The sequence below is a fragment of the Dasypus novemcinctus genome, chromosome 11 (assembly GCF_030445035.2).
Source record: "Dasypus novemcinctus isolate mDasNov1 chromosome 11, mDasNov1.1.hap2, whole genome shotgun sequence".
Lineage (NCBI taxonomy): Eukaryota > Metazoa > Chordata > Mammalia > Cingulata > Dasypodidae > Dasypus > Dasypus novemcinctus.
In genome coordinates this window covers 4,799,137-4,870,821 of record NC_080683.1, presented here as the reverse complement: position 1 = coordinate 4,870,821, position 71,685 = coordinate 4,799,137, and the positions used below count along the sequence as shown (strand labels likewise).

The 71,685-nt window shown below is 42.4% G+C and overlaps 2 protein-coding genes and 1 pseudogene across 5 annotated transcripts; 1 reads left to right on the top strand and 2 right to left on the bottom strand.

Annotated features, from left to right (window-relative positions):
* Positions 1-35,363: 35,363 nt before the first annotated feature.
* Positions 35,364-42,679, bottom strand: LOC101415145 (HLA class II histocompatibility antigen, DP beta 1 chain-like; annotated as a pseudogene).
* A 10,924-nt stretch (positions 42,680-53,603) lies between these two features.
* Positions 53,604-61,314, bottom strand: LOC101415573 (HLA class II histocompatibility antigen, DP beta 1 chain). Of its 2 annotated transcripts, none has more exons than XM_004479805.2 (6): positions 61,132-61,314; positions 57,522-57,785; positions 55,172-55,453; positions 54,545-54,655; positions 54,151-54,174; positions 53,604-53,767 (listed from the first exon to the last, which is right to left on the bottom strand). In XM_004479805.2, exons 1-5 carry the CDS (start codon positions 61,226-61,228, stop codon positions 54,155-54,157), a joined length of 774 nt encoding a protein of 257 aa, XP_004479862.1. In that variant the 5' UTR covers positions 61,229-61,314; the 3' UTR covers positions 53,604-53,767; positions 54,151-54,154. The 2 variants fall into 2 exon arrangements, with proteins under 2 accessions (XP_004479862.1, XP_012375611.1); XM_012520157.2 differs by having other exon boundaries at positions 55,172-55,375.
* Positions 61,315-63,966: 2,652 nt separating this feature from the next.
* Positions 63,967-71,293, top strand: LOC101417015 (HLA class II histocompatibility antigen, DP alpha 1 chain). 3 transcript variants are annotated; one of them, XM_004479807.5, is made up of 5 exons: positions 63,967-64,170; positions 66,566-66,811; positions 67,139-67,420; positions 67,688-67,838; positions 70,951-71,293. In XM_004479807.5, the coding sequence occupies exons 1-5, from the start codon at positions 64,089-64,091 to the stop codon at positions 70,952-70,954; spliced, it is 765 nt and encodes a 254-aa protein (XP_004479864.1). In that variant the 5' UTR covers positions 63,967-64,088; the 3' UTR covers positions 70,955-71,293. The 3 variants fall into 3 exon arrangements, with proteins under 3 accessions (XP_004479864.1, XP_071074516.1, XP_058162537.1); XM_071218415.1 differs by having other exon boundaries at positions 66,569-66,811; positions 70,951-71,090; XM_058306554.2 differs by lacking the exon at positions 70,951-71,293 and having other exon boundaries at positions 67,688-67,842.
* The last annotated feature ends 392 nt before the right edge of the window (positions 71,294-71,685 follow it).

Genomic DNA, 71,685 nt, shown 5'->3' with positions numbered 1-71,685 from the left:
AACTGTCCATGTGACGGACAAGCCCTGGGCCTCAGGGCTATCTTCTGGTTTCTTGGACTTACCCTGGCCAGCTGATAGGGAGGTGAAGAGGGTCAACCACCACACCAGGGAGCCAAGAGTGCCTACAGCTGCAAGCAGGAGAATTGCATCCATCATCCATGTGGAATCTAAACCTCTCTTGATGTAGAGGGGGACTGGACATAGACATCCCAGGACCACAAGATGGAGGAATAGGGAAGCAGACTTGGCCCAGTGGTTAGAGTGTCCATCTACCATATGAGAGGTCCACAGTTCAAACCCCAGGCCTCCTTGACCCATGTGCAGCTGGTCCATGCACAGTGCTGATGCATGCAAGGAGTGCCGAGCCATGCAGGGGTGTCCCCCACATAGGGGAGCCCCATGCACAAGGAGTGTGTCCTGTAAGGAGAGTCACCCAGTGCAAAAGAAAAGTGCAGCCTGCCTAAGAATGGCACCACCCACACGGAGAGCTGACACAACAAGATGACGCAACAAAAAGAAACACAGATTCCTGTGCTGCTGACAACAACAGAAGTGGACAAAGAATAAGACACAGCAAATAGACACAGAGAACAGACAACCAGGATGGGGGGAGGGGAGAGAAATAAATAAATAAATAAATAAATCTTTTTTAAAAAGATGGAGGAATAGAGTATGGATTAGAGTGGACTTACTGTTGTGCTGCTGGGGAACTATTGTGATTAGTAAGGGAAGACATTGTAGTAGTGATGTGGAGAGGGTGGCCACGGTGGCTCTGATGGTTGGGAAAGGGAAGAAGAGATATGGTGTGGCGACATTTTCAGAATTTGGCGTTGTCTTAGGTGGTGCTGCAGGGATGGATGCTGGACGTTTGTGTCCTGTTGTCACTGACTGAGTGGACTGGGGAGGGTGTGGACTACAATGTGGACCACTGTCCTTGTGCTGCAGTGGTTCTCCAGAATGTATTCGCTGGGTGCAGTGGGTGTGCCACAATGATGGAAGAGTTTGTTGATGGAAGAGTTTGTTGATGTGGGAGGGGTGGCGTGGTTGGAGTGGAGGGTATATGGGGACCTCATATTTTTTTAATGTTAATTTTAAAAGAAAATAAAGAAGAAATAAAAATATAAAAAAATTATGTTGGAGTAACTATTAACTTTAATAAAGTGTAAAAAAATACATTAGAGATATATATGTGGAGATTTGAATTACTCAGAGACAAAATTACTGATTTTGAGGACAAAATATCCAACTGGAAAAGATAGAAGAACAGAAAGAGAAAAGAATGGAAAAATGGAACAGGGTCTTAGGGAATTGAATGACAGTGCAAAATACACAAACATACCCATTATCAGTGTCCCAGAAAAAGAAGAGAATGGAAAAGGGCAAAAAGAATATTTGAGGAAATAATGACTGAAAACTTCCCAACCCTTATGAAAGACATAAATATCAGTATCCAAGAAGGACAACACACACCAAAGAGAATAAATCTGAATAGACCTACTCTGAGACACCTACTATTCAAAAGGACAAATATCAGAGATAAAAGATTCTGAAGTCAACAAGAGAAAAACAAAGCATCACATACAAGGGAACCTCAACCACTTATCAGAAACCAAGGGAGGTGAGAAGAAAGTGGTATGATGCATTTAAGGTATTAAAAGAGAAAAACTGCCAGCCAAAAATTATGTATCCAGGAAAACTGTCCTTCACAAATGAGGGTGAATTTAAAGTCTTTACAGACTAACAAAGCTGAGAGAGTATGTTACCCAAAAGACCAGACTTACAAGAGATACTAAAGGGAGTGCTGCAGCCTGAAAGGAAAAAACAAGGATGAAAGACTTGGAAAAGCATGTGGAAATGAAGATTAGGAAGTGTAAATTAAAGGGTAAAAAGACAGACAATAGAATGATGTGACAACAAAGAAGGACAAAATGGATGAAGTAAGTAATTCTTTCTTGAAGGATATTATGACAATGGAAAGAGAAAGGACAAAATGGACAAAGTAAATAATGCATAAATAATAACATTGAATGTTAATGGCTTGAACTCTCCACTCAAAAGACATAGACTGATAGAATGGATAACAAAAAATATGCCCCACACACAAGGAGTGCACCCTGCAAGGAGAGCCACCCTGCACACACACACACACACACAAAATGCAGCCTGCCCAGGAGTGGCACTGCACACACAGAGAGCTGAAGAAGCAAGATGATGCAACAAAAAGAGACAGAGATTCCTGGTGCCACTGATAAGAATGCAAGCAGACACAGAAGAACACACAGTGAATGGACACAGAGAGCAGACAACCGGGGGGTGGGGGGTGGGCAGGGGGTAGAGAAATAAATAAAAATTTTTAAAAATCTTAAAAAAAAATGAGTCATCTATATCCTGTGTACAAGAAAGTCACCTCAGATTGAAGGACAACCAGGTTAAGAGTGAAAGGTTGAGGGGAGCAGATGTGGCTCAGGCTCTTGGGCATTCACCTTCCATGTGGGAAGTTCTGGGTTCAGTTCCTGGTGCCTCTTGGAGAAAGGGAGATAGATAGGAGAACTATCTGGGGGAGGGGGAATAAATTTTAAAAAATTGCAATTCATATGTATATGTTGCAGAGAAATATGATAGTATAATGAATAAAAAACGTTCAACCCCAAAAAATATTTTTAGAAAAGTGGAAGGTTGGGAAGCAGATTTGGCTCAACTGATAGAGCGTCTGCCTACCACATGGGAGGTCCAGGGTTCAAACCCAGGGCCTCCTGACCTGTGTGGTGAGCTGGCCCATGCACAGTGCTGATGCATGCAAGGAGTGCTGTGCCATGCAGGGGTGCCCCCATGTAAGGGAGCCCCATGTGCAAGGAGTGCACCCTGCAAGGAGAGCCACCCCATGTGAAAAAAGTGCAGCCTGCCCAGGAATGGCACTGCACACACAGAGCTGATGCTGCAAGTTGATGCAGCAAAAAAGAGACACAGTTTTCCAGTGCTGCTGACAAGAATATAAGTGGACACAGAAGAACACACAGCAAGTGAACACAGAGAGCAGACAACTGGGGGGGTGGGGGAGAAGGGGAGAGAAATAAATAAAAAATAATTTTAAAAAAGAGTAAAAAAAAAGAAAGGTTGGGAAAGATATTCTATGTAAATAGCAAGCAAAAAGAACTGGAATAGCAATACTAATATTGGACAAAATAGATTTTAAAGGAAAACTGTTATGAGATGAATAAGGTCATTATATATTAAAAGGGAAAATTTACCAAGAAGAAATAACTATAATAAATAATTATGCACCTAATCTCTGTGCCCCAAGATACATGAGGCACATACTGGCAAAACTGAAGGGAAAAATAGGTATATCTACAATAATAATTGGAGACTTCAATATACCACTCTCAGTAGAGGATAGAATATCTGGACAGAGGATAACTGAAGAAGCAGAGATCTTAAATAATATGATAAACTAGACCTAACAGACATTTTTAGAGCATTGCACATCAACACACTACGATATACGTTCTTATCAAGCATTCATAGATCCTTCTCCAGTATAGACCACATGTTGGCTCAAAAGATTGGTCTCAGTAAATTTAAAAACATTGAAATAATACAAAACGCTTTCTCTGATCATAATGGAATGAAGTTGGAAATCAATAATGGATGGAAGAAGGGAAAATTCATAAATATCTGGAGATTATACAACACATGCTTAAATAACCAATGAGTTAAAGAAGACATTGCAAGAGAATTCAGTAAATATCATTGAAACAAAAGAAATGAGAGCACAACATATCAAAACCTATGGGACACCACAAAGGTAGTGCTGAGAGGGAAATTTATAGCCCTCGATGTTTACGTTAAAAAAGAAGAAAGAGCTAAAATTAAAAAAATTTTTTTTAAAGCTTTAAAATGCGTAAATGTTACATTGGTAATATAGGGGATTGCCGTATACCCACCCCTTACCCTAGAGCTAAAACTGAAGCTCTAACTGCATACCTGGAGGAACTAAAAAAGAACAGCAAACTAATCCCAAACAAAGACAAGGGAAGAAGTAGTAAAGATCAGAGCAGAAATAAAGGAAATTGACAACAACAAAACAAAACAATAGAGGGAGTCAATGAAACTAAAATTTTATTCTTTGAGAAGATCAAGAAAATCAACAACCCTTAACTAGACTGACAAAGAAAAAGGAGAAAGGATGCCAAAAAAAAAAAAAAAATCAGAAAGGGGGGTGGGCATTATCACTGACCCTGCAGAAATAAAAGAGATTATAAGAGGATACTATGAACAACTGTATGCCAAAAAACTAGACAATGTAGATGAGATGAACAAATTCCTGGAAACACATGAGCAGCCTATACTGACCCTAGAAGAAATAGAAGACCTCAACAAACCAATAACAAGTAAAGAGATTGAAAGAGTCATCAAAAACCTCCCAAAGATGAAAAGCCCAGGACCAGATGGCTTCACCCGTGAATTCTACCAATCATTCAAAGATGACCTAATACCAAACTTGCTCAATTGCTTCCAAAAAATTGAACAGGAAGGAATGCTACCAAACTCATTCTGGGACACCAATATCACCCTAATACCAAAATGAGATATACTATGAAAAAAGAAAATTACAGACCAATATATCTAATGAATATAAATGCAAAAATTCTCAATAAAATACTTGGAAACAGAATCCAAAAGCACAAGAAAAGAATTGTACACCATGACCAAGTGGGTTTTACCCAAGGTATGCAACACAAGAAAATCAATTGGTGTGATAAACCACATTAATAAATTGAAGAAGAAAGAATCATATGATACTCTCAATTGATACAGAAATGGCAGCATTGTTTCTTCATAAAAACAACCCAAAAGACAGGACTAGAAGGAAGCTTTCTTAATATGGTAAAGTGCATATATGAAAAACCTACGCTAGCATTGTACTTATGCCCACTGTTATTCAATATTGTGTGAGAAGTCTAGCTAGAGCAATTAGGCTAGATAAAGAAATAAAAAGGCACCCAAATAGAGAAGACGTAAAACTTTTACCATTTGCTGATAATCTGATCCTATATCTAGAAAATCCTGAAAAGCTACTAGAACTAACAGACCAGTTCAGCAAAGGGGCAGGGTACAAGATTAATACTCAAAAATCATTAATGTTTCTGTACACTACTAAGGAGCAATCTGAGGAGGAAATTTTAAGAATTCCATTTGTAATAGCAACTAAAAGAAGGAAGTATTTATAAATAAACTTAACCAAGGAAATAAAGGACCTGTCAGAAAACTACAAAACATTCCTAAAAAAATTCAAGAAAGACTTAAATAAATGGAAGAACATTCCATTTTCATGGACTGGAAGACTAAATATCATTACAATGTCAATTTTACCTAAACTGATTTACAGATTCAACAAAATCCCAATAAAAATCCCAACAGATTTTTTTTTTTTGCAGAAATGGAAAAGTCAATTATCAAATTTACTTGGAAGGGTAAGGGGTCTCAACAAACAAAAACATAGTTAAAATGAACGAAGTTGGAAGACTCGCACTTTCTGACTTTAAAGCATATTACTTAGCTACAGTGGTAAAAACAGCATGGTACTGGCTTAAAGACAGTGCAACTGACCAATGGAACAGAACTGAGAACTCAGAAATAGATCATAACATCTCATGTGATTTTTGTCGAGGCTGTCAAGCCCTCCCAGGTGGGCCAACAAATGGTGCTGGGAGAACTGGCTATCCATATCCAAAAGAAAGAAAGAAAGTTATAAAAAAAGTTAACTCAAAAAGGATCAAGGGCCTAAATATAGAAGTGACAATCATAAAAATCCTAGAAGAAAATGTAGGAAAACATCTTCAAGGTCTTGTGGTAGCTGGTAGTTTCTTAAACCTTATACCCAAAGCATGAGCAATAAAAGAAAAAATAGATAAATGGGATCTTCTCAAAATTCAACACTTTTGCACCTCAAAGGACTTTGTCAAAAGGTGAAAAAGCAGCCTAGCCTAAACAATGGGAGAAAATGTTTGGAAATCACATATCTGATAATGGCTAATATCCATCATATATAAAGGATGCCACAATTCAACAACAAAAAGACAAGTGACCTGATTCAAAAATGGGCAAAAAACTTGAACAGACATTTGTCCAAAGAAGAAATATAAATGGCAAAAAAGCATAAAAAAAAAAAAAGAGTTCAATAGCATTACCAACTAGGGAAATGCAAATCAAAACTATAATGAAATATAATTTCACACATATTAGAATCACCATTATTTTAAAAGTTGGGCACATTTTTAAAGCAGAGAAGAAGTAGTATCAAAAGCTCTAATTTTATCTTTCAATATATATGGATAAAATACACTAATGATTAGGATGAAGACAGAGGAGAGTTTACTATCTCTTTATAGGTACTCCACTTTTCTTACTGTTATAACTCTACACAGCTTACATGAACCTAATATCCACTCTCCTAGATCTCACATGGCCCTTCTGCTAACATTTACTATCAATACTACTATTATACCTTCTCTTTTCTTACCCCTTTTTCTTTCTCTGGCCCTAATATTTTCCTTCAAGGGAACTTAATCAACAACAAAGAAATAGAATAAGAAGAACAAAATGACATAGAGAAGACTTAACACACACACAAAAATAACAACTAATTAAACCCTGAGACTAGATGAAGAAGCTAATCAACTGAATAAACCCATCAAGATAAAATGATGACCAGACAGCAACAAAAACTACAAACCAAACCAATAATCAGGAAAACATGGCCCAACCCAGTGAACAAACTGAAAACCAGGAAGAGGAACAGAACATTGACCACCTAATCAAAGCTCTCAAAACATATATCATGGACCAATTTAATGAAGTGAAGGACAAGATTAAGGATATTAAGAAAACACTTGGAGAGCATACAGAAGGAATTGTAATCATGTACAAAAAGATAATAGATATGATGATGATGAACAGCACAATTCAAGAAGTCAAAAATACACTCTCAGCAGATTTGAAGAGGCAGAGGAAAGAATTAGTGGTGTGGAAGACAGTACATCTGCAATCAAACAGATAGCAGAATCAATCAATAAAAAGATAGAAAAAATCCAGGAGGGACTTAGGGATCTGAATGACAATGCAAAATGCACAAACATATGCATTATAGGCATCCCAGAAGGAGAAGAGAAGGGAAAGGAGACAGAAGAGGTGTTGGAGGAAATAATGGCTGAAAACTTCCCAAACTTATTGAGGGAGATAGATGTACAACACACCCCAAACAGCATAAATCCCAACAGGTCTACCTCAAGACATATACTTGTCAAATTATCCAATGCACAAGACAAAGAGAAAATACTAAAAGCAGCAAGAAAAAAGAGAACCATCACATACAAAGGAGGCTCCATAAGATTAAGTGCTAATTTCTCATCTGAAACCATGGTGGCAAAAGGGAAAGAAAAAAATTTCCAACCAAGAATACTCTATCCAGCAAAGCTGGCATTCAAAAATGATGGAGAGTTCAAAATATTCGCAGATAAACAGAAATTAAGAGACTATGCCAACAAGAACCCTGCCATTCAAGAAATACTAAAGGGAGTTCTGCAGGAGAAAAGAAAAAAAAAAAAACAGGAGAGACAGAGTTGGAAGAGAGTGTAAGAACAACTAAAAAGACAAAAACAGAAAAAGAAAATCAAACACAATATGACAAACACAAATCCAAAGAAAATATGGCTAATATAAATAGTTCCTTGAAAGTAATAACACCAAATGACAATGGATTAAACTCACCTGTTAAGAGACATAGATTGCAAGATTGGATAAGGAAATATGACCCATCTATATGCTGTCTACAAGAAACACATCTTAGACCCAGGGATTTAAGGAAATTGAAAGTGAATGGCTAGAAAACAATCTTACAGGCAAGCAATAACCAAAAAAGCACAGGAAGCAGACTTGGCCCAGTGGATAGGGTGTCAGTCTACCACATGGGAGGTCTGCGGTTCAAACCCCAGGCCTCCTTGACCTGTGTGGAGCTGGCCCATGCACAGTGCTGATGCATGGAAGGAGTGCCCTGCCACGCAGGGGTGCCCCTGCTTAGGGAAGCCCCACACGCAAAGAGTTCACCCCATAAGGAGAGCCACCCAGTGCAAAAAAAAGTGCAGCTTTCCCAGGAATGGCGCTGCACACACAGATAGTTGATGCTGCAAGATGATGCAACAAAAAGAAACAGATTCCCAGTGCTGCTGACAACCACAGAAACAGACAAAAATGAGAACACACAGCAAACAGACACAGAGAACAGACAACTGGAGTGGGGGTGGGGGGTGGGGTAGGGGAGAGAAATAAATAAATAAAAAAAAAACACAGGAGCAGCTATATTATTATCAGACAAAATAATCTTTAAATGCAAAACAAAGATGGGTACTACATATTAGTGAAAGGGATAATCTTTCAAGAAGAAAGGGCAATCATAAACATTTATGCTTCTAACAAGGGTGCCTCCAAGTATGTGAAGTAAACACTGGAAAAACTAAGTGAAGAAATAGATGCCTCTACAATTATAGTGGGGGACTTTAGTACACTACAATCACCATTGGACAGAGCATCTCAAAAAGAGAATCAGTAAAGAAACAAAGACATTGAACAATATATTAAAGGATCTGGACCTAATAGACATATACAGAACATTACTCACAAATACAGCAGGTAAACATTCTTCTCAATTGTACATGGATCATTCTCCAAGGTAGACCACATGCTAGGCCACAAAGGAAGTCTCAATGAATTCAGAAAGATCGAAATCATACAAAATAATTTCTCTGACCAAAGTGGAATGAAGCTGGAAATCTACAAGATTTGGCACAAAGATATGGAAGTTAAACAATGCACTCTTAGAAAAACAGTGGCTCAAGGAGGAAATCTCAAAAGAAATCAATAACTACCTTGAAACTAATGAAAATGATAACACAACATATCAAAACTTATGGGATCCAGCAAAAGCAGTACTGAGAGGGAAATTTATAGCCATAAATTCATACATCAAAAAAAAAGAAAGGGTTATATTGAAGAACTAACTGCACACTGGGGGCAATTAGTACAAAAACAACAAACTAACCCCAAAGGAAAAAGAAAGAAAGAAATAACAAAGATCAGAGCAGAAGTAAATGAAATAGAGAAAAAGAGAGCACTCAGAAAACAAAACAAAACAAAACCAAGAGTCGGTTCTTTGAGAAGATCAATAAAATTGACAAACCCTTAGCTGGACTAACTAAGGAAAAAAAGAGAGAAGATGCAAATACACAAAATAAGAAATGAGAAAGGGGATATCACCACTGACCCCACAGAAATAAAGACTATCATAAGAGGACACTTTGAAAAACTATATGCCAACAAAAAAGACAATTTAGAGGAAATGGACAAATTCCTAGAAACACATAAGCAGCCTACATTGATGAAAGAAGAAATTGATGATCTCAACAAACCTATCACAAGTAAAGAGATTGAATTAGTCATTAAAAACCTTCCAACTAAGAAGAGCCCTGGGCCAGATGGCCTCACAGGTGAATTCTACAAAATATTCTGTGAAGAACTAACACCAATCTTGCTTAAACTCTTCCAAAAAAATGGAAACAGAAGAAACTTTGCCTAACTCATTCTATGATGCCAACAGTACTCTTATACCAAAGTCAAAGAAAGACACCACAAGAAAGGAAAATTACAGACCAATCTTTCTAATGAAACTTGATGCAAAAATCCTCAAATCCTCAAATTCAACAACACATTAAACAAATTATACACCATGACCAAGTGGGATTCATTCCTGATATGCAAGGATGGTTCACCATAAGAAAATCAATTAATGTAATACACTACATAAACAGATTGAAAGAAAAAAATCACATGATCATACCTGTAGATGCAGAAAAAGTATTCGACAAAATACAGCACCCTTTCTTGACCAAAAAACTGCAAAAGATCAGAATAGAAAGAAACTTTCTGAACATGATAAAGGGTATATATGAAAAACCCACAGCTAACATCATGTACAATGTTGAAATCCTAAAATCTTTCACTCTAAGATCAGGAACAAGACAAGGATGCCCACTATCACTCCTTCTATTTAACATTGTGTTAGAAGTACTTGCTCAAGCACTGAGTCAAGAACCAGACATAAAAGGCATTCAAATTGGAAAGGAAGAAGTCAAAATTTCATTATTTGCAGATGACATGATCCTAACTTATAAATGAGTTCAGTAAAGTTGCAGGTTATAAGATCAATGTGCAAAAATCAGTAGCATTTCTGTATACTGATAATGAGCAAACTGAGGAGGAAATCAAGAAAAAAATACCATTTACAATAGTAAGTAAAAAATCAAATACCTCAGAATAAATTTAACTAAAGATGTGAAAGACTTATACACAGAAAACTACACAACACTGTTCAAGGAAATCAAAGAAGACCTCAATAAATGGAAGAATATTTCCTGTTCATGGATAGGAAGACTAAACACAATTAAGATGTCTATCCTACCAAAACTGATCCACACATTCAAAGCAATCCCAATAAAAATCAACACAGCAGTTTTTAAAGAACTAGAAAAACTATGAAATTTATTTGGAAAGGAAAGAGGCCCCAAATAGCCAAAGACATATTGAAAAAGAAAAATGAAATTGGAGGAATCAAACTACCTGACTTCAATACATACTACAAAGCTACGTGGCACAAGGATAGACACACTGACCAATGGAACCGAATTGAGAATTCTGATATAAATCCTCATATATACAGTCATCTGATATTTGACAAGGTCACCAAACCCACTCAACTGGGAGAGAATGGCCTCTTCAGCAAATGGTGCCTGGACAACTGGATATCCATATGCAAAAGAATGAAAGAGGATTACCATCTCACACCTTATCCAAAAATCAACTCAAGATGGATCAAAGACCTAAATATACAAGCCAAGACCATAAAGACCTTGGAAAACAATGTTGGGAAGCATCTACAAGACCCTGTAATAGGAAATGGCTTCATGAACTTCACACCCAAAGCATGAGTAGCAAAAGAACAAATAGATAAATGGGACCTCCTGAAAATTAAAGCCTTTTGCATCTTAAAGGAGTTTGTCAAGAAAATGAAAAGACAGCCTACCCAATGGGAGATAATATCTGGTAACCATATATCTGGTAGGAGTCTAATATCCTGCATATATAAAGAACTCCTATATTTTGAAAATAAAAAGACAACCAACCTATTTCAAAAATGGGCAAGAGATTTGAACAGATGCTTCTCTAAAGAAGAAATACAAATGGATAAAAATCACATGAAAAAAATGCTCAAAATCACAAGCTATTAGGGAAATGCAAATCAAAACTACAATGAGATACTATCTTACTCCCATGAGATTGGCGGCTATCAAAAAAACAGAGGACTACAAGTGTTGGAGAGGATGTGAAGGAATGGGAACACTCATCCACTGCTGATGGAAATGTAAAAGGATCCAGCCATTCAGGAGGACAGTTTGGGGATTCTCAAAAAAGTAGCTATAGATTTGCCATATGACCCAGCAATTCCACTGTTGGGTACAACCCAGAAGAACCAAAAACAAGGACACAACCCAATATATGCACACCAATGTTCATAGCAGCATTATTCACTATTGCCAAAAGTTGGAATCAATCCAAATGCCCATCAACAGATGAATGGATAAATAAAATGTGGTATATATATAGAATGGAATACTACTCAGCTATGAAAAGGAATACAGTACAAACACATGGGATAACTAGGATGAATCTTGAGGACCTTATGTTGAGTAAAGCAAGGCAGGCATGGAAGGACAAATACTACATGACCTCTCTGATATGAAATAAGTAAACCAAGCTGTTTCACAGAGCTAGAGATTGGATGATAGGTTTAAAGGGAGTTGGGGGGAGAAGGAATTTTGTGAGCTGACACCAACATGGGTGAACTCTATGATAAGCTGGAGGTTAAGTATTTGTATAGAGAGGGATAAGATGTGGGCATAGGAATACCTTTGGGTGGGGTTTTGCAGGCCAAAGGGGATTAGGGTTGGGAGGATGGGTCAGACGGCCCAAGGAACTGGGAGGAGGGCTGGGGGGAACATTTAAACATGGGAGATTATCAGGTAAGTGGTCGAAACTATAATTTGAAAAAATGCTTTAGAAAATATAGTAAGGGGAAGTGGGCTTGGCCCAGTGGATAGAGCGTCTGTCTACCACATGGGAAGTCTGCAGTTCAAACCCCGGGCCTCCTTGACCCATGTGGAGCTGGCCCATGAACAGTGCTGATGCACACAAGGAGTGCCCTGCCACGCAGGGGTGCTCCCCTCATAGGGGAGCCCCATGCGCAAGGAGTGTGCCCCATAAGGAGAGCTGCCCAGCATGAAAAGAAGTGCAACCTGCCCAGGAATGGCGCCACACACACAGAGACCTGATGCAGCAAGACGATGCAACAACAACAACAGCAAAAAGAAACACAGATTCCTGTGCTGCTGACAACAGAAGCAGATAAAAAAGAACACGCAGCAAATGGACACAAGAGAACACACAACTGGGGCGGGGGGGAGGGGAGTGAAATAAAAAAAAATCTTAAAAATTATAATAAGGAAGGATTACCTGATTAAGATGCTTAAGGGCGGGGGGCATATGGCACAGGGGCAGACTTCTAGGGAGTGTGTGAGTGCTCATTTTGTCATAGTGTGTTATATCATTGGGTGGAGACCCATACAAGGAGTGTGAAAGTGTACCCATTTCCTGGGGAGGAATTATCCTCTAGATAATTGGTGGCTCCCAATGGGTTAGGGCAGTCTAGTATGTCATGCCCTCAGCATTGTTGCAAGTATCTGTGAATCTGGTCCTTCAAGTAATGGAGATTGATTGTTACTGTGGGCCCTGTGGTGAGGGGGAGAGAGGTATAGAATAGATGGAATCAGGGTAACTTGGGGGCAATGGAAGTGTTCCACAAGATTATGCAATGATGGATATAGGACATGTTAAACTACACCAAAAATGTATAAAGTCTATAGGTTAAAATGTAAACCATAATATAAAACATACGGTAAATAAAAATTCAGAAAACTGTACAGTCTAAAATATAAACCATAATGTAAACCAAAATGGAACCATGTTTGATAGCTATGCTTCAAAATCTGTATATCAGCTGCAGTAAATATAACTTGAACATGTAAAAAGATCATTGCTGGGGAAGGGGGAACGGGATTTGATGTTGGATATATGGGAGTCCCCTATATAGTATATGTGAAATACTGTGATCTATAACTTTTGTGAAGACAAAATTAGAAAAAAAGAAAAGATGTAGACACTGAGGTAGAAATGAAAGAAATTGCCTTGCCACTGTACATGCAGGGCAACACCTATTGCAGTGATGAAAGGCAAAACATCAAAAAGAAAGCTTTATAATATTTTTCATTTTTTAATACTCCAATTTATTTTTACTTTATTTTAGTTTTTCTAAATTAGTATGTATTCTATTTCTAATCTTTAAACCCATCATTATATTTCATTTTCCTATTAATTGAATATGGCAATATATTAGGCTTCATTTTTGATGAAGTTTTGGAACATGGAGAGGTACAACTATGGCAGGGGAGAAACTCTGGTGTGGCGTGTTATTGATGGGGGCACATGGTTGGGAAGGAGTTCTCCAGGGCATGTATATAGGGTATATAAAAATGTTTGGATATCTGTTGGGTATTTTCATAGTAGTTACAGTTACAAATGACAACTGAGGAAGTGCTGAGTTCCTACTCAGGGGAGCTCTATCACATCCCTCAATGGAAAAGCAACAATCCCCCAAGTGCAATGGCAAAGGCCAACAATGAGCCTTTGATACTGATGACTATGATTATGAGGCCATGTGCCTGAAATATGAACTAGGCCTAGAGCTGCAGGGTGCCTGAGAGTTACCTCCTGAGAACCTCCATGTTGGTCAAATGTGGCCACTCTCTGAGCCAAACTCAGCATGTAAATGCATTACTTTCCCCCAGCATGGGACATGACTCCCAGGGATGAGCCTTCCTGGTGCCAAGGGATTGCTACCAAGCACCAGCTGGTGATGTAACTAGAAAAAGACTTTGAATAAAAGGGTCAACTCAGACCAGAAGAATATCTCAGCTTACATGTAGGATCATATGTTAAAAACTGCTTTTTTACCTTGAATAAAAGGGGGAAATGGCAAAGACAAATGTGTTTACATGGCTAAGAATCTTCAAAAGAGAGTTGGGAGGTCATCGGAGGGGTCATGCTTATGTACACCTCAGCAGGACCACAAAGACAGCCAAAGTAGATACAACCGCAGGTACTGGTTCTCCTGAGGGCTATAGAGACCCACAGGTTTGATGGTCATGGCACATGGCTCTGGAATTCAGTGCCATGTCTGTTGGCCCTACTTTGGAATTTGTGTGCCTGAGTGTGATGGAGTTGGACTCAGATGTGACCTTTCTACACATGCCTCTTCTGTCACTTTTAGTGAGCCTGTGACTGGTGCTAGGGTTGTATACTCCAGAGACTTGAATCTCTGGACTGTCCATGTGCCAGCTGTGCCCTGAACCTCAGCAGACTTGCAACTCCTACCCTCTGGCTCATTGGACTTACCCAGGCCAGCTAACACGGAGGTTCCCACACCAGGGAACCAAGAGTGTCTACCACTGCATATAGGAGAATTGCATCCATCAGCCATGTGGAATCTAAGCCCCCTCTTGATATAGAGGTGGAGTGGACATCACCACCCCAGGGTCCACAGGATGGAGGAATAAAATATGAATTAGAGTGGACTTACTGATATTCTACTATGGGGCTATTGTGACTAGTAATGGAAGAAATTACAGCATTGATGTGGAGAAAGTGGCCACAGTAGTTGCTGAGGGCAGGGAGATGGAAGAAGAGATGTGATGTGGGGGCATTTTCGGGGTTCGCGTTGTCCTAAATGATATTCCAGGGACAGATGCTGGGCATTATATATCCTGCCATAACCCACTGAATATATTGGGGGAGAGTGTAAACTACAATGTAAACTATTATCCATGTGGTGCAGGAGTGCTCCAAAATGTATTCACCAAATGCAATGAATGTGCCACAATGATGAAAGATGTTGATGTGGGAAGAGTGGGGTGAGGGGGGTGGGGGGATATGTGGGAACCTCTTATATTTTTTGAATGTAACATTTAAAAAAAAGAGATCATAAAAAATAAAATAATGATTTACAACCCTAAAAAAAAAAAAGTGGTCTATCCACATTAAAAAAAATAAAAAGGAATATGAGCGATATTAAGAAGCAAAGTTTTAAGAATAGTGGGAGAAGAAAAATTGTTTCTCCCCATCTTCCTGATACTGCTACCATGATGCAGTTGGTGAAATATTCAAGATTATGGACTCTCTCTCAAGAGGGACCTGGCTCCCATCCCCTTTCAATGGCCTATTACCCATGTGACCTTCATTAGATAGGGTGTCTTCAATTATGAAGCAGACTGATGATGTTAACCAGACAAATTTGTGTGGGTTAATTGAGATTAAGCAGGTGGAACACATATGTCAGTGTAACGATGATGCTTTAATGTGCAAACAGGGAATGAGAACATGAAGTGATAATACTCTTCTCTACTACATTTTTGTCTGTTAATCACCCATCTCTCAGCTCCGTTCACTTCAAGCTCCTTAGGAGTAGTCTACACCTTCCAGGTCTACTTCCTCCTCAGACTCACAGTTTGATGTGTGTGCTCCACAGCTGCACTCTCCCCAAACTGCCTTGACAAAGGCCAATGGTGACTAGAGCCAGCGATTTGCCTACATTCCCCTTAAATGTCACTGGTGTGTCCTGGTGGTGTTCTTTACACTTGATATTTTTGACTTGGATTATTTAACACACATCACACCTTAAATAGGAACCATATAGTTTATATGGCTATACGTCTTCTTTCCTGAATTCTACACCATATAGCCACATGCCCACTGGACATCTCCAACTGCATGTCTCAGGAACCTCAAAATCAATCTGACCAAAATGAAACTCATCAACTTCCTCCTTCATATCTACTCCTCCTCCCAACTTCTTGGTGAATGGTATTTTTATTCACCTCATCTTCTATATAAGAACTTGCAGTCACCCTGAACTCATTTTCTTCCTTATCACTTCTCATCGTATAACAAGACCTATGATTTTACCTGTTACATATCTCCCTATTTAGACCTCAACTTTCCATTCTATTGCAACTGTCTTAACTTAGGCTGCCGTTGTTCCTAATCTTAGTTAATGCAATAGCACCTTAACCTTCTCCGTGCCTCTTGTTTTCCTTCTCCAAGTCATCCTCTGCCTGAACTGGGAACCTTTCAAAAGTCGCATGTTGCCTCCAGATGATGTCTAGCCTTCCTGAAGAGATGTGCAAGGCTTTTTCCAACCTTACCCTACTTACCTATGCAGGTTCCTTTCCTGTACTCTCTTCCCTTCTGGTCAGCCATTCTGATGCCTTCATCTTTGTGATTTCTATTCCTTTGTGTGTTTGTTTATTATGCTTTCATTATTTATTGGTTTGGAATGCCCAAACTAAGAATGCTCAATTCCACCTTATCCTTTAAGACTAACCTTATCCTTTAAGACTAAGATTTCTCTTCTGAGAAATCTCCCCAAAATGGTCTGTTTAACTCTCCCCCAGGTTGCTCTTCCTATGTGTTGTAAAAGTTCTCTGAATATAACTTCAACATTGCTTTTATCAAGTTTATTTACAGATTGGCTTCATACTCTTCATCTTAGACCTCAAACTATTTCTTACCCATTGATCCCTAGCTGAATAAAAGCACTATATATATATATATAAGCACTATAGTCAGGTTTAGGGAGTGGAAATGTGGGAGTCAGCTTTTTTTTTTTTTAAAGATTTATTTATTTATTTAATTCTGCCCCCCTCCCTCGGTTGTCTGTTCTCTGTGTCTATTTGCTGTGTCTTGTTTCTTTGTCTGCTTCTGTTATCCTCAGCGGCTCGGGAAGTGTGGGTGGCGCCATTCCTGGGCAGGCTGCACTTTCTTTCGCACTGGGCGGCTCTCCTTATGGGGCGCACTCCTTGCGTGTGGGGCTCCCCTACGAGGGGGACACCCCTGCGTGGCGCGGCACTCCTTGCACGCATCAGCACTGCACATGGGCCAGCTCCACACGGGTCAAGGAGGCCCGGGGTTTGAACCGTGGACCTCCCACGTGGTAAACGGATGCCCTAACCACTGGGCCAAGTCCGTTTCCCTGTGGGAGTCAACTTTAACGCTTTCTCTTTTATCCACCATAAACAGGTCCCAGGGATTTTGTACACCACAGTGCACCCTTCTATGTGACCTATTATAAGCCTGTCACAACAAAATCAAAGGATTTTTGACACAAAATCTTATCAGTTGAACAATGGAACAGAATGGAGAGCTCAGAGGCTTATGAATATATGGGCCTCTTAAAATTTTTTTTTTTACCATTGTCTTTTTTTAAAAAAGATAACTGGATCACACAAAATGTTACATTAAAAAACATAAGAGGTTCTCATATATCCCCCCTCCCCCCTCCCCCTGCTCCTCCCACATCAACATTCCTTTTCATGAGTAAGGCACATTCATTGCATTTGGTGAATACACACTGGAGCACTGCCACACTCCATGGACCATAGTTCACATTGTAGTTCACACTCTCCCCCAATCCATCCAATAGGTTATGGCAAGATATAAAATGTCCTGCATCTGTCCCTGCAATATCATTCAGGACAACTCCAAGTCCCCAAAATGCCCCTTATCACATCTCTTCTTCCCTCTCCCTGTCCTCAGCAACTCCTGTGGCCACCATCTCCACATCAATGATACAATTACTTCCATTGCTAGAGTCACAACAGTTCTATAGTAGAATACCAGCAAGTTCACTCCAATCTGTATTATATTTCTCCACCCTGTGGACCCTGGGATGGCGATGTCCACTCCACCTCTAAATAGAGAGGGGGCTTAGATCCCACATGACTGATGGATGCGATTCTCCTACTTGCAGTTGTAGCCACTCTCGGTTTCCTGGTGTGGTAGTTGACCATTCTCACCTCTCTGTCAGCTGACCTGGGTAAGTCCAATGAACTGGAGAGTAGGTGTTGCAACTCTGCTAAGGCTCAGGGCCCACCTTTCACATGGGCAGTCCAGATATTCAAGTCTCCTGAGCATACACAAACCCCAGTGCCAACCACAGGTTCAGTAAAAGGTATGTGTAGAGAGGTCACATCTGAGTCAACCCCATCACATTCAGGAGCATAAATTCCGAAGTAGGGCCCACTGGCAAGGCACTGAACTCCAGAGCCATCTGTTATGACTGTTGAACCTGTGTCTCCATAGGCCTCAGGAGCACAAATACCTGGGATTGGATCTACTTTGGCTCTCTCTGGGATCCTGCAGAGATGTGCTTAAGTGCAACCCTTCTGATGATCTCCTGACTCATTTTGAAGTCTCTTAGCCACATAAACTCATTTGTCTTTACCATTTACCCCTTTTATTCAAGGTTTTTTTCTAGTTGCATCACCAGCTGGTAATGGTAGTAATCCCTGGTGCTAGAGAGGCTCATCCTGGGGAGTCATGTCCCACACTGAGGGGAAAGTAATGCATTTACATGCTGAGTTTGGCTTAGAGAGTGGCCACATTTGAGCAACATGGAGGCTCTCAGGAGGTAACTCTTAGGCACCCTGCAGCTTTAGGCCTATTTGAAATTTCAAGCACACAGCCTCATAAGCATAGTCATCAGTATCAAGGGCCCATCATTGGACCATCCTTCTTTGTTGGTCTTTGTCCTTGCACTTGGGGGATTGTTGCTGTTCCATTGGGGAATGTGACAGAGCTCCCCAGTATGGGAACTCAGCACTCCCTCAGTTGTCATGTGTAACTCTATTCACTATGACAATACCCAAAGAACATCCAAACATATCTATATGTTGTATATGAATGCCCTGGAGAACTCCCTCCCACCCACGCATCCCCCATCAATGACACTCCACACCAGTGCTCCTCTCCTGCCACATTTGAACACCCCTGTGATCCAAAACTTCTTCAAAAATAAACCCTAATATATTGTATATGGGGATTTAATTCACACAAAAGGTAGCACTGTGGATCAATAGGAAGAGAGAAAACTATTTAGAAGATGAGGTTGGGAAAACTGGCTTATTATATAGGTGGAAAAAATCCAGATTTGTATTTAACATAAAAGGTGGATCTCATATTGATTAAATACCTAAATATGAAGAGTAAAACTATAAAGTTAATGTAAAAATTTTAATGAGAATATGATTATAAATATGGGGTAAAGAATTTCTTAAGGGAACATAAGTCACAAGGCAAAAAGATTAAAATGTGCTATATTAAAACTCGAGACTTCTGTTAAACAAAGGGTGCCACTAATGAAGTTAGCCAAGGATAAAAGGAGATAATGTAATCTCAGTGTCTAAAATTGATTTGGGATTAATATCTAAAATATTCAAGCAACCCTTTAAAAAATAAGCAAAAGAAAGGAACTGAAATACAAAAGGACAAAGAGTGGGAACGGGATTTACCTAAGAGAAAATGTCTAAGACTAACAAGCATTTAAAGAGAGCCTTAGCTTCAATTTGGTAATGAAAAGAAAATCGCAAATTTAAGAAGCAATGACACCGAGGCCTATTGTTCTGAAAAAAAAAAGTTAAAAAGCTGGGTAATTCTAAGTGCTGATGGATGGAGCTATAGAGAAATCTTTATATGATGCTGGTGACAGTGTGACTACCTTAGCCATACTGGATTGGCCAAATTGAGTAGACGTATAATGTGTGACCCAATGTTTCCACTTTGATATAATATTTCTAAAAAATATTTACATGGGTCCAAAAGGGAAAAGATGGAGAATGACTGTAGCTGGAGCATTATTTGTGAAACTGAGGGTTGGCAGCAATTAATTGGTTTGATCTTTACTGGGAGAGCAAATACCTAAAATGTTGATGTGGACCATTGAACATTGCACATCCATTTGAAGAAACCAAATAATAGAATACTTCACTACTTGGTCAAATCCTGAAAACATTGCACTGAGTGAAAAAGCAAGAAACACAGTATACTTTGTAAAAGTTAAAAACACAGGCACTTCTTTTTTTGTAACACATACAAACAAAAAAACTGAGAATCCCATTACAATGGGGGATGCATTCTCTCTGTGGGTCTCTTGAATCCCATCACAATGTTCACATTGGATGAAATGAGGAAGTGTGATTTTTTTCATGTCTGTTTTGCTCCCTGTCCTTGAACTTTCAGACCAGTAAGTGTTTCATTCCTATTTGTATACATACCTAATCTAAGTCTCAGTAAGTTTGTGAATCATACAGAGTAAGCAGATACATTTTCAATCACTGGGTGCCTGGAATCTAATCAGTTTGCCTAAAGCTTTGTCTAAAGAGTCTGTCACATTTCAGCTGTCTCATTTGACAAGAGTAAAAACGTATCCCAGAAAGAAACTCCAGATGCACCTTATCGTCCAGTTCTCAGACCACAGCGGGTGTGCCCAGTGCTGCAGAGCTGTGGAGGTGCAGAAGTAAGGGCTGTGTGAAGAGCCTACCTGGGCTCACATGCCAGTGCAGGTTGAACACGAGGAGCCCAGAGTCCCAGACCAAGCTCCTCTGCCTGCTCCTCCCGATGCTCAGAGCCTCCCTCAGCGGATGTCAAAGGGGCTTGAAGGTCCAGCAACAAAGGGGGAGGGGAGAGCATGTGGCCAGTGCTCCCTCCCTGCAGAGATGGCCAGAGGTGATCTGGTCAATCCGATGGTGTCCCTGCCCTTCCTCATGACCCACCTAGAAACTTCACAGCTGGCGGCCAGAGGGGAAGGGCGGCAGGAGGGTTACACTTCAGGTAACCCCATCAAGGACTTTACCCTACAGGGTCTGCGTTGAGGCAGCATCTCATTTCTCCTAGATACCCTAGCCCTACCTTCTCACCTGGGGTCTTGCTCCTCAGCCCCTGAACCCATGGGTGCATCCAGCCCCGCGCCTCTGACAGGTGACCTGCCTCTCCCCATTCTACTCATCTCGAGCTCTGCTGCCTGTTCCACTAGTAACCAGCCTTCAGGACACCTTTCTGTTAGTGCTGGGCATGGTTTTGAGTTTTTTCTTTAAAGCAGCTGACTTTTTCTTTCTTAATGAAATCTTGTTTGCAAAACATGATAGTTGGAAAATGTGCTTATTAAAATTTCTTCACTTAAGCAGCTCTGAAGATTCTAAACGAATTGAGCTGGTTTTCTATTAATCTAATTTTAGAAGTTTATTCTTATTCTTTGCACTTAGTTCTCTGAAGGACATTAACCAGACCTTCTCAGTTTTGCTCACAGGAATAAGATAAAGTCTCAAACATAAACAGAGAATGTGTCAGGAGCACCTAATGACCCAGTAAATCTGTAACTTCTCTCAAGGCAAAAAAGCTTGATATCCTGAGAAAGGAGCTAAAAAGACCTTGCAACTGCACAGTGATATCTAAACCATTTTTAAAAATTAATTAATTAATTTTCTTCCCTTCCCCCTTCCTCCACCTTGCTGGGGTTTTCTTTTTTCTGTCTGTGTCCATTCACTGTATGATCTTCTGTATCTATTTCTCTTTTTGTTTTCTCATTTTTTTCCTCTAGGATTCACTGGGATTCGATCCTGGGGGCCTCTGATGTGGAGAGAGGTACCCTGGTGATTACACGACCTCAGTTTCTGGTCTCTGCTGCACTTCACCCCGACTCTCCCCCTTGTCTCTCTTTTGTTTTGTCATCATCTTGCTGTGTGACTCACTTGCACAGGCACTGGATCACTGCGTGGGCACTCACATGGGCGCTTGGCTCACCATGTGGGTACTGGCTCACCACACAGGCACACTTTCTCTTCTTTTTCACGAGGAGTTCCCAGGGATTGAACCTGGGTCCTCCCATATGGTATTCAGCAACCTTATACTTGAGCCACATCTGCTTCCCTAAACTGTGGTTTATTAGCCACTGAAACCAAGAGCAAGTTGAACGTGCTTGAGACAACACAGGACTCACAAATTGCATGAACCCTCCTCACAAGACCCCTGGAAGATCTAATGTCATCATTTTTAAAAACATTGTTTTTCTTCTCCACTACCCCTCTCCTTTTGCCCAGAAAAACCCTAGCTCCCATTTTCACTTTAAACTGGTGTTGGGAAGATCCCCACAGTTCCTTGCTTGTGCATTCACAATAAATCACCTTCTCACTAAGAGACATGTTTCTCCTTTGTGGTGCCAGATTGGGTGGGCCCTTCTATTAGAGATAGCTATGTTTACAGTAACAAAATTTGGCAAGCCAGACAGAAAGGAGCTGGGCTGCTCTGGGAGACAGCCCCTGCGGCAGCCCCAAATTATGTCTCATCACTGCTTAGCTTCCCTGGATCCCTTGGCTCCATGCCTAGAAGCTGCCTGGGGATTTCGCTGGAGGACTGAGCTGGAGGTTCCACATGAGTTTTCTACTGTAGATGGCCTCTGAGTGCTTTATGTGAAGGTGATTCTGAAGCAGTGTTTTTCCCTGTGCTAGTTAAGTGTGTGAAATTCTTTCTTTTGTTCTGATCTGTGCTTACTTTAAAATTATCAGTCTGTTCCTGCCAAGAAGACTGTTGGATTGGTTCTGTCAGTGTACTAGTGCCTAGGAGCTCATAAATCAGATTAGGAGTTCACCTGTTGATTTTGTATTTGCATTTTTGCTTTGAAGTTGGGGAACCTGTTGATTTTGAGAGCTCCTCTTCGTGGTGTTATGTCTTAGTGATTTCTGTTGGTGTTGTCTAGCAATGGGAAACTCTCAGAATGTGTGAACTATGTCTCCTCTGGGTTGTATATTAGAAAATTGGTCTAAGTTTGGAGGAGACCCCCTTAAGAAAAAGAAAATGATTTTCTATTGCAATGTTGCCTGGCCACAGTATAAATTGAATGATGGTGAAAAGTAACCTAAAAGTGAGTTTTTAAACTTCAATACCATCTTTCAATTACTTTTTTTCATAAAAGAAATCACAAATGGAATTAATTTAACTGCTGGAGAAGTGGAAAACCTAGCAATATTAATATTCTGTTCTGTTTCCATGTTAATTCTAATTGGATCCAAATAGACACATTAATAAAATTGGTGCTGTTAAAGCAGGGTTTCTTAAGCTTTTTTTGTTCCATGGCCCCATTTACCAGTCAGATGAAATGAATACTACTGTAATTTATTTATTGTACACATTCAAAAGTGAGGGAAATGCTGTATTTCGGTTAGAGGTCAGAGAAAATAAAGATAGTAAGTTGATTTTTTTTCAGTTCAAGCTCATGGACCTCCTAAAATTTTTCCATGGATCCCCAAGGGACCTCTGGTTAAGAACCCCTGTGTTAAAGTTTAGTAACTGTTGAACTGGACAGCTATATGAAAGTAAAAGAGGAAGAAAAAAATAGAAAAATGCTGGCTACATTTGTAAGCCTGCAATTAAATCATGGCTTAGTTCTGATAGCAACAAGCCTCCCCTGCCAACTTGCCTCCAGAAAACTGTTTCAGAAATGTGTCATTGTAAATATTTTATTTTACAGCTTTCTAAAATACTGAAAAAAATAGTAAACTAAAGAAAGCATGTTTCTGAAAACCATCCCTTATGAGCTATCGATGTTCTAGTATTGCATGCTACTAGGTGTTGAAATAAAGAGAAGCTATGTTTGCATATAACCAAATTGAATCATTATTCTGACAAGTTTATTTAATTTAGATAGTAATTGCATGTTGTACGAGGTTTGCTTGGAGACAGTATCCAAAATCATTTTGGCAACTTCAGTATTTAAGATATATAGATTACAATTTTTATTATTAAGGAAAAAGAAAGTAATTTTGTCCTAAGATAAAATGACTAGTTATTAAGAAAGGGAAAATATAGGACAAAACCTGAATGAATATAGAAAGTGAAGAATATTTGCAGGAAAAGAACTTTTTGTGGTCAAAGGTGGGTAAGATTCGATGGGTCTATCTATATAGTTCTTCTTTTTTTAAAGATTTTTTTATTTCTCTTCCCTTCCACCCTGTTGTCTGCTCTCTGTGTCCATTCATTGTGTGTTCTTCTGTGTCCACTTGCATTGTCAGGTGGCACCACGAAACTGTGTCTTTTTTTCATTGCGTCATCTTTCTGCATCAGCTGTCTGTGTGTGCAGTGCCACTCCTGGATGGGCTGCACTTTTTTCACATGGGGTGGTTCTCTTTGCAGGGTGCACTCCTTGTGTGTGGGACTCCCCTACAAGTGGGCACCCCTGCATGGCATGGCACTCCTTGTGCATGGCAGCACTGCACATGGGCCAGCTTACCACATGGGTCAGGAGGCCCTGGATATCGAACCCTGGACCCTCCATATGGTAGGTGGATGCTCTATCAGTTGCGCCATGTTCACTTCCCTCTATAAAGTTTTAAAAGCCTTAGTATCAAATAGTATGCTGATGCAAAGCTAAAATTTGGTTCTTTTTTCTGTTGATAAAGTTTCTTTAATCATTAGTCTGTCTTAGTAAAATGTTACAAAGAGTTTTCTCCTGAATAATCAGTATACAAAACAGAAAGTCTGTTTTATCCAAATACTTTTTTGTACTGTAACTTTATCATGTCCTTGGTTTAAGAAAAACAAGTCTTCTCACTGTTAAAAGAGCACTGCTAATGTCAATTAGAGCAGAGTTAGAATTAAAGGGTTGGTAGGATGCCTTAGTCCTCTTTTCAAGGGGATGGGAGACATTCTTAAGGAATTAGAAAGTCCCAAGGATGACTGGGTGTTATGATAAGAAACCTGGAATGAAAGTGCCTGGGGGAAGGGGAGACTTACTACTGATTAAAACCAAAATATTTAAAGCATAGACTCCTGAATATATATCCCTTGCTAAAGACTTGCTAACTAAATTATGCTGAGGTAACTTTTTTGAGGTGTGGAATGATGGAAAACCCAAAGACAGAGTGTGTCAAAAGAGTGAGAATTATGAGTCAAATTAGTGCATTTTATGTTTTCCTGTTTGTGTGCCTATTGGTGCCTGTTTGTTCAAATATATACATATTTGTAACTGAGTAATCTTGGAGCCCTAAATTAGAAAAGCCAAGCAGGATAGAATGGTCATATAGAAATCTATATATAGAAACTATTAGAAGAAGAAAAAGTTTTCCTAGACTCTTTGATCTAGCTTCTGCCCCCCACCCCCTCAGGGCCTTCTTTTTCAGAGAACTATATGGGAAGGGTTAGGTGGAATAAGACAAGGAAATATAAGTTTAGAGCTCTGTCTACTAGGCTAGGGAATTAAGAATGACAGGCATAGAAGAAATGTTATAGAATAAACCTTGGTTTGCATAGTTTGTCCTGTAATTCCCAAATTTAAACCTTTTAATAACCTTGGGATGAGAGTAATTAATAATCCAATTGCCAATTTCAGTAAGTAAAGAAAAAGTACTTGGAAGCTATAGAAAGATTTTTCTAAATTATGATATATTCCAAAGCCTGGCAGTCATTATGCTTTTGAGGTTGCTAAGAATTTTAGAATATTATTTTAAAGAGGTTTTAGCCTCTGTGGAGGAAGAAAAAAAACATTTCTTGCATAAACTATATTTGTTTAGATTTTATTTGAGTTGTTATCTCCTTAGATTTATAGGATAGTAATAAAATAAATTAGGGGAGCAGATGTAGCTCAAATGGTTGAGTGCCTGCTTCCCATGTACAAGGTCCTGAGCCACAGTACCTTTGAAAAACAAACAAAAAACCAACTCTCACTGGGGAGTGGATGTAGCTCTGTGGTTGAGCACCTGCTTCCCATGTATGAGGTCCTGGGTTCAATCTCTGTTACCTCTTAAAAAATTAAAATTAAAATAAATTAGCATTATATTTATCAGGTCTTTAAGAAAACGAAAATTCTAAGTTTGTGTTTAATGAAATTAAGTTAAAGAAGAAAATGTAGATCTGTCCTAAAGTGAAATGGCTAGTTTTCACAGAGCAGAATAAGAGATGTAAGATAAGTCTTAAATGGATAAAGTAAATTTTATTAGCTGCTTATTATAATTCAATAAGCTTATTTAAAGGTAAGGAACTAGTCTATGTGGTTATGGTTGGTTATGGGAAGTTTGTAAAAGCATTTTCTAAAATGAAGTATTGCAATATAAATGACTAATTCCAGGAAGCCATTATTAAGGAGAAATCTTAACTGAAATTGATAACAAAAAGCAACTTCATAACAGAGGTGGTCAGAGACCACCTCAATCAGCATATTAAGGTGGTAGTTGGGGCAAGACAATTTTGATTCCATTGGGAAATCTTAGGTTTTCATAAAAATAATTGAGAAAGTAGTTTCCTACCTGTACTGCTGAAATAAAATAACTGTGGATTAATATAATCATGGTAAAGGTGTAAAAGTAAAAAGTGAAGTACTGAAAATAGTTAAGTTCATCTGATATGTTATATATTGCATGGGAAGTGTTTAGAAAGTGTATAAAAATTAAAAGAGATGGACTCCAGTGTTGTCAGACTTTCTTGTATATTTAAACCAGGCCCCCAGTGCCATGCATGGTGCCTCTCCACTTGCGTTATTGGCTAGATTGGTCATTATGGCCCCCAAGACAATAAAAGTATCTGCCACATCTCCTAGTCATGCTCCTGAAGTAGATGGAAATAAATTACTGTTTGGACTCCTGCTGCTTTGCCACCCAGCACTGGCTCAATATTGCCTCCAGATGGGCTCTGTTTCATAGTGCCAGAGGGTGCTATGTACCAAGCTTTTGGAACACTGGAACCTACTTTCCTTTTCTCTCAAGGACCAAGGGTGCTTCAGTATGCTGGCTGTGTGAAGGATATGTTCATATGTATTTTCCTGATGTGAGGAATGCTTAAGAAACATATCTTTTTAAAAAATTTATTCCCCCCACCCATTGTCTGCTTTCTGTGTCCATTTGTTGAGTGCTCTTCTGTGCCTACTTGTATTCTTGTCAGTGGCACCAGGAATCTGTGTCTCTTCTTGTTGCATCACCTTGCTGCATCAGCTCTCTGTGTGTGCAGTGCCATGCCTGGGCAGGCTGCACTTTTTTCATGCAGGGCAGCTCTCCTTATGGGGCACAATCCTTGAATGTGGGGCTCCTCTATATGGGGGACACCCCTGCATGGCACAGCACTCCTTGCGTTCATCAGCACTGCACATGGGCCAGCTCACCACATGGGAGATCCTGGGTTTGAACCCTGGACCTCCCATGTGGTAGGCAGAAGCTTTATCCATTGAGCCAAATGCACTTCCTGGAAACATGTCTTTTTAAGAATAAGAGGAGTATAGACACAGGGGAGGATTTGGTAGCTGGAAAATGTGCTTATTAAAATTTCTTCACTTAAGAAGCTCTGAAAATTCTAAACTAATTGAGCTGGCTTTCTATTAATCTAATTTTAAAAGTTCATTCTTTGCACTTAGTTCCCTGAAGGACATTAGCCAGACCTTCTCAGTTTTGCTTACAGGAATAAGATAAAGTCTCAAAGCAAAAACAGACAGAATGGTGTCAGGAACACCTTATGACCCAGCATATCTAACTTTTCTCAAGGCAAAAAGCTTGATATCCTTGAGTTATTGTCTGAGAAAGGAGCCATGAAGACCTTGCACATGAACAATAATATTTAAACTGTGGTTTATTAGCTGCTGAAACCAAGGACAGGTTGAATGTGCTTGAGATAACACAGGGCTGATATATTGCATGTGCCCCCAGAAGATTTAATGTCATTACTTGTTTGTTTTTAATTGTCTTTCTTCTCCTCTACCTCTCTCCTTTTGCCCAGAAAACCCTACCTCCCATTCTCACTTTGAACTGTTTTGGTAAAATTCCCCCAGTTCCTTGTTTAGGTACTCACAATAAATCACCTTCTCACTGAGAGACATATTTCTTCCTGGTGGCACTGGATCAGGCAGGCCCTTCTACTGGAGATAGTCATGCTTACAGTAACAAATAGACATGTGACACAGGGGCCCCTCAAACAGTTTGTGTGTGTGTACATGCTCTTGCATGTGTGTGAGAAGAACACTACAGTGTTAGTAAAACTCCTGACATATTTTTGAAATTTGTGAATACTGAAATCCTCTAGTTTAAAATCTCATAATCCATTCAGAACAGTTTATAGTAGATAAATTACTATGGGCTATAAGGAAGGCAAAGTGGGGCAGCACAATAGCACAATGAGGATATATATGGGCCAGCTCTCAGACCTTGACAAGTAAAGCAACCTCTAAGTTTATTTTTTCATCTATAAATTAAATTACTTTATTTTCTTTTTGTTTAATTTTTACCTTGAAAAACTTGTGAAAATTAAATAATTCGATATAAATAAAACAGTACATTATCAGGTGCTGCTTTCCCTTTTCAAGGTATGAAGGGTGTGGCAGTTTGAGATTATTTCCTGAGTCCCAGAAAGAGAAAGGTTATTTTTGTAAACTAATCTATTCCTCTGGGTGTGACATCCTTCGTGTGCATCAAACTCAGTTGAGGGGCCTTTGATTAGATAACTGTTAAGACTCTTTAGGGCATGGGTTCTTAACAAGGGGTTCTTGAGCTTGAATTGAAATCCAAAAAAACATACCATGGGTGTGAAGTCCCTTTCTGCTGATTAATGTTTAAGACCATGTGCAAGTTATTTAACCTGCTGTGATTAATTTCCTCTCCTGTAGAATGGAGGTAATTATGAGTCTTCCTCATAGGTTTATTAGGAAAATTAACTGAGATAATACTTAGTATTTGATAATCTCTGATCTTAAACAATGTAAGAAATAGTAAGCTATGCACATAGTAAGTTATGAAGAAATGTCACTTATTATAATTCAAGGATAGTTCAAAGCAAGAAAGATCAAATATGACACATTACATATTCAGTACTGTAATTTCCATCCTTTGATTAATAAATATCAGAGAGACAATATATTTCTATACCTGTTTATAATAAAACAATATATAAAATTTAATATTACACTTAAGGAGAAAAAATTAGAGAAATCTCCCTTAAGAATAATTTAAAAATAAAGGTGACTTGTTTCACCACATTCTTGTATGAAGGAGACAGAAAAAGAATAAAATGAGAAATGAAATAATTAACTATTTTTGCATTCTGCTTATATATCTGGAAACACCAAAGCAATTCTCCCAAATCATCAAAGGTATAAAAGGATGATTACAAAATCATTTGCTAACAGCCAAGCGCTTCCTGTATGAAACTAAGGATCAAGGTGTTATTATGAAGGAAGATTATCCATTTACAAAAGCAATTATTATAAAATAACTTGAACATCATGTTTCCAACAACCCCTTTCTGAGGAAGATGACTAAGATGGCTCCATTTTAGTTCTACTTCTCTTCTCCTAAATCCCCACAACAGGCTGGGGCTTTCTGGGCTATGTTTGTCCCTGAAAACTCTCCATCTCCCCTCTCAGCTATTCTAGCCTAAGCCCAGGGGTTTCTGGTCGGCTGAGCCTCTTTCATCTCCACCTCTTCTCCCTCTACAGTGTAGGGAAATAAGACCTGGATTCGGAGCTCTTCCTTCCCTGCACTGCCTCATTTTCTTGTCACTGTCTGGCTCACAGTGGCCATTGCAGATGAACTTCAAAGAGATTATGAGCCAGACCTGAGCCATGATTCTGAGCACCCTCACCCTGGCTTCCCTGCTGAGCCTCGAAGGAGTTGGAGGCCCCAAGGGTGAGTGCCCAGAAGGATGGGGGAGGGGAAGATGAGATTCGGGAGCCCTTAATAGGGGCTGTTTCTTTGTTTATCCTCCTTTCGTTATTCCTTTCCTTGAGGTTCTCTTTTGCTTCCTCTCATTCTTACAACAGTAATAGCCATCACTTACTGAACTCCCACCAAGTGCCAAACCATATTTGGCCTCACAACAACCTTATCAGGAAAATACTTATTATCTTCATTTTACATATGAAGACGCTGGGACTCAGATTAAACATGTCCCAAACATCCTGATGCCACAGAACTGGTGAGTGGAGAGTCAGGACTCTGCCTCCTTTTCTGGAGATTTTCTCTCCCCCTCTCTTTTAAATTTCAGAGTTTAATGTCTTGAAATAGGAGTCTGCAATACTTACTTTTGAATTTCTCACTTTGCTCAGTCTTCAGCTCACCTTGCTTGCCACCTCTTTGGAGAAAGACTTCTTCCTCTTGGGAAAACTTGTGCTGCCAGTGGTCTCTTCAAGAGCACTGCTAATGAGCTCCTCCTTGGATTTTTCTTCTTGGGTTTGGAGGAAAAGACAGGTAGGTCTTCCATTCCATTCTCCTGAAGTACCTCCTGAAGCTTTTGCTTTGTTTTCTTTTTGGGTCTCTCATTTGTCTCCTCGCTCTTCTGGATCACTATTGCTGCTTTCTTGAGACATGAGAGCAATGGCAGCCAGTCATCTCTTTTCCTTCTTCAAGCATTCTTCTCCTGTTTCTCCAGCTTCTTAGTAATCTCCGCAGCCACTTCTTCTGCCTTACCCCCATCTGTAATCTCTTTAGTCCTCGCCTCCTTTGTGAGATCCAGAACCTTGCATGGACTCCTTCCTCTCTTCAGAAAGACACTCATTCCTCAACTAGCATCAAAGCTGCTCCCCAAGTACACTTCTGGGCACCTCAGAGAAGCAGTCATTCATGAGGCAATGCTGCATTTGTTTTCAGCCTTTGTTCTCGGCAGCTGCTCAGCCAATCAAAATAGAGTGAAAAATGAGTTCATATTTGGGGCTGTTTCCTTTTGTCTTTATGGTGCTGGAAGCTTGGTCTCTATGCTGGGTCCTGGGAGTCACTTAGACACCAGGATTCTCTCCAGTACTGTGTCTTCTTTTTAAAGCAGTTTTTTTTTTTAGCTATATTCACATACCATAAATTCCATCCAAAGTGTACAAAGGCTTTTGTTATAATCACAGTGTTGTGCATTCATCACTACAAAAAATTTTAGAGCCATTTCATTACTCCAAAAAGAAAAACTCCACATCCCTTAACAGTCACCTCTCAATCCCTTTACTAGCTCTACATAACCACTAATCTAATTCCATCTTTATAAATTGACTTACATTTACATTTTATATAAATGGAATCATACAATATTCAGAATTTATCTGGTTTCCTCCACTTAGCATAATGTGTTCTTTAAAATTTTTTTTACCTGATATCAACATCTTATAACATTAACATGCATTTGTTCAGGTTCAAAGAAAAACAGTTGTATATATGTAAATATTCATTTTTTTTAAAAAAAAGAGGTACCAGGGATGATTGAAGCCAGGACCTCAGATACGGGAAGCATGGGAAGCAGTCACTCAACCACTTGAGTTACTTCCACTTCCCAATCATATTCATATTTCACATGAGGTTTTATTATGCTACACAGTCCCATGTTACATTTTTAAGTGTTCCTTCTAGTAACATACATAACCTTAGACTTTTCCTTTCAACCACTGTCATACACACATAACTTTGCTAGTTACAAACACTATGATGTGCTTTCACCATTTCTATTATTTCCAAAGATTTACAACCTTTTGCACAGATTAACCCTCAACTTTCCACTCTCTAGTCTCATTCTATTTTCTAATGACTTATTCTAGTTATTAACTCCATGAGTTTACACAATATAATGAGTTCATAATCGTGCAATCATACAGTATTTGTCCTTTGGTATCTGGCTTGCTTCACACAACATAATGTCTGCAGGCTCATCCATGTTGCCATATGCTTCACAACCTCATTTCTTCTTACAGCTGCATGATATTCCATTGTGTGAATACACCACAATTTTTCAATCCAGTCATCATTTGATGGGCACCTGGATTGTTCCCATCTTTTGGCAATTGTGAATAAAGCTGCTATGAACTCTGGTGTGCAGATATCTGTTTGGGTCACTGTTCTCAGTTCTTCTGGGTATATATCCAGTAGTGGTATTGCAGGGTCACATGGCAAATACATGTTCAACTTCTTCAGGAACTAAGCAGTCCTCCACAGTGGCTGTACCATTCTACATTCCCACCAAAAGTGAATTAAGCATTCCTATCTCTTCACATCCTCTAGCACTTATAGTTTTCCATCTTTTTTAATATTGGTCATTCAACGACATGTGAAATGATATCTCATTATAGCTTTGATTTGCATTTCCCTAATTGCTAGTGATGTTAAACATATTTTCCCATGTCTTTTTTGCCATTTAAATTTTTTCTTTGAATAAATGTCTATTCAAGTTTTTGGCCCATTTTGGGTAGTTTGTCTTTTTATTGTTGAGTTGTAGCATCTCTTTATGTATCATGGATTTTAAACCCTTATTGGATATGTGATTTTCAAATATTTTCTCCCATTTGGTTGGCTGCCTTTTCACCCTTTTACAAAGTCTGTTGAGGCACAAAAGTTTTAAATTTTGAGGAGATCCCATTTATCTGCTTTTTCTTTTGTTGCTTGTGCTTTGGGTGTAAGATCCAAGAAACTACCACCTACCACAAGATCTTGAAGATGTTTCTCTACATTTTCTTCTAGTAGTTTTATGGCCCTGGCTTTTATATTTAGGTCTTTGATCCATTTTGAGTTGATTCCTTTATAGGTGAGATAGGGGTCCTCTTTCATTCTTTTGGTTATGGATATCCAGTTCTCCCAGCACCATTTGTTGAAGACACTTCTTTGTCCTGTTATATGGACTTGGTAGATTTGTCAAAAACCAGTTGACTGTAGAGGTGAGGATTTATTTCTGGACTCTCAATTCTATTCCACTGACCAATATGTCTATCTTTATGCCAAGTAGCATGGTCTCTTGACCACTGTAACTTTGTAATATCTTTCAAGGTTAGGCAGTGAAAGTCCTCCCACAATTACCTTCTGTTTTGGAATTCTTTTGACTGTTCAGGTGCACTTTGCCTTCCAAAGAAATTTGATAATTGCTTTTTCTATATCTGTAAAGTAGGTTGTTGCAATTTTGATTGGTATTGCATAGAATCTATAAATTGGTTTGGGTAGGATTGATGTCTTCATATGGAAGAGATGTCTAGTCTTCCAATCCATGAATATGGAATGTCTTTCCACTTGTTTAGGCCTTCTTTGATTTCTTTTAGCATTGTTTTGCAGTTTTCTGAATTAAGGTCCTGTACATCTTTGATCAAATTGATTCCTAGGTATTTGAGTCTTTTGTTACTACTTTAAATGGAATTTTTTTCCTGATTTCCTCCTCAGATTGTTCAATACTAGTATAGTATTGTATAGTATAGTAGTACACATTTCTGATTTTTGCATGTTGGTCTTGTATCCTGCCACTTGTTGAACTCATTTATTAACTCAAGTAGCTTTGTTGGTGACATTTCAGAATTTTATCAATACTGTATCATGTCATGTACAAATAGTGAGGATTTTACTGTTTTCCTACTTGGATGCATTTTTTCTTGTATAATTGCTCTTGGTAGAACTTCTAGCACATTATTAAATAACTGTGGTGACAGTGGGCATCCGTGTCTTTTTCCTGATCTCACTGGGAAAGGTTTCTACCTTTGAAGAAATTTCTTTCTGTTCCTGTCATTTCAAGTGTTTTTATCAAGAAAACATGCTGGATTTTTTTGAATGCCTTTTCTGCATCAATTGAGGTGATCGTGTGCATTTTCCCTCAATTTGTTAATGTGTGTTAATTGATTTTCTCATGTTGAACCATCCTTAACTATCAGGAAAATATCCCACTTGGTCATGGTGTATAATTCTTTTGCTATGCTTTGGATTCTATTTGCAACTATTTTGTTGAAGAATTTTTGCATGTATGTTCATTAGAGAGATTGGTCTGTAATTTTTTTTTTTTTTTTTGGTATTATCTTCATCTTGTTTTGGTATTAGGGTATTTTCTTTCTCTTCCATTTTTTTTTTGGAAGAGTTTAAACAGCATTGGTGTTAATTTTTCTCAAGCTGCTTGGAAGAAGTCACCTGTGAAGCCATCTGGTCCTGGACTTTCCTTTGTTGGATGATTATTTACTTATTTTTCTTTACTTCTAAACTAGTTTTAGATTACATAAAAGTTACATAAAAAATACAGGGGATTCACATATATTCCCCCTCCTCCCCCTCCTGCCCTTTCCCCCATTAACAACATCTTTCATTAATGTGGCACTTTTGTTACAATTGATGAACAAACATTGAAGCATTGCTCCTAACACTGTGTAGTAGTTTGCTATGGTTATGAATCTCAATAGATATTGGATTATGTTTGTAATCTGCTCTGTACCTGGGCATGATTAGGGCTTTGATTGGGCCATGTCATTAGGGCATTGAGTCGCCACCCCTGGGTGGGTGGGCTCTCACAGATAAAAGCACGGCAAAGGACAGAGTTGGAGGGATTTTTGATGCTGAAGCCTTAAGCTGGGACCCTGGAAAGTAAGCTCACAGGAAGCAAGCCCCAGGAAGAAAGGAACCCTGAGCTCAGGAAGAAGAAAGCCCTGGTAAGAGAGGAACCCCAAACCCAGAGAGAAGACCCTGGGAGGAACCCAGGAAGCCTGAACCCTCATAGATGTCGGCAGCCATCTTGTTTCAACACATGAAAATAGATTTTGGTGAGGGAAGTAACTTATGCTTATGGCTTGGTATCTGTAAGTTCTACCCCAAATAAATATCTTTTATAAAAACCAACCAATTTCTGGTATTTTGTGTCAGCACCCCTTTGGCTGACTAATACACCCACCAACAGTGAACAAATGTTTCTATATCTCCACATCCTAACACTTGCAGTTCTCTTTTATACATACAAACATATATATATATAATTAGATTTATTTTTAAAAATTCTTAGATTATATAAAATGTTACATAAAAAACTAAGGGATTTCATCATTTGTTAAAAATGTTTCACAACAATGCAAGGTGGTGGCGGGAGGTATGAGAGCCGTGTATGATGTTATGCATGTTTGTTTTGTAAGTTCACAACTTTTAGCATACACTTTTGTTTATGTATGCTTATATATGAGTGATACACTCCATTAAATTTTTTAAATGAAAAGGAAAAGCCTAAGCCATTTTTGGTCAAGATCTATTTATAATGGTAGGAAAAGAAAGGGTTTAAAGTTTATAATGTTGTACTTCTAGTTTTTAATTCTGATTAAATTTGTTTCCTGGGAAAGGAGTATGTTTTCAATTAAGTATATGCTGAATCAGTGCAAGTGAAATGGGTCAATAATCCCAGAATTCAGGGTCTGCTCATCCACGAATAACTAAAAATAATGGTCCCAGATCTACAGCAACGAAGGTCCCAAAGCCCAATGAACTCAGCAAATACAGAGGTGGATCCTTTCAATTGGCCAGCTTATCCAATAAGTAGGATATCCCTATTTTTTTTAGTTTTTTTCTTATCTAGGTATAAACAACAATGAGTTTCTTCATTAATTCCTACTGTTTACCAAAAACCTCAATCAAAAAGCAATGGCAGAGATACCTTGGTACATATTCTCAAAAGAAAAAAGACAATCATGATGGATTTTGCTTGTTTATGGAGCTAAGAACTCAGTTGGCTTCTTTGTGTGAGTAGGTGAGCATTGAATCAAAGAGCAGAATTATGGAAACTGGCTTCAGAGCAGTTACTCGGCAGTAACTCCCCCCCCTGGGAAGGTGAGAGTCGGACTCAAGCCTTCTGAGACATTAAGAAACAGAGAAATGCCTCTTTCAAGGACCCTACAGTCGTTCAGGTCAGATGAAGATCGCTGTGGGGAAAAGGAAAATGTTATCCCAGTTTGTTGGTATTCCTTCCTCTAAGTCCCACGAGAAAATGTTTGTGGTGAGAGCCTGTCTTGGCCTGATAAAAAAGCAGTTTTTCCTTGGCTACCTTCATAAATGGAGCAAGGATTGCTCTGTCCTTACATTCACCCAAGGTCTGGGGTTGGAAGAGAAGTTCAGGTTCCAAGACTTTTCCCAGTAGATGCCTTATTCACAATGCAAGGAAGGAGTGAAATCTGTCTGCAGCCCACCCACTCAAGGAAAATGAGGCAGGAATATTACCTGTTTATAGGGGTCCTTGTGGAACTAAAATGAAAAGAGGGAAGGAGATATGTTCAACCATTTTGAACACCTTTGATGCTTTAGATAGACGTTCCCACCCCATGCAGCACTGCCTTGATCTTGCCTTTGTGAATTAAGGCAGAGGCTGGCTGTAGATGGGCCCATCAGGAACAGAACCCCGGCATGAACCTGAGTGACAGGACAGCTCGTACCTTTCTTGCTCCTCTTATGCATGAAGACGCCCACTCCAAGGGTGACGAGCCCCAGCACAAAGCCCCCGACCCCAGTCAGCATCTTGCTTTGGGCAGTCAGAATGTGCCTCTGGAAGAACAGACCCCGGGGTCAGTCTCACCCCACCTCCCCACACCCTCAGGACCTGTCCAAGACCTGGAGCCTGGTGTGGACTGCTGGAAGGAGAGCAGTGAGAGGGGTACATTTTGGCAAGGGGTACATTTTAAAAGGACCCCAAGTTCTAGAGCTTAAGGTTTGACTTAACAAGGGGACAGATACTGACTCAGGTGGCTGCCTCTCAAAATACTCCTGGGATGTTACAAGACTGGAGGAAGAGAGTTTTTCCCATGTGTGGCCATTCTGGAAGATGTCTCAGTGTCCTAGATTTTCTGACAAGGGCAGAGACCCGTGAGTGCTCAGATCCCCTCAGCCAGGGATGAGCAAGTAAGTGTCCACCGGCCCCTGCTCAGCACCATGGCCAGGGGCGTGTGTAGGAGGAAGACGGGGTGGACAGGACCCAGCATGTAGACGTAAAAGAGGACAAGGGGACGACAGTCAGAGTGTCCTCTCCTCCTCAGAACGTGGGTCTCCTGGGGCGGCAGGGCTGACTCTCACTCCACTCCACACTGACAGGCTTGGGTGCTGCACATGGCAGGTGTAGACATCTCCCTGCTGGGGCGTCATTTCCAGCATCAGCAGCATCTGGAAGGGCCAGTCTCCATTATGGATCAGGCCGGTGGACACGACCCCAGCTGCTTCCTCCTGTCCATTCCGGAACCACTGGACTTCAAGGCTGCCTGGGTAGAAATCTGTCACGTGGCAGACAAGCAGGTTGTGGTGCTGCAGGGACCCCTTCTTGGAGGGGGCGACGTGCACTTTCGGCTGGACTAGGAGCAGGGAGAAAAAAGGTCATGGCATTTGTGATGATTGTTTCCTAGACCTCTGGATTCTGGAACAGGTTTCTAGATGTATAAAACATACATGGCCCAATTAAGTTAGTGAATAAGGGTGGTACTGAAAAGATACAAATACATCTTCAATTACATAATAAAGATTGAGAATGATGTAAGAGAGATAAAGGCAGCACTCTTAGTGGAAATTTAGCAGTAATTTTAAGTATAAGCCTTTAATACTTTTTTGGGCAAAGATTGTTCAACTAGTTGTGAAAGTATCTATCTCTTCAATGCTCTATCCTCATGAAAAGGGTGCAAAATTAGCTAAAAAATTCTTTAAAGATATACTCAGACAATGGTGTTCCTCTTCTCTATCAATCTAATAACTTTTTTCAAAAAAAATAAAATGAAGTCTGTTATTACTTATTCTTCTAATAACTTGTGTATCTTCTGACCTCCCCTCCAAAACCCAAAATTTATACTTATAATAATATTCTCAAATCCAATCTTTGGAGCCCCCCACATTCTTGATTGGTAGGAATTCCATCCTTTACCAAGTTCCTCTTCTGCAGCTATGGTTTTGTGAGTTCCTGTCTCTACTTGGTGTTCCCTCCTCTCCTGTCCATCTGCTCTCTTACTCCTGGGTGGGTATCCATGCTGCTGCCCACTTCCTGTGACTTTCCACACCCAGTGCAGTGACCAGTACCTTTCTCTCTTCCAGATGGCAGAGGAGATGTACCTGCTCCTGGAGAAGAGCCCATTCAGGGGTCATTTTAGGTCATCAGACCTAGGTCTTTAATAACTCAGTTCTTTCCTTCTACTTTCTTTCTCAGAGAACAGAATACCCTGAGGTGGGCTGGGTCGGGGAAAGCACAGACTGAAGATGCCCACACTTGGGCTCCCTCTGATACTTGGCATTGTGCCCAAACGTGTCCGAGCTGCCACCATCACAAGTGTCTCTGGGAGCCAGTCCTCTGCCCTCGTCTCTTCTCCTGGATCCCCTCCGCACAATCTCACCCAGCCCGGCTCCTTCTTCCCAGCTCCTTCTTCCCAGCTCCAGACCCCTTACTACCACTGTCCCCAAACAGTTCCCCTGGGTGTCCCTCAAGCATCTCAAACCCAGCAGGGCCCAAAGTGAACCCACCGCCCACAGGTGTTTCCCCGTTCACACCCCACTTGAGGCACCAGGTCCACGCGGCCGTCGGGCCTGCTAAGGTGACCACGTATCTCCTGACCCATCTCCTGCCCCTCCTCCTCGGTCCAGCTCACGTCCTCTCCCCCTAGACCTGCTCCCTCCCCCTTCAAAGTCCTCCTCCTGAGACCCCCCAAGGCCCATCACGTCCATTCGCCCCTGCTCTATCCCACGTCCGCCCCCTGGGGTCCCTGCCACAGCCCTCACCTCGGCGCTTCAGGGTGAAGCCCTCGTTCAGCTTGTGGTTGTGTCTGCACACCGTGTCCACCGCAGACCGTTCATCCTCCAGGACGTCCTTCTGGCTGTTCCAGTGCTCATCGTCCCGCCCCAGCTCCTTCACGGCCAAGAACGCCGCCACGTCGCTGTCGAAGGCACGAGCTCCTCCCAGCTGTAGATGTGTCTCTCCCCGAAGCGCTGCGTCCCGTTAAGCGCGAAGCAGTCCTGCCTTCCCTGGAGCACGTTATTCTCTAGGGTAAGCGGGACGCTGAGTCACCCCACCCGGCATGCACCGCGCTCCACGTTCTCGCCGGGAGTCCCCATCACGTGGTGGCACGCGTGCTCAGCGCGCATGCGCCGTGGCTCAGGTTTTGCGTGATGTGCGCATGCCTTACCACGTACCAGTTTCTAAGTACCTCCCCAAACCTCCCCGCCTCACGGATGGATATTTTTTAAGCGCTATTTTTCCTAGTAGAGCGTTCGGGGATCTTAGGTTAGGGGATCTCTTCTAGGCCTCAGGTGTCCCATCTATAAAATGAGAAGTTTTAAGGAAATTATTTCTGAAGTCCTTCCCAGCATTAAGTAATAGAAAGGCCTGCCCAGGGGAAAGCCGAAGTCTAAAAGGGAATAGAAGTTTTTAAAAAATGTCCCTCAGCAGTAAGGGGGATGCAGTAATCTTCAGAGAGTGGGGCCATGCTGAGGGAAGTCATCAGTTCTGGGGCAGCTGGAGGGAGAGGAGGGCTTGGGAGGAGGGGATTCCCCTCTGGGTCATGGGAGGGGAGGAGCCCCCCTGGGGCGGTGGCGGCAGTGGGGAAAGGCCCCGGTGGAGGACGGGCCTGGGAAAGGAGAGTGCGCAGCTCTACCTAACCCCTTCCTGACGCTCACCTGGTGACCATCTTGGATCCAATGTCACCTCCTCCAGGAAGCCCTGCCTTATTTCTTGTGAGGGGCTCTCTCTTACATGCTATTACTGCACCTCGTATTACCTCAGCTTTCTCCTGGTTGTGTGTGTGCTAGAAATCTAGAAATAACTATCTTAAGCATGGTGTGAGAGAGATTCCTCGTCTCAATGGTAACATATCCTCCCACTGTGAAGTGTGGCTGTGTGGAGACCTGACCTTAAAATGTATGGAAAGAGCCTTGATCGATGACGGTTACTGCCACATCCAGGACCTTGGGTGGAAGCCATGGCTCTAAGTCATGGAGGATGTAATTTCTAACAGAAATGCAGCAGGCCTTCTAGGCAGCCACCAGCAGTGTTCCAGTAAGTGCAAGTGTGCATAAAATAGGCATGATCCAGCACATTCGGGTTTGCTCCTTTCTCAATACCTTTGTGACTTCTCTGATTTTGGTCACCTTAGGGAAACTAAGGTGCTGGAATAGTTTGTCATATCTCTTTCATCCTCTACACTTTAACATCTCATGTTAACTACTGTCTTGTCTTCGTATATCCAGGAGCTAACATATTGCCCAGTAAATATTTGTGTATTGGTGAAATGAATGAAGAAACCGTTAAAAATAACTACTTGCCTGAAATAGAAGATGGAACTCTAAAAAGTTTGTTAAATATGTGTATGTGTTTTAACTGCAAGCTTCATTACTACATTAAAACAGATTATCACCAATTTAAATTCCAGATCAATTCATCACACAACTTCCAAGACCTCCTTTAATACACAAGTGTGGTAGGGCCGCAAATGTAATTTTAAATTATTTGCTCACCTGATTTTCACCTTGTCAAGAGACAAAATAAGAGGAAATGTGAAAGGCTGAGGCCAAACATGACAGGTCCATAGCTCCTAATGCAGCTCTGCTGCTAGTGCTAGCCCTAAATATGGGGACCCATCCTGAGGACAAAAGAAATTAGGCCTGGAGTCTCCAGGAGCAACAGGTAGACAGAAGGGGTGGACTGGCTGCTACCTCCATCACTGTGGTGTGGCCAGGATAAGTGCTTCTGGGGGTCCTGTCCTACCTCACTGCTCACCAGAGCTGTGCAACTGGTGGGAGAGGACAGAGGAGAAGAGGGCAGCTGCCTCAGAACACCAGACATGACTTCACAACGCTAGGGCAAGATGCTGGTTCTTGGTTCAGATATCCTGACCCAACTCCCCTCCTGGTGTCTCACCCTCCAGCCCCCCGAACCCTCAGCCCTCTTCAGAGTGGGATCTTTCTGCCTCTACAACCACCTACCCCTCCCCACCCACCTGCCCAGCTCTGAATGTGCTTCCTGGAACTTAATAGGTGAGACCTTGATTCCCCATTCCCATTTATCAATCAGGAAAATTTTTTGTGAAACTTTTACTTTTTTCCCCTGGAATGAACTTTCCCTTGGAAAGAAGATATAAATGATGAGTAGGCTCCTTGGGCAGTTTAAAAACCATCATTTCATGTGCATACGAGAAAATTTATACTGTTTTTTGAATCCTTGCAGCAACTCTCTTATCCAGAAGAAAATATTTTAAAAATAATTACAACATAATGGAGACAACATGGTGTGAGAAAAAGAACATGTTACAGGTGTGGTTCAAGTCCCAGCTCAAAGTCTTACTTGCTAGGTCATCTTGGGCAAGTCTCTGTTTCTTGAAATGTAAAATAGTATTAATACTGTTTACCTTGAAGAGCTGCTGTGAAAATTAAGGAAGTTAACATGCATAAAACATGTAGCATTGTATCTGGCACTGCTCAATATATGTTATTCCCTTCCATTTTCCAAAAGATGATGTTTTCATAATATGCAAAATTCTAAAGAAACACAGAGTGATGTGGGCTATGGGTGGGAGGCTCTTTGTCTCTTCAGAGATAACCTAAACTATCTGTGACTTGTGGGTATGGGATGATAAGAGGCTGCAGTCCTGCCCTGGGTGACCATGGCAATGACTCCAGTCCCAGGAAACAGTTTAACAAAGTATTTGGGGGAAATGCAAACCAAATATACTAAAAGCTTATCTAGAATGTATGAAGTCCATGCTAAAAAGTCCATGCTAAGATGTGGAAGATATATATGCTAATTCAAGCTTATTGAGAACTGAAGCAAAGGGACCATTTAACCTTTCTTCTCTGTATAAAAGGAACTTGAAAGTCTTGTTCGGGGTTCAGGATTGAAACAGAAAGCTCCCAAGTCTGGTCGGCCATCAATAAACCATTTTTCCTTCTCAAAATCATTCCTGAGTCCTGGCCTCTCTATACACAAATAATTGAATCTCTCTCAAATTCTACAACAAGAGGAGAGAGGGAGCAGTTCAGCCCATGGACTCATGGAAAGTCCTAAGTGAACTTACAGTGTGAACAAGATCCTCATGGTTGAAAGCTTTTGTTGATTCTTTATATCTTCTCACCTAGAAAATAAATGCAGTATATTCTAGGGAGATGTGAAGAGGGAGCTCACGGAGGAAGTCTCTAGGAGAGGAAAGTGGAAGCTAGAGAACCATCTAGAAACTGCTAGTCAGCCCTGCCCCTCCTGGTATTGAGTGTCACTGTGGACAGGAAGTTAGGAAGCCCTGGATAGGCAGAAGCAGCACCAGGAGCCACAAGCCTGAATTGGCCACAGGGGGGCAGCACGAGCAAGAAGTCTGCCCCCTCCTCTCCTCCTCCCTGGCCTTCTAAGGGCTCTGCTCTGGCTCCCTCGCTGTCTGAGTAGTGCAGCCCCTGCTCTCCCTAGAGGAGGGAAGGCGCCCTCCCTGAGCACTGGGTCTGCAGGGTGTCTGAGAGCCCAGCCCCCAGTGCAGGGCGTCCTCCTGGAGTCTCCTCTGGCTCTGCCCAGGAGGCTGACCCCCTGGCCTCTCCCTGGAGGTCTTTCCCCTGAAGCTCTCCCAGCCTCCAGGCCCCACTTTCCACCTTGGACATGCAGGCCACCCCCTGGGCCGCACATCCTCTTCCCTGCTCATCGTGCTCCTGGCGGGGATAGACCCACTGGGCCTCCACGCGGGTGCCCAATCCTCTGCTGGGGGGACGTCCCTGGGCTGTGGCAGGGCCCCACGGCCGTCTCGGGGTCAGGACCCTTAAGGAAAGGCCCGGGATTCTTCCCTGCTCCAGGCGGGCCCTGCAGGAGCGGCGGCTCTGCACCTACCTGGGGTGGTCCTGCCCTGGACCAGGGGACTGCTCAGCACCATCAGTGTCACTGTCAGAGCCGCCGTCCAGGGGCCTTCAGGGACCTGCAGGACCATCGTGGAGGTGGGAACGGATGGAGGGGAGGAGGGAGCTGCAGTCAGAGCACTCATCAAATGGGGCTCCCCTCTGACATGTCAGAGACCATGGACCAAAATAATCTCCTGTGTCCCCTGGGATTGGACAGATTCTGAGGAAGGAACCAGTGAACACTGAGCTCGATATGACTCATTGCTCACTGAGCAGAAGCTTAGTGTGAATGGTCTGACAGTTGATAGATGGAGGACAGTGATGCTTGTTTTGAGTAATCAGATAAAGCAGGAGGTTTGGGGCAATCATGTGTTGTCTTTGCACTGAAGCCATCTCACATATTGTGTAGCCCATCTCTGGGAATTTCATTCCCTCCTCTCAACCTGGACCTGTCAAAACCCACAAAACAAGGCATGGGATGAGCAAGTGCAATGCAGTGTGTGAAAAGCCATTTTGGGGCATGGTTTTTAGCAAGATGAGACTTTCCATCTCCAAGCTCAAAATGAGTCCTGGAGGCTGTGTGCCTTGCTTTGCTCAAGGGGACATGTTGTATTAGCTCCCATCCATGTTCTTCTTCCAGAGGCTGGATGGTCCAGAGGTATGCAGGGGACTGAGGGCCCCACATAGTACCCTCATCAGGGGCAGTAGGACCAGTGCAGGACCTTGCAACTGAGAGTAAGCCCAGACCAACTCTTCTACCAAGTATGTATGACAACTTTAAGGAGATTACTTACTTTCCTAGACTTCAATTTCTTAATCTTCAACATGGGGGTAATAAAACTTGACCTTACAGTAACTCTCTAAAGTTAAATGGGATGAATATATCTGAAAATACTTTGGAAAAGTAAAGTCCATAGGGAATATATATCACCAGTAAATTGGAAAGAAAATGAAAAGCTAGTTAAAAATCCAGCTCCTTCAAAAAATCTGATTTTGATGTGTTTGTAGTGAAGAGTGTACACATTTTCTGAGAACATTACTCCCTGTTTTACAAACTTTTAAACATGACTCTTGTTGGACCACAAAATCTCATAATGATAAGGTCAAAGTCACATCAACTATTAACATAGATCTTCCTGGGGAGAGATGCTGTTATCCCAGCCTAAAGCTGATATTGGAAGAAGCTGGGACAACAGACCCTTAAGAGGAAGAGGAAACCTGAACCCTGGCAGACACTGGCAGCCATTTTGCTCCAACACATGGCAATAAGCTTTGGTGAGTTATGCCCTGATAACTGTAAGCTTCTACCCAAATAAATACCCTTTATAAAACCCAACTGATTTCTGGTATTTTGCACCAACACCCCTTTGGCTCGCTAGTACAGGGTATTATACAGAAGCAGAAATGCTGGATCATACGACACATATCTACCCAATTTGACCAGTCCTGAGCATAAATTCCAAGTAGGGCCCACTGGCAGGGTACCAAACTCTTATGCTATCTGCCTTGCCAATAGTGACTGGATGTCTCCAGAGCCTGCAAAAGTCCCACTATTGGAGGCAATATTTACTTTGGTAGTCAATGAAATCCTGAGATGTAGATAAGTGTAACCTTTGGAATGACCTCCTGACTCACTTTGAAGTCTCTTAGACATATAAACTCATTTGTCTTTATCTTTTTCCCCTTTGGATCAAAGTCTTCTTGCTAGTTGGTACATGATAGTAAACCCTTGGAGTCAGGGAGGTTTATCCCTGGGATTCATGTCCCACACTGGGGGGGGAAGGTCACACATTTATATGCTTAGTTTGTCTTAGAGAGAGGCCACATTTGAGCAACAATGTGGCACTCTATAATATTGGGCTAAGTTTTGGTTTCAAAATAAAGATTAATAGGTATAGTCATCAATATCAAGGGCCTGTAAATGGTCCATACTCAGGGGAATCTTGCTGTCCCATTAGAAAATGTGGCAGAACTCCCCAGGATGGGAATTTGATATTCTTTATGTTATTGTATGAATCTCCATCCACCATGACAATGCCCCATAAACACTTTTTTAAAAAGATTTTATTTTTTCATTTATTTCTTTCCCCTCCCCCCCCAGTTGTCTGCTCTCTGTGTCCATTCACTGTGTGTTCTTCTGTGACTGCTTCTATCCTTATCAGAGGCACCAGGAATCTGTGTTTCTTTTTGTTGCATTATCTTGTTGTGTCAGCTCTCTGTGTGTGCAGTGCCATTCTTGGGCAGGCTGCAATTTCTTTTGCACTGGACAGCTCTCCTTATGGGGCACACTCCTTGCACATGGGGCTCCCTTATGTGGGGGACACCCCTGCATGGCAGGGCACTCCTTGGTGCATCAGCGCTGCACATGGGCCAGCTCCACACGGGTCAAAGAGGCCCAGGGTTTGAACCACAGACCTCCCATGTGGTAGGTGGATGCCCTATCCATTGGGTCAAGTCTGCTTCCCCCTTTAGTATTTCTTGAAGGGCAGGTTTCTGGTTGACAAACTCTCTTGATTTCTGTTTATCTGTGAATATTTTGAACTCTCCCTCATTTTTAAATGCTAGCTTTGCTGGATAGAGAATTTGTGGCTGGCAATCTTTTTCTTTTAGCAATTTAACAATATTATACCTTTGCCTTCTCACTTCCATTGTTTCAGATGAGAAATCAGCATTTAATCTTATTGAGCTTCTCTTGTACATGATGACTCTCTCTTCTATTGCTGCTTTCCTGTCTCTGTCTTGAACATCTGAAAATTTGATAAATATATGTCTCAGGGTAGGCCTGTTATACTTTATAGTGTTTGGAATGTGCTGCAGTTCCTGGACAAGTATATCTATGTCCTCAAAAGAATTGAGACATTTTCAGCAACTACATCCTCCAACAGCCCTTCTGCCCCTTTCCCCTTCTTTTCTCCCTCTGGATGTATTGTCATTCAATTCTCTGAGTCCTAGCTGAATATTTTTGAATCTTTTTATCCATCTGTTCTATCTGTGGGATTTCAGATGTACTATCTTTGATGTCACTAATTCTTTCCTCTACTGTTCAAATCTTCTGTTATGTGCTTCCACCATATTTTTAATTTCTTGCATTGTTCCATTCATCACCATCAGATCTGTTACCTTTTTATGTATGTTTACAATTTCTTCTGTATGTTCCCCAGCATCTTCTTAATATCCTTTATTGCCCTTTACTTCATTAAATTCATTCATGATATTTGTTTGGACATCCTTGATTACCTGTTCCACATTCTGCATCTCCTCATATTTTTGTGTTTTTATTTTTTCATTAGATGGGGCCATGTCTTCCTGTTTCTCAGTATTGCTTGTAATTTTTTCCCCTGGTACCTAGGCATCTGCTTATTTTGATGGACTTATTCAGATAGTTAGCTTTTCTTAACCCTCTAGGGTTTTATTTTGTTTTATTTATTTGTTAAGTTTCCTCTTTGACACTTGGTTCCACTTATTCTAGCTCCTTGTTGTTGTAGTTGTTTTTTTTTTCCTGAAAAAAAAATTAAGACCATAGAAAAGGAAAGATAGATGAGAAAAAGAATGATAGTAGTAATAATTTTTAAAAAGATAGTAAAGGAACCATGAAAGAGATTGGAAAAATAAGGAAAAAGACTGAAAAGTCATAAAATATAAAAAGGAATAAGAATTTTAAAAGATGGAATAAAAAATGAAAGAAGAAAAAAATTAGAATAAAATAAAAAACCAGAAAGATGAAAGGAGAGGAAAAAAATGAAGACCAAACAAGAGAAGGCAAAAAGAAAGAAAAGCAATGGAAGAGGGGAAAATGGGGAAAAAAGAAAATAAAGAATTTAAGGTCAAAAAAGAAGAGGATACAAAGACAGAGAAATTTTTTTAAGACCCCCCCAAAAAACAACAAACAAACAAACATAAAAACAACCTAGCAAAAACACTTCAGACACTAGGAACTGTCTCAGGCTGCCAGTACCCATCAATTAATCACCCTGAAGCCTGTCCTCCATAGATAAGGTGCACAGCATTAGAGAATAAAATAAAGAATAAAAATTTTGAAAAAATAAATACAAAGTAACACATCAAAAAACTTAGGAAAAACCCAGTCTATATGTTCCTGCACAAGGTGCCAGCTGGCTGCCTGACGATCCACTGGATCACTCTCTGGATCCTGTCTCTTAGTGGGTACTGGGAATTGAACCAAGGATCTAGAATATGTGAGGGAGACATTCATCCACTGAGCCACAACCAGTCCATGGTTTAGGTAGGTTTCTGAAAGCTTATCTGCCTCTCCCCGTCTTCTATCCCCTCAGGTGTGTTGGCTTCTAACAGTTTGCCCTCCCTCTCCTGGCTTCCTTCTCTCCAGGGCTGTCAATCCACCCCCTCACTGACCTAATTCCTCTCTCATCCTGGGGTGGGCAAGCGTGACAGTCTGCCTAATCCAATCCCCCTCTCCTCTCCCTGGGAACTCCTCAGCCCTGGCTGGGGTGTTTTCTATTCCACAGGTGCTAACTCCTCTCCCTCTTACATTTCTCTCTCTCTGAGTTTTCTGAGTGCTGCCCCTACACCTATTTGCCATTTGCCTCCCCCACGGATGGGTCTCTTTCAACCTCCACTTGCTGGGCTGGCTGCAACTAAGATTCAAAGCAGGCTCAGCTGACCCAACTCGCTGAAGAGAAATTACCTTCCACCTTCCCATCCCCAGATCCCTCCTCCTCCCAGTGGGGAGGTCCTCTTTTCCCTCCTCAGTTGGCTGTAGTGAGCCGGGGGTTATTTGCCTAAGGGTAGGGGAAATGTGCTGGATCTTCTTTGTTTACCATTTATTGTCTTTCACACATGTTTGTCTATTTTAATTTCCTATTTTTCTTATAGTCTTTTTTAAAAAATTATTTATTTATTACTTTTTTTTTAATTACATTAAAAAAAATATGAGGTCCCATTCAACCCCACCGCCCCCGCCCCCCACTCCCCCCACAGCAACACTCTCTCCCATCATCATGACACATCCATTGCACCTGGTAAGTTCATCTCTGAGCATCACTGCACCCCATAGTCAATGGTCCACATCATAGCCCAGACTCTCTCACGTTCCATCCAGTGGGCCCTGGGGGGATCTATAATGTCCCGTAATTGTCCGTGAAGCACTATCCAGGACAACTCCACGTCCCGAAAACGCCTCCACATCTCCTCTCTTCCTCCCGTTCCCCACACCCAGCAGCCACCATGGCTACCGTTCCCACACCCATTCCACATTTTCTCTGTGGACATTGGATTGGTTGTGTCCATTGCACACCTATGTCAAGTGAGGGCTTAGATTCCACATGGGTACTGGATGCACTCCTCCTGCTTCCAGTTGTAGACACTCTAGGCTCCATGTTGTGGTGGTTGACCTTCTTCAACTCCATGTTAGCTGAGTGGAGTAAGTCCAATAAATCAAAGTGTAGGAGCTGAAGTCTGTTGAGGCTCTGGGCCTGGGTGTCATATTATCAGTCCAGAGATTCAAATCCCCTACATATATCTTAAACCCAGCACCAACTACAATTCCAATAAAGTAGCATGCAAGTCTTGTGAAAAGAGATCCCCTCTTAGTCCATCTTATAGTCTTGAAATTTATATTTTCATTGAAATTTATAGATTTTATCAAGTCATTCAAAAATTTTCAGACATCTCATCCCCTTCTGCTATTTTCTCCACTTTCCTGGTGTCTAATCATCAGGACATCAGGATTTCTATTTCTACCCATCATATTTCTTAGTTTTTCTTCTATCTTTCCTTTAATCTTTCAAACCACCCTTAGGAGTGTCCCTCAGTCTCATCTTGGTTATTAATTATTCTTCAAGTGCAAAAGTCCTATAGTTATCTCATCTATATGTTCTTCATATCTTAAAACCCATTATTTCTGCCTGATCATTTTTTTCTTGCTTTCTACTTTTTTTTTTTTTTTAAAGATTTATTTATTTATTTAATTCCCCCCCCCTCCCCTGGTTATCTGTTCTTGGTGTCTATTTGCTGCGTCTTGTTTCTTTGTCCGCTTCTGTTGTTGTCAGCGGCATGGGAAGTGTGGGCGGCGCCATTCCTGGGCAGGCTGCTCTTTCTTTTCACGCTGGGCGGCTTTCCTCACGGGCGCACTCCTTGCGCGTGGGGCTCCCCCATGCGGGGGACACCCTTGCGTGGCACAGCACGGCACTCCTTGCGCGCTTCAGCGCTGCGCATGGCCAGCTCCACACGGGTCAAGGAGGCCCGGGGTTTGAACCGCGGACCTCCCATATGGTAGACGGATGCCCTAACCACTGGGCCAAAGTCCGTTTCCCTGCTTTCTACTTCTAATTACCAATATTCTCCTTTACCTGTCTTTGAAAACCCCTTTATTGTGAAATAGGCCACATATAAAAATGTATGAAAGAATAATAAATCAATGAGTTATAAAATACAAGTGCCTAAAGAATTATGATCTAGTTTAAAAATAGAATATTTCCAGCACCCAAGAAATCCTCTTTAGTACAGTAGTTGGTTATAAAATTTTCAGGAGCTAGAAGCTCCTTATATCTATAAAGCGTAGCATAGCTCTGGCACATAGTAGGTGCTCAAAAATGTCTCGTCTGAGTATTTTATTAGTTATGTGATATATAATTATTAATACTTTGCATATCCAAGGAGTGAACCTCATTTCTTGTCAGCTGCAGCTGTGTGATTTGCTCTAGTCAATGAGATGTGGGAATTCACATGTGTTATTTCCAGGGGGATCACTAAAATCCAGTGTACAATTCACTGGCCTCCACTCACTCAGTGGGGGAAATTATGGGAGTGAAAGTTGAGATGATATTTTCATCAGATGGTTTCCTGAGTGGCTATGATGAGCAGAGCTCCCCCATGTAGCACAAACAAAATCCAAATTTTGTGGTTGTTACATCAGCAGAGCTGATACTATTCTTACTATAAAAAACGTACAGACAGAAACGTGCTCAAAGGGACTTTGAAGAAGCAGAGGGACCGGAGAATTCAGAGAATGTGTTTTAACAGAAGCCAAGAGAGGAAATAGTTAAGTGTTAGTGTTCACCAAGTGCCAAGTATAAGTATGACTTGGGCCTGGAATTAAAAGTTTAATGGAGCCCATGTAAACAGCAATTTCATGAAGTGTGCCAAACTCTACCTCCTTCAACTTTCATAATTCCGTTGTTGGCCTTACTTTGCCGAGGCTCAGAGCATGAAGACAAGTGGAGCAGGGGAGAAGGTGACATGGCATCTCACAGGGTATTCCTTCACTACTCACCTCCTTTATTGGGGGGCAACAACATCTGCTGGGAATACCACCTTCTTCCATTTGACTACAAGGAACAAAACGTGAGGGAGCAGGTACAAAGCCCAGGGGACCCAATGCTAAAACTGGAATCTTAAATTTACTGTGGTCATCCTCCTGCAGGTCATGACCCTTCTGTTGCAGAAGAGGACATAGGAGAGAGCCTGGCTTCAGGTCTACTTCAAAGCTCAAGCCCCAGCTTTCCTTTGAATCTCTATGTTCTTTAAGGCCTGCGGTCACCCCTCGGGCTGAAGTGTGGTTTGCTGGCCTGGCGGGGGAGCGGCCGCGGTAGGCCTAATTCCGCTGCCCCCATAATAGGGTGGTTGGTCGGGCCCACCGCCACCCCTGAAGGGAACTCGGCATGGGCGCAGAGTGCCCTCGGGTCTCCCCTTCTCGGCAGCCATGCTTCCGCGGCTGCCCCTCCTCCCGGATGGCGCCACACGATGACTTGTGGGGCGGCACCCTTCTTCTTCTTTCTCCCTGCGCAGGCGCAGGGCGGAAAAATCCACTCTGCCCTTTTCCCCTCCCCCGACAGCAGCAACAGCCAGGCGTGGGCGGGAAACTCCAGTCTGCCCTTTCCCCTCCCCCGACAGCAGCAACAGCCAGGCGTGGGCGGGAAACTCAAGTCTGCCCTCTACCCCAGCAACAGCAGCCACCAATCACTAAACCCTGCCACTTCCCCCAGCAACAGCGACAGCCAATCCCTAATCACCACCCCTCCCCCATCCAGTACCTCCCACTGACCTTTCTCCGGCAACCAATCAGAACAGGGCGTGGATTCGACCAATCAGCCTTCCCCAGCCCCTATAAAACTGTTGCCTCTCCCTCAATAAAGTGGACTTACGTGTTTACCTTGTCTCCGCAGTAGTTCTTCTGCCATGCGCCCTCCAGTCCTGAGAGCCCCCGACAAGGGCCTGGCCTCCCTTGTCCCCAGTTCATCGCCTGCTTCTCCGGGCGACCCCTTCGTCGCCGGCTTCGCCGGGCGACCCTGTCAGCCGAACCGCACAACCCCTGTGAGACCGACCCCTCGTCTGCTGCCGGACCGACCCCTTGTCCCAAGTGGGACCGACCCCTTGTCCCAAGCGGGACCGACCCCTCGTCCAAAGCTGGACCGACCCCTCGTCCGCAGCCAGACCCCACCTCTACTGACCGAGCAAGCCGTCGCAAAGGCCCATGACTAAGTCCCCAACAACCTCTTCAATTCCTACCTGTCTTTAGGATCCTACCACATTTCACACCTTGCCAAAGGCCTGATGCACAGAAAGTACCCAATATATGTTGAATTTTTTTAAAAGGTAATCAGGCAACCCCACAATGGCAAGTCTCCATGCCTTGGTGTCCTTTTGGAACTCTCCCTATAAGTGCCTCCTTCCTGTGAAATCCTGGAGACTAATAAATACCTGTGTATGTCAGAGCTAGACGTGTCTGATGCCCTCATTCTGCAACTCCATGTCCCATGCCGCGTCTCCTTATACTCTTAGTTTCCCTGAAGTGTATGCCCCAGCCCTGTAATGTGGGCACGGGTAGTGGAGGTTCTAAGCCCACTGGGAGAGATGGATCAGAGAATGTTCACTCTGCCCTGAGAACCTCCCTAGCCTTTAACAGATGAAGAGGGAGAAGGCTGGTTGGAGAAGGCTGTGGTTGGCTGTGGTTTGGAATACTCAGTTCTTGGAGGTTCTGGGGGAGAGATGTCTTCTCTGAGTCTGGGGATTTAACATTGATGGAGATTTTAAGATGTTCCAAGGGCCCATGTGTCCTCTCCCTCTCTGCATGGCTGTTCCTTGTCATACTAATGTTCCACTGAATCGCTTTCTCAAGGGAACAGGGAAGAGATAAAGGATACTCAGTTACTTGTTCTTTTCTGTACTAATCACCTCATGAGGGGCAGTTGAAATTACCACACAAAACAAGATGCAAGCATTTTCATGTATGGTTTTAGAGAAAACAATGTTGATCAGGACTAACTAGTGTCTCATCTGGATAATTTGTACCTTCCTATGAATTTTCTCAGATTGACTCATGGAAAGAGTATAGGTTTTGGAATCAGCTGTAGGTCAATTTAATTTGTGGCTTTCCCATGTTTTAGCTGTGTGACCTCACAAGTCTGTTTTCACATTGTTAAAAAAAGATTTATTTATTTATCCCCCCCTTCCCCTCCTCCCACCCTTCTGTTTTTGCTGTGTTCTCATTTTTTCTCCTCTAGGGTTCACCGGGATTTGATCCTGGAGACCTCTGATAGGGAGAGGGGTTCCCTGTCAATTGCACCACCTCAGTTCCTGGTTTCTGCTGCACTTCACCTTGACTCTCCCCTTGTCTCTCCTTTGATGTGTCATCATCTTGCTGTGTGACTCACTGCATGGGGCACTGGCTCACCTCGCAGACACTCGCGTGGGCTCTGGCTCACCATGTAGGCACTCAGGCGGGCACTGGCTTGCCACACAGGCATGCTTTCTCTTCTTCTTTTTCACCAGGAGGCCCCAGGGAATGAACCTGGGTCCTCCCATATGGTACACAGAAGCCCTATCGTTTGAACCAGTTATGCCTCCCTGTTTCCACATTCTTAAAAAGAAAATAAAACTCTGCCCTCTTCCCTGGGTTATGAGGATAGAATGAGCCATTGTGTGTTGTGCACTCTCCAGATTATGAGGACATGGCTGTTTCTCCATTTTTGTGGCTTCTGTTCCAGTCACCCTCACTTTCTAAGTCCACCCCTTCTGCCAAGTCTAGTGATACACCTGTGTCAGTGATGCACAATTCTGCACATTCAACCCCCAAGTTCTAACTGAAATGGACAGCTGGTCCACAGATGGAGGACAGGCTTTGAGAGGAGAAAAGGGAGAGAGGAACTCAGCAGCTCATGGGAGCTGAGCAGTGGCAGGTGCCCAGGACACTCAAGGCTCAGGTGCTGCTTATGAGAAGCCAGGGTGACAAAAGCCACCAACTCAGTGTGCCAGAGACTTCTGAGTGATCAATATATGAGTTAGGAGATAATACTCTATACTCTATTCAAAGAGGAATGCTAACTCTAAATGTGACTCCTATCTTGATCTGAAAGATAAATTAATATGAAACACAAACTCCATCATTATTTTGGATTGTGAAAGCAAGCTGGTGTTTGAAAAAGTGGGCTATATCCTTTGCTTTGAACATTGGGGATGCATTTCCCACTGTGTGAATTACTAGGAAAAGAGGTCTACTCAGACCTCCGATGAATAGATTTAGAGAATAAGCCTGTATCCTCTATAATTTGATGCATTAAAAAGACTAAGCCATGTTTTGTCATGATCTATTTTTCATGGTAGACAAAGAATGGGTTTAAAGTTTATTATGTTATATTTCTAATTTTGAATGCTGATTTGATTGCTGTGAAAGCAGTATATCATGCTCTCAATTAATTATATACTGAACCATTGCAAGTGAAATGGGTCATGTAATCCAACAATTCAGGGTCTATTTATCCATGAATAACTAAGAATAATGGTCCCAAACCTACAGGGATGAAAGCGCCAAACATAAATATGGGGCAACCCAATGAAATCAGCACATGTGGAGGAGGTCTACTTCCAACTGGCCAGCTTAACCAATAGTTAGGATATCCCTATTTTTGAGCTTCTCCTTATCTAGGTATAAACAACAATAAGCTTCTCATAAACTCTGTTGTTTAACAAAACCCTTGAGTATAAAGCAATGGCATAGATGCCTTGGTACATAGTCTTAAAAGAAAACAGACCATCATGTTGGATTTTGATTATTTATGGAGCTAAGAAGAAGGGAACTTGGTTAGCACCTTCTTGAGAGAAGCTGGGCATTGAATCCAAGAGCAGAACTTCAGAAACTGGTTTCAGAGCAGTTATTTGGCAGTGACATCCTCTTGGGAAGCTGAGGGTCTGACTCAAGACTTCTGGGAATAAAGAAACAGAGAGATACTTGTTCCAAAGCACATAGAGTCTTTCAGGTCAGAGCCGGATCTTGGGGCGGGTGGGGAATATTATCCCAGATTTGTTAAGATCTCTTTCTCTATGTCCCAGGAGAGAAAATTTATGGTGAGAGACTGTCTTGCCTTGATTTAAAAAAAAAAAAAACAAAACCATTATTTTTGGCTTCCTTCATAGAAGATGCCAAGGATTGCTCTTTCCTTGCACTCACCCTAAGGATGAAGTTGGAAGAGAAATTAAGGTTCACAAGACTCTCTTCCCAGTAGGTGCCTCAGAGTCACAAGGCAAAGAAAGGAGTGACATCTGTCTACAGCCCACCCACTCAAGGAGAATGAGGCAAGAATATTACCTGTTTATAAGGGTCCTCGTTGAACTAAAATGAAAAGAGGGAAGGAGATATGTTCAGTCACGATGAACACGTTAGATGCCTTAGATAAACATTCCCACCCCATTCAGCATTGCCTTGATCTCGCCTTTGGGAATTAAGGCAGAGGCTGGTTGTAGACAGGCCCATCAGGAACAGAACCCTGGCATGAACCTGAGTGATAGGACAGCTCATGCACAGGTGGGAGAAGATCCCAGCCTGGGGATTCCTTGCTCCCTACAAGCCACTTTAGCTCTTGACAATCTGATTTCTGTGGTCTCTAGAACTCTGCAGTTGCTTTTCCAGCTCAGACACTAATCACAGACGGGAGAGGGGGGCAGGGGAAAGGCAAGTCTCAGCCCCTCCCAGGGCCTCGTACCTTTCTTGCTCCTCTTATGCATGAAGACGCCCACTCCAAGGGTGACGAGCCCCAGCACAAAGCCCCCGACCCCAGTCAGCATCTTACTTTGGGCAGAGTCAGACTGTGCCTCTGGAAGAACAGACCCCGGGTCAGTCTCACCCCCACCTGCCCACACCCTCAAGACCTGGCCAAACCTGGAGCCTGGTGTGGACTGCTGGAAGAAGGGCACTGAGAGGGGTACACTTTGGACACAGAGTACATTTTTAAAGGAACCCAAGTTCTGAGTTTATGGTATTGACTTATCAAGGGGACAGATACTGACTCAGGTGGCTGCCTCTCAAAATACTCCAGGCAGTCTACAAGACTGGAGGAAGAGAGCTCTTCCCATGTGTCCATTCTAGAAGGAGTCTCAGTGCCCTAGATTTTCTGACAAGGGCAGAGACCTGTGAGTGCTCAGATCCCCTCGGCCAGGGATGGACAATGTCCACTGGCCCCTGCTCAACACCGTTGCCAGGGGCATGTGTAGGAGGAAGAGGGGGTGGACAGGACTCAGCATGTAGACATAAGAGAGGATGAGGGGACCATGGTCAGAGTGTCCTCTCCTCCTCAGAACGTGGGGCCCCTGGGGCGGCAGGGCTGACTCACTCCACTCCACGCTGACAGGCGTGTCCAGGCTGGGGTGCTGCACATGGCAGGTGTAGACGTCTCCCTGCTGGGGGGTCATTTCCAGCATCACCAGCATCTGGAAGGTCCAGTCTCCATTTCGGATCAGGCCGGTGGACACGACCCCAGCTGTTTCCTCCTGTCCATTCCGGAACCACTGGACGTCAAGGCTGCCTGGGTAGAAATCTGTCACGTGGCAGGTGAGCAGGTTGTGGTGCTGCAGGGACCCCTTCCTGGAGGGGGCGACGTGCACTTTCGGCTGGACTAGGAGCAGGGAGAGAAAAGGTCATGGCATTTGAGATGATTGTTTCCTAGACCTCTGGATTCTGGAACAGGTTTCTAGATGTTTAAAACATACATGGTTCCCTGGTGTGGTGGTTGACCATCGTCACCTGCAAATCACCATCCCAGGGTCCACAGGATGGAAGAATAAAATATGGATTAGAGTGGACTTACTGATATTCTACTATAGAACTATTGTAACTAGTAATGGAAGAAACTGTAGCACTGATGTGGAGAAAGTGGCCATGGTAGTTGCTGAGGACAGGGAGAGGGAAGAAGAGATGTGGAGGCATTTTCAGGACTTGGTGTTGTCCTAAATGATATTGCAGGGACAGATGCTAGACATAATATATCCTGCCATAACCCACTGAATGTACTGGAGGAGAGTGTAAACTACAATGTAAACTATGATCCATGTGGTGCAGCAGTACTATAAAATGTGTTCACCAAGTGTGATGAATGTGCCACAATGATGAGGGAGGTTGTCGATGTGGGGGGAGTGGAGTGGGGTGGGGTATGGGGTATGTGGGAACCTCATAATTTTTAATGTAACATTTTTTTGTGATCTATGCATCTTAAAAAATTCAATTAAAAAACATATGGCCCAATTAAGTTAGCAGATAAGATTGGTACTGAAAAGGTACAAATACATCTTCAATTACATAATAAAGTTTGAGAAGAATGCAAGAGTGATAAAGACAGAGTTCTTGGTGGAAATTTAGCAGAAATTTTAAGTATAAGCCTTTTTTTCATTTTCACATTTTTATTTATTTATTATTATTAGTTTTAAAGATACATGGATCACACAAAATATTACATTAAAAAATATAAGAGGGAACTGAGGTGGCACAAGAGAGTAATTGCCTCTCTCCCACTCTGGAAGGTCCCAGGATCTGTTCCTAGAACCTCCTATGAGAATACAAGCAGACACAGAAGAACATACAGCAAATGGACACAGAGAGCAGACAATGGGGGGAACAAAGTGGGGGGGGGGGTGGAAAAATAAAAAATAAATCTTAAAAAAAAATGGTTTACAAAAATATAAGAGGTTCCTATATACCCCAATCCCCGCACCCCCCACTCCTCCCACATTGACAACTTCTTTCATTAGTGTGGTACAGACATTGCACTTGATGAGTCCTCTTTGGAGCATTGCTACAAAGCATGGATTATAGTTTACATGTAGTTTTACACTCTGTCCCAGTTCATTCAGACAGTTATGGCAGGATATATAGTATCTTGCATCCGTCTCAGAAAGAAAGTAGAGGAAAGAACAAAGTTATTAAAGACCTAGAAGTTGTCATTAGATTGATGGTGAATTGAATGCAAATGTCTAAGTTTATTTTACTTTCCAGAATTTTTAAATCTAATTTTGCACCTTTTTCGTGAGGATAGAGCATTGAAGAGATAAATCCTTTTTTAAAAAAAGATTTATTTCTCCCCTCCGTTGGTTTTATTTCTTTATTTATTTTGGGGGTATACGGGAACCTTTTACATTTTTGTAAACCATTTATTTTTTCGCTGGGCTGGGTCGGGGAAAGCACAGACTGAAGATGCCCACACTCGGGCTCCCTCTGATACTTGGCATTGTGCCAAACGTGTCCCAGCTGCCACCATCACCAACGTCCCTGGGAGCCAGGCCTCCGCCCTCGTCTCTTCCCCTGGTTCCCCTCTGCACAATCTCACCCAGCCCAGCTCCTTCTTCCCAGCTCCAGACCCCTTACTACCACTGTCCCCAAACAGTTCCCCTGGGTGTCCCTCAAGCATCTCAAACCCAGCAGGGCCCAAAGTGAACCCACCGCCCACAGGTGTTTCCCCGTTCACACCCCACTTGAGGCACCAGGTCCACGCGGCCGTCGGGCCTGCTAAGGTGACCACGTGTCTCCTGCCGCCTCCTGCCCCTCCTCCTCGGTCCAGCTCACGTCCTCTCCCCCTGGACCTGCTCCCTTCCCCTTCAAAGTCCTCCTCCTGCCTCCAGAACCATCCTGTCTGGTCGCCCCGTGTTCCCTCCAGCCTCCTGCCCCTTGGGGGTCCCGCCCGCAGCCCTCACCTCGGCGCTTCAGGGTGAAGCCCTCGTCCAGCTCGTAGTTGTGTCTGCACACCGTGTCCACGGCCGCCCGCATCTGCTCCATGAAGTCCTCCTGGCTGTTCCACAGCTCGGCGTCCGGCCGCCCCAGCTCCGTCACGGCCACGTGCTCCCCCACGTCGCTGTCGAAGCGCACGATCTCCTCCCGGTTGTAGATGTGTCTGTACAGGAGGCGCTGCGTCCCGTTAAGCGCGAAGCAGTCCTGTCGGATCTGGTGCAAGTAATTCTCTGTGGGGAGCGGAAGGGGCGAGGGGGAGGGCGCTGCGGTGCCTGGAGGTCAGCGAGCGCCGGGCTGTTCCTTGAGAGATGTGTATGTATATTCCTTACCACGTACCAGTTTCTAAGTACCTCCCCAAACCTCCCCGCCTCACAGATGGATATTTTTTAAGCGCTATTTTTCCTAGTAGAGCGTTCGGGGATCTTAGGTTAGGGGATCTCTTCTAGGCCTCAGGTGTCCCATCTATAAAATGAGAAGTTTTAAGGAAATTATTTCTGAAGTCCTTCCCAGCATTAAGTAATAGAAAGGCCTGCCCAGGGGAAAGCCGAAGTCTAAAAGGGAATAGAAGTTTTTAAAAAATGTCCCTCAGCAGTAAGGGGGATGCAGTGATCTTCAGAGGGTGGGGCCATGCTGAGGGAAGTCATCGGTTCTGGGGCAGCTGGAGGGAGAGGAGGGCTTGGGAGGAGGGGATTCCCCTCTGGGTCATGGGAGGGGAGGAGCCCCCCTGGGGCGGTGGCGGCAGTGGGGAAAGGCCCCCGTGGAGGACGGGCCTGGGAAAGGAGAGTGCGCAGCTCTACCTAACCCCTTCCTGACGCTCACCTGGTGACCATCTTGGATCCAATGTCACCTCCTCCAGGAAGCCCTGCCTTATTTCTTGTGAGGGGCTCTCTCTTACATGCTATTACTGCACCTCGTATTACCTCAGCTTTCTCCTGGTTGTGTGTGTGCTAGAAATCTAGAAATAACTATCTTAAGCATGGTGTGAGAGAGATTCCTCGTCTCAATGGTAACATATCCTCCCACTGTGAAGTGTGGCTGTAGGGAGACCTGACCTTAAAATGTATGGAAAGAGCCTTGATCGATGACGGTTACTGCCACATCCAGGACCTTGGGTGGAAGCCATGGCTCTAAGTCATGGAGGATGTAATTTCTAACAGAAATGCAGCAGGCCTTCTAGGGGGCCAGCAGCAGTGTTCTGGCAGGTGCAAGTGTGCACAGAACAGGCATGATCCAGCACATTCCAGTTTGCTTCCTTCTCAGGGCCTTTGTAACTTGTCTGAAATTGGTCACCCTGGGGAAACTAAGGTGGTGAGAAAGTTTGTCATAGCTGTTGCATCTTCTGCACGTTCACTTCTCATGTTAACTACTATCTTAATCTTTGTATATCCAGCAGCTAACATATTGCTCAATAAATATTTGTGTATTGGTGAAATGAAGAAACAGTTAAAAATAACTACTTGCCTGAAATATAAGATGCCACTCTAAAAAGTTTATTTAATGTGCACATGTGTTTTGATTGCAAGCTCCATTACTACATTAAAACAGATTACCACCAATTTAAATTCCAGATCAATTCATCACACAACTTCCAAGACCTCCTTTAATGTACAAGTGTGGTAGGGCTACAAAAGTATTTTTAAATTGTTTCCTCACCTGTTTTTCACCTTGTCGGGAGGATAAAATAAGAGGAAATGGGTAAGGTTGAGGCCAAACCTGATAAATCCACAGCCCTAAATATGGGGACCCGTCCTGAGGACAGAAGAAATTAGGTCTGGAGTCTCCAGGAGCAACAGGTAGACAGAAGGGGTGGACTAGCCGCTGCCTCCATCTCTGTGGTGTGGCCAGGATAAGTGCTTCTGGGGGTCCTGTGTTACCTCACTGCTCACCAGGAGCTGTGCAGCTGGTGTCAGAGGACAGAGGAGAAGGGGGCGGCTGCCTCAGCCCACCAGACACGGCTTCACAATGCTAGGGCAAGATCCCGGTTCTTGGTTCAGATATCCTGACCCGACTCCCCTCCTGGTGTCTCGCCCTCCAGCCCCCCGAGCCCCCAGTCCTCTTCAGAGTGGGATCTTTCTGCCTCTGCAACCACCTACCCCTCCCCACCCACCTGCCCAGCTCTGAATGTGCTTCCTATAAGTTAATAGGTGAGTCCTTGATTCCCCATTTGCATTTGCAATGAGAAACATTTCTGTCAGTAAAGAAAACTAATTTTGAAACTTTTTTTGTGGAACTTTTACTTTTTTACCCCCTAATGAAATTTTCCTTGGAAAGAACAAAAGTGATGAATAGGCTCCTTGGGCAGTTTAAATCCATCATTTTGTGTGTGTATGAGAAAATTTATGCTGTTTTTTGAATCCTTGTAGCAACTCTCTTATCCAGAAGAAAGTACTTTAAAAATAATTACAATATAATGGGGCCGGTATGGTGTGAGAAAAAGAACATGCTACAGGTATGGCTCAAATCCCAGCTCAAAGTCTTACTAATGAGGTGATCTTGGGCAAGTCTCTGTTTCTTGAAATGTAAGGTAGTAATAAACTGTTTACCTTGAAGAAAGCTGTGAAAATTAAAAAGTAAACATGCATAAAACATGTAGCATTGTATATGGCACTGCTCATTGTATTTCCTTCCGTTTTCCAATGGATGATGTTTTAAGAATGTGCAAAATTCTAAAGAAACACCTAGGAGAGAGGGACCAGTTCAGCCCATGGACTCGTGGCAAGTCCCAAGTGGACTTGCCATGTGGACAGGATCCTCATGGTTGAAAGCTTTTGTTGAGTCTTTGTATCTTCCCACCTCTCCTTTTCCCAGTGACTTTATTTGGGGGATAAAAATGACAAAATAAATGAAGACAGTATATTCTAGAGAGATGTGAGGATGAGGCTCACGGAGGAAGGCTCTAGGAGAGGAAAGATGGAAGCTAGAGAATGATCTAGAAACTCCTTTTCAGCCCTGCCGCTCCTGGTGTTGGGTGTCACTGTGGACAGGAAGTTAGGAAGCCCTGGAGAGGCAGACACAGCACCAGGGGCCACGAGCCTGACCTGGCCACAGGGGGGCAGCACGAGCAAGAAGTCTGCCCCCTCCTCCCGTCCTCTCCTCCTCCTTGGCCTGCTAAGGGCTCTGCTCCAGCTCCCTCGCTGTCTGAGGGGTGCAGCCCCTGCTCTCCCTGGAGGAGGGAAGGCACCCTCCCTGAGCTCTGGGTGGGCAGGGTGTCTGAGAGCCCGGCCCCCAGCACAGGGCGTCCTCCGGGAGTGCCCTCTGGCTCTGCCCAGGAGGCTGACCTCCTGGCCTCTCCCTGGAGGTCTTTCCCCTGAAGCTCTCCCGGCCTCCAGGCCCCACTTTCCACCTCGGACCCGCAGGCCGCCCCCTGGGCCGCACGTCCTCTTCCCTGCTCATCGTGCTCCTGGGGGGGATAGACCCGCTGGACCTCCACGTGGGGTGAGCCCGATCCTCTACTGGGGGGACGTCCCTGGCTGTGGCAGGGCCCACGGCCGTCTCGGGGTCAGGACCCTTAAGGAAAGGCCCGGGATTCTTCCCTGCTCCAGGCGGGCCCTGCAGGAGCGGCGGCTCTGCACCTACCTGGGGTGGTCCTGCCCTGGACCAGGGGACTGCTCAGCACCATCAGCGTCACTGTCAGAGCTGCCGTCCAGGGGCCTTCAGGGACCTGCAGGACCATCGTGGAGGTGGGAACGGATGGAGAGGAAGAGGGAGCTGCAGTCAGAGGCCTCACCAAATGGGGCTCCCCTCTGACATGTCAGAGACCATGGACCAAAATAATCTCCTATGCCCCCTGGGATTGGACAGATTCTGAGGAAGGAACCAATGAACACTGAGCTTGATGTGAGTCATCACTCACTGGGCAGAAGCTTAGTGTGAACGGTCTGGGAATTGATAGGTGAGGACAGTGATGCTCGTTTTGAGTTATCAGATAAAGCAGGAGGTTTGGGGCAATCGTGCGTTGACTTTGCACTGAAGCCATCTCACATATTCTGTGTGGCCCATCTCAGGATTTACATTCCCTCCTCTCAACCTGTCGCCTGCTTAAAAACCCACAAAACAAGATATGATGTGAGCAAGTGCCATCAGTGTGTGAAAAACCATTCCGGGGCATGGTCTTTAGTGAGATGAGACTTTCCATCTCCAAACTCAAACGAGTCCTGGAGGCTGTGCGCCTTGCTATGCTCAAGGGGACATGTTGGATTAGCTCCCATCCATGTTTTTCTTCCAGAGACTGGTTGGTCCTTAGGGGTGCAGGGGACCAAGGGCCCCATGTCAGACCCTCATCGGGGCAGTAGGACCAGTCCAGGACCTTGCACCTGAGAGTAAGCCCAGACCAGCTCTTCTATCAAGGATATATTGCAACTTTAGGGAGATTATTTTTGTTTTCTAGACTTCAATGTGGAGGTGATAAAACTTGACTTACAGCAATGCTCTAAAGGTAAAATGAGCTAAATATATCTGAAAATGTTTTGGAAAAGTGAAGTCCTTAGAGGTATAAATAGACCAATAAATTAGGAAAAAATGAAAAAGTAGCTAAAATCCTGCCTCTTCTAAAGCATCTGATTTTGATGTGTTCACAGTGAAGACTTTACAAAGTTTCAGAGAACATTCCCTGTTCTACAAAACTATAAATGTGAATCACAACAAAATGTAATAAAGAAAATATCAAACAGACATCAACAATTAACATAAATATTAAAATGTAAATGAAATGGAAGCATAGAAAATGCAGGAGTCAAAATGTATTACATAGCATAAGAGATCTCTTAGGAATGAAGAGGCTGTATAATATTACGGAAAAGAGCTCTGGTTCTTCAGCAAACGTCTGGGTTTCACTCCTCTCTCAGGCACTGGCCTGATACCGATAATTGGACAAACTATTTAACCTCTGTCTCAGAAAATTCTTTCATGATTGACGTAAACAATACATACCATTTAAGTGTGATTTGAGGATCAAATGAGATAATACCTATGAAACACTACAAACAGCATCTGGAACAAACTAATATTGTTATATTAATTATTAATACTTAATTTTTAATAATGCAAGTTTACCACAAAAGAAGAAAAAATGTTGATAGACTATACTTGATTATTACATTAAATATTAATTGTTTTGTCATCTATGAATACTAAAGAAATACTTTAAAATAAAGGTAGAAAAGTAATTCCTTAAATATGGTAAGAAGAATATAAAATAAAAATGAGCATTGCATATAACGGAAAAGCATTAGAGAAATTTCAAAACAAGATCAAAAGAAGGGTGCCCATTCTTATATGAAAATGAAATAAAATGAATTGTAATTTAAAGGATAAAATTAACATTGCTTTCAGACAGCTTATATGCCAGGCAAATTCAAATAATAAGAAATCTAAATAAATGATCTAGAAATTTCACTAATTAACCAGGAATAGAAGGATGTTTAAAGATCAACCTCATGTTCATTAAATCAGAATGAAACTATAAAATTTTTTCATAAATAATTAAACAAGAAAGAGGACTATCTCACGCAGATAGGCAGAAATATTAATTTTATTTTTATTAGACAATTCATTTACACCTAAATAGCAACAGAATAGTTTTGTAAACTCAGTGAAATAATTTTTAAAATAATTTTGAAAAATTTACTTAGAAGAAACTATCAAAGATAACTTGAAATTTGAAGGTGGGAATGAGCATGAAGGAAGGACTACTGACCCTGTCATGTCACAGGACATAATACAGATCAATTGCTATCAGAAGAATGCTAGTGTGGGTGGTGGACTTGGCCCAGTGGTTAGGGCATCCGTCTACCACATGGGAGGTCCACGGTTCAAACCCCGGGCCTCCTTGACCCGTGTGGAGCTGGCCCACGCACAGTGCTGATGCGCACAAGGAGTGCCCTGCCACGCAGGGGTGTCCCCCGCGTAGGGGAGCCCCGCGAACAAGGAGTGCACCACGTAAGGAGAGCCGCCCAGCGCGAAAGAAAGTGCAGCCTGCCCCGGAATGGTGCTGCACACAACGGAGAGCTGACACAAGACGATGCAACAAAAAGAAACACAGATTCCCAGTGCTGCTGACAACAACAGAAGCGGACAAAGAAGATGCAGCAAATAGACACAGAGAACAGACAACAGGGGGGGGATGGGGAGGGGAGAGAAATAAATAAATAAATAAATCTTTTTAAAAAAAAGAAGAAGAAGAAGAATGCTAGTGTGACTTGTCTTTAAGTCTCTTTCTCTAACCCTGAAAATGTACTATATATATACATTGGAATTCCCTTGGCTATGCAAGTTCCTGGAAAACCTCTCATCTCCAACCCAGACCCTTCCAGTATTCTCTTTCCCCAGCAACAGACAGTGTCAGCTTGGTTATTTCCCTGATTGGCTGAGCCCAGCTAGCCTTGCCATTTCCTCTACTCCTTTGGACATTTTGGGTGATACAAGCCCACAATTTCAGAGCTCTTGTCTGCCTCCACCCAGCCCCTGTTCCTCATCTCTGTTGCTGTGCTCCGAGGGGTCCTTGTAGACCTCACAACGTGCACCCTGAAGAGAGAATGCTCCAGAACAGAGCTCTGATCCAGACAGCCCTCGCCCTGGCCTTCCTGCTGAGTCTCCCAGGAGCTGGGGCCATCAAGGGTGAGTTCTCGGGAGGACTGGAGAGGGTGAGGGTGAGGGTGGGACAGGACTCCATGAAATGTTGCTCTAGGAATTAGAGCTCTCAGGGACTCTTATCCATTTTCCTCCCATCCCCTTTACTCTTCTTCACTCTCTTGATGAGGTTCTCCTTTGTTCCTTCTTGCTCTAGTGATAACACTAATAATAGCAGCCCATTATTTACTAGACACCTACTCCATATCTTTCCTCATTTTCTCCTCACAAGAACCCTCCAGGAATAGAATACTACCTTTGTTTTAATAATGAAAAAAAAAAAACCTGAAACTCAAAAAGAATAATACATTTCCAAAGTTAACATTAAGTCAAAGTCAAGGCTGCAAATCTGCTATGTCACTCTCCTGTTTAAATTCCTTCGGTAATTCCCTGTGGCTTTCAGGATAGCCTCACTCTCCTGAGCTTTGCATGCCAGGCCCATCATGACTGACCCCTCCTGTCTCTTCTCGTCACCTGCTACTGCCCCATATCCGACCTTAGTGCCAGTCAAACGGAAGGGTTTACAGTTCTCCAAATATGTCACCTCATGCTGGGCCCACACTTTTGACCATTTTTCTCCCTTGTGAGAAATGGCTTTTTACCCTGTTTCTGACAGTCTAAACTCAAGCAACATGTTCTCTAGGAATCCTTCCCTAACATCCTGGTTGATTTTAATGTCCTTCCTCTGTCTCCCTAACAGCACCTGGTGCATATCGGTACTTCTGCACTTAACGGCAATGTGCCCGTTACTGTTTTTTACTCGTCAGTCTCCTTCAGAGGATTGTAAATGTCTCAAGGACAAGAAATGAACTTTATTTTTACCTGAATCTAGTGTCTAACTATGCTTGATACATAGTAAGCTTATAATAAGATTTTTTTCTGAGTGAAAATGATATTTGAAATAAAATATGCTCAATCTGCCAGAACTTTAGATCCAAGAATTTGTGTCAGTGTTAAAAAGGAAAGCATCAAAAGAAATACAAATTACATTCATGTAGGCAATTTTATTCTCAATAAATTTTAGAGGATTTTGTCTTTCTCCTGTGCCATCTTTTCTGAAGGTGCTTTAAAAGGAGGAAGGCTATAACTATCCTTGTAAGGAATTTATCTGTCTTTCACTATGTGTCCATGCACAAAATAGGTCACCTTATGTTAGAGTTGCCGTAGGGAAAATTCATGTGCCCGGCAGTTAGACAAGATAACATCTGAAGTCCCTTTTCACTCTTATTCACCTATTATTCTAAAACCAAAGTTTCATATTTTCATTTTACTATTTCATGTTAATAGTATCTCTTATTTGCTTGTTTAGTCTTACTTCTTATAAATAGATAAAAACAGAAATTTTATTTATAATGGTTTTATCTAGAAATATATTTTAAAAATTGGGGAGCCCAAGAGCAATAAATACATAACATGGGAGGAGTCAGAATGTAAAGGTGAAAAATGCTGAATGCAATCATTTCTCTTCTCTCTCTCACAGAATTTTTTTTAAAAGTAAAGGAAAAATTAAAGAAGAAGCAAAAGAACTTAAATTCCATAGGTATTGCAAATTGAGCAACAACTTGTGATTCTTTTAAAATTAAAATGAAAACTATAGATTATTAAAGAAAGTTTGGAGCCATTACCAAAATAAGTGTATTAAACTTCTGAATTTAAAACACCTGAAGTGAAAAATATTATAAAGAAAGATATATATTCTGCAGTTTAATGTTCCTAAATAGAAAATGAAATACTATAAACAGTACTAAAATTGAAAGATATTTTCTTTTTCCCCTCAATTTTCTATTTTTTCCTCTTGTTTCTCTTTAAATAAGAAAAATAAAATTATCTGCCTCCTATGACTCTAAACATAAGTTTACTTCTATGGATCTAGAAGAATTCTAAGATCTTACGGGGAGAGAAAAAAATCTACTGCTTCCACCAATAGCTGTGTGGGCTTGAGCAAATTATTTAATTTCTCTGCATTTCCTCATCCATAAAAAGTATGCATGTATTTGCTTCATAGGGTTACAGAGACAATTAAATGAGAAAATATATGTATAGTACTTAGAACAGTGCCTGGCATATAGTATGTGCTCAAAAAAGGTTATGTGACAGTATTATTAATATTTCCTGAGTGGCAGGATGCCTAGAATTTCAAAGACCTAGGAAGTATCTTGACTTTCAAAGATCCTCTTATTTCATTTAATTCTGCTCTCGTGTCCTTCTCTATCTGTTCTTGTCTATTCTGCATCATCTACTTTTGGTGTTAATCCTTTGTATGTACTTCCTTTGACTTTTACTTTCTGCCTTATAATTTGAGTAATATTTGTCTATTTATGAATTCTGCCACTTACATATTCATACTTAGGTTTTTTCATCTTTGTCTCCTTTCTTTATGCAGCAGACCATGTGTCAACTTATGCGGAGTTTGTGCAGACACACAGGCCTTCTGGAGAGTTCATGTTTGAGTTTGACGAGGATGAGATGTTCTACGTGGACCTGGACAAGAAGGAGACTGTCTGGCACCTGCCGGAGTTTGGCCGAGCCTTTTCCTTTGAGGCTCAGGGCGGGCTGGCCGACATTGCCATATTGAAGCACAACTTGAATAACCTGATCAAACGTTCCAACCACACCCAGGCCCCCAGTGGTACTGTCTGTCTTTGCTTCTTCCTCTGTGGCCCCACTGGGGAGGGATGGGAGACTCCTCTGCCACCCGCGAGTGGGAGGGACACCCAGGTGCCCCCGGCGGAGGGACCCTCTTTTCCTGAGTGACCGTGGGCTTAGTCCAGGCCAGCTGAGGGACTGACCATCCTTATTCTAGAGAAAGGTAGAGCTGAGTGGCTGATCAGGGGAGGGACAGTCCTGCTCTGATTCTGAAACCCGGAGGTGCCATAAGGTCTGAGCCTGCGCTATAGGAAAACCCAAAGGTGAATTCAGCCCAGACAGAGCCTCACTGGGTGCTGTGTCCTCTCAGAGCCCCCCGAGGTGATCGTGTTCCCCAAGGAGCCCGTGGAGCTGGGCCAGCCCAACACCCTCATCTGCCACCTCGACAAGTTCTTCCCGCCGGTGCTCAACGTCACGTGGCTGCGAAACGGGCAGCCGGTCACTGAGGGCGTCGCCGAGAGCCTCTACCTGCCCAGAACAGATTACAGTTTCCACAAGTTCCACTACCTGACCTTCGTGCCCTCAGCCGAGGACTTCTACGACTGCAAGGCAGAGCACTGGGGGCTGGACAAGCCGCATCTCGAGCACTGGGGTAGGAGCACTGGGGAGGGAGCATTAGGGAGGGAGCACTGGGGAGGGAGCATTGGAGTAAGGAGCACTGGGGAGGGAGCCTCTCTATATCCTCCTGGCACCCTCTACCCCCAGGACCTGGTGCCCTTTGCACCCTTTCCCCACTCACAGGTATGAGTCTGCTCCTTCTGCTAACTAGCTGTCAAATGGTCTAAAGCTTCAACACACCCTCCTCAGGCTGCCCCACCACTCCCTGCACCTCCCACCCATCTCTTTGTTCTTTCCACAGAGGTCCAGGAGCCCCTCCAGATGCCCGAGACGAGGGAGACCGTGGTCTGTGCCCTGGGCCTGGCGGTGGGCCTGGCGGGCCTCGTGGCCGGCACCGTCCTCATCACCAGGGCTCTGCGTTCCAGCAGCGACGCCCGGGCCCGGGGGCACCTGTGAGTGGTTCTGGGCATGGGGACCTCAGGATGTGGCCAGAGGAAGAGGGGGGAGTGGGGGATCTGCAGTGTGTAAGCAGGGGAGAAGAATTCAGCATGATCAGGGTCTCTTGATGTCTTATTGCATTAGAAGCATTGACCTGCATAACAGTAAAAATACTGACAGTTTATTGAGTCATGACTGTGTCAGGCAGTGTTCTGAGCACTTTACATTTGTTAGCTCATTTTTCTCCACAAGTGCTTTATGGGGTAGGTACTTCTATTGTTATAATTTCACACGTGTGAGGTAGGAGGCACAGAGGTAATAAGCAACTTGACCAAGGTCAAACAGCTAGGAGCTAATGTGTGAGCTAGCCGTCTAATCCAAGAGTGTTTCCTAACCACTACCCTATAGTTTATGAAGGAAAATACCGAGTCCAAACCTTCAAGGCACCTGAGGTCTAGTAGTGGAGCAAAGTAGATATTTCTATACGTAATTATAACACAGGGTCATAGATGTTTGCTTGCTATCTCCACTGAATACCACTTGGACTCAACTCACTGGGTGGCAAAGCACACACACAAATTCCCTTCTGGGGATTCCATAATTTCTTATTTATCATAGCACCTGCCACATGTCATGTATTTATCTGTTTTTGTAATTATCTTTCATTGGTGATTTTTCCATGGTGATGAACACATGTTATTCATGAATGTTATTGTTTTTCTGCTGCACGTCAGGTGCAGAGGGTGAAGTCAAGTATACCCAGTTCATGCCCATTATTGTCATTGGTACCTGCAAATTCTTGCCCTCAATTTACTTGCTTTGTTCTACCCCAGTCCCTACTCCCATGTCTAATCTTCACCCTGAACAGACGCAAACAGTAAACATTGTACTGGACTTGACACATTTCCTTTCATGTGTATATATCTTATTAAAATGCAGTAGAATTGTTAGTGTACATATATTTTATTTATCCTTTTTGAGTTTTCTTAAACTAATAAATATTCTTATTTTCCTTACCTCTTCACACACACACACAAAAACCCATAAGCTTTACATGGTCTCATGTTCCTTTGATCTCAGCCACATATTCTTGCCCTGCCTTTCTTCCATCATGCTGATTTTGACTAGATATAAATTCTATTCAATTTATTTCTGCAGTGTTACAGATACCACTAAACCATAAAATTAACTAAGTTTCTTAATATCTCTTACTTTCTATATCTGTTATACCTTCTCCTGAAGTTATTCTTTTCTTATTTGAACACTTTGCCTTCTGAAGCCTTGTATGCATGAAATATATTTGTTCTTTTGCACCGTCATATTTAAAAGGCAGTTTTCCAGGATGTAAAATACAGGGTTCAAATTTCTTTTCCTTTGATAATTGAAAATATTACTCCACAATTTTCAATATATCTACTGTTATTGTTGAGAAGTCTGCTGTCAATCTTATTCTTGCTCATTGGTGGATGATCTGTTCTTTCCTTGGGAAGTCTCCAAAATTTCTCTTTGCCTTTGATTTTATTATATTTAATTACAATGAGACAATGTAAAGTTTTTACATATTTCTTCTGTTTGAAACTCCATGAACCCTTTTATTATGAGGTCTTAGTTTTTCAATTTGGGAAAATTATAATTATTTCCTCACATATCTCCATTCCTCCATTTTTTTCCTCTCTATGCATCTCCTATTCTCTTAAAATTGACACATCTACTTCTTACTCCATGTTTCTTAAGTTTTCTTTTGTACATTTTGTCTTTATCTTTTTTTACTGCTTTGCAGGAGAGTTCTTCCATTTGACAATCTTATACACCAGTTCATTCTTCATTTGTATCATTTGTTATTTATCCTATCTATCTTTTACTTTAAGATACTATATTTCTTCTATCTAATATTTCAAGCTTATTCTTTTTTTAAAATTCAGATTTCTGCTTCTTATTAACAATATTGTCCTTTTTTGTGGACAATATATATATTCTATTTTATTTTAAAATCTTGATGCTTGTTCCATCAATTCTCATCTATGTAGTATAAATTTTTCCATTTCTTTTCCTTGTTCTACTTACATGACTACTTTTTGTCCCCTCTAAGTTTATGGAAACAGCTACTCTCCCTAGCAATGTATTTGGAGGTAGAGACAGCAGCCTTTTGTGTGCCCCTTCCTAGTGAATGTAAAGAGACTGGTGACAATGAATCCCAGAGCGGAGGAGCCTCAGGATCCAGAGACCTACTGTTCACCACTCCCTGATATCGGTAGCCTGTACCTGATCGCATTTGCTTCTCACCCCCTCAAGGCTTTATTGTTATCCCAATATTATCTGGGCAACAACATGAAGCTTGGTCTGCTGCTGATTTAGGTCTCACAAAGGCACCGAGACAGGCAATGATTCTCCCGAGGCAAAGTGAAAGAGAGGCCAGATCAAAACTTAAAAACTCTCCACCAACAAATTATACTGCTGCTGTGACGAGACTCAAGCCTGATCAGGTTCCTTCCCCTGTGCTCCAAGTCCCTGTCCCATGCACATTATTTCTTAGTGACCTTAGACCTCCTAGATATTTCTGATAGTTTTTATGTTGATTCCTTAAATTCAGGCTTAATTTGCTCTTTTATAATTTTCCCATAGAGAATTATGTGGGAAAAAAATGACAAATTCTTGCTAGTTTGCCATCTGGTTATGAATCAGAAATGCCCTCTTAATCATCTGTGCACCTGTAAAGTTGAGCACATCTCCAGGCAAGTTGACAATTGTCTGTTGAATTATTGAGCACATTGAGAAATATGTACTTTGGTGTTTGGAATCCCTTCAAAGAGCAATTTTATACAGTGTGACAAATTATCTTTCCCTCACTACAATCATCCCAGATTTGAGTTTTTCTGTGGCCCTTCCCCTGCCTCTGAGGATATTTTGTAGGCTTGAATCATCCGGGCTTCCCCCAGGGTGAGCCCCCATCCCTTTAGGGTACTCCCTGCCTCTGCACACCTGAAGGGTGATGGCATGGGCAGGGATGACAGCCTTTTCCCTCGGGCCTGGACAGGAAAGGGAGTAGGTATAAAGAAAGTGGGGAAGGTGCATCTTAGCATTGAGTCCGGACCTCAAGGATGCCAGTAACTGTGTGTCTTGTTGCAGGTAAAAATAATTCTCTTAAAGAAGAAGATATAGGGGAGATTGGAATTCCAGCCGCTGTACGAACTTCAGTCGCAGCTTCCCTTCTCACTTCTTGTGCTCTCCACCCCAACGTACCTGCAGATCCCTTCAAGTCCAAAGTCTCTTTTTGTTACCTTAAAGCACAGAGCCCCTTGAAAATTTCCTGACACTTAGAAGGTTATTAGTAAGTGCTGACGTTTTTGTAGCACTGATGAGGAGATGATCTTCTCATTGAATTCCCCATTCCCTTAACACCTTTAGAGAACTCGCCACTGCCCCTTTCTTGGGAATTCCCCAAGACCAATAAATTCTTCAGTGTTTCAGAGCTGTAAGCCTCTGAGTTCTTGCTGGAAGCCTTGTACCAGGTCACATATGCTAATATTTTATGAAGGCAAGATTTCAAGCTGGATTGTAGATATTGAAGATTCTGACCCAATATGGATGGAAAGGTCTGAGAACTTGACTCAGCCCGGGGTTCTTTTCTAATTACAGGATAAGGTGGGGAGGGGGAAGATATTGGAAGAAATCTGACCTGGATGAAACTGTGGTTGGATGTGGTTTGAAGACTTCAGTGAGTGGAGTCTTTAGGGGAAGAGATCTGGTCTGTAAGTGTTGAGACATAGGATATACTTAGAGCACCCATCACCACAGCACTTCCTTTCCAGGGTTGTATTGTAACCATAGTGATTTGCCGTGGAGTATGTATTTCACATGTAA

Excerpts from the sequence above, each read along its gene's own strand:
- LOC101415573 (XM_004479805.2), bottom strand. The coding sequence starts at position 61,228 with ATGGTCCTGCAGGTCCCTGAAGGCCCCTGGACGGCAGCTCTGACAGTG. Across the intron at positions 55,454-57,521 it reads CTTCACCCTGAAGCGCCGAG|TCCAGCCGAAAGTGCACGTC; the intron begins GTGAGGGCTGCG and ends CCCTGCTCCTAG. Across the intron at positions 54,175-54,544 it reads GCATAAGAGGAGCAAGAAAG|TTCAACGAGGACCCTTATAA; the intron begins GTACGAGGCCCT and ends TTTTCATTTTAG.
- LOC101417015 (XM_004479807.5), top strand. The coding sequence starts at position 64,089 with ATGCTCCAGAACAGAGCTCTGATCCAGACAGCCCTCGCCCTGGCCTTC. Across the intron at positions 64,171-66,565 it reads AGGAGCTGGGGCCATCAAGG|CAGACCATGTGTCAACTTAT; the intron begins GTGAGTTCTCGG and ends TTCTTTATGCAG. Across the intron at positions 66,812-67,138 it reads CCACACCCAGGCCCCCAGTG|AGCCCCCCGAGGTGATCGTG; the intron begins GTACTGTCTGTC and ends GTGTCCTCTCAG.